This window comes from Mytilus californianus, unplaced genomic scaffold, assembly GCF_021869535.1.
Source record: "Mytilus californianus isolate M0D057914Y unplaced genomic scaffold, xbMytCali1.0.p SCAF_8, whole genome shotgun sequence".
Classification (NCBI taxonomy): Eukaryota; Metazoa; Mollusca; class Bivalvia; order Mytilida; family Mytilidae; genus Mytilus; species Mytilus californianus.
In genome coordinates, this window is record NW_026262734.1 from 32,503,817 (window position 1) to 32,575,905 (window position 72,089).

Genomic DNA, 72,089 nt, shown 5'->3' on the forward strand with positions numbered 1-72,089 from the left:
TGTGTGTTGGTATCAAATCACATGTTGATATTTTTTTTTTTATTTCTACTATACTTCCTGATATTTTTAAAACACTTAAATTCTATATACATTTGTTACTAATGAATAATATATAATACTTACCAAACTAGTTTAATCTAATCCAACAATTTGTTAACTACAAACATGTGCTTTTTTGGCACTAGTTTTCGGACAATGAATTAGTAAACAGGTTAACTAATCCAGCACAAAAGGTCAAGTACAAAATAACTGTGTCAATGAATGATTATAAATATGGGAAAATGAATACAATTTCGGAAAGCAAATAGATGTTCCGTAAACACGTGATTTATACCACGGAATTCTATACTTTATATGTATACACTGTATTTTAAAGAATGTATATGTAATACTTTTAATAATTGACTACTTTTTTACTGAACTTTTTCCCTGGAAATTCAGTAACTAATAACAGGGATACTCGGGCTAACGCTGTAATCCGAGTAAATTGTTAAAACAGCAGATATGTAATAAAAGATATTTACTTTCAAAAAAAAAAAAATAATAATAATAACTGCATGACACCCTCATTTTATTCATGTAGAGTGCATTTTAATGTCTGATCACTGCACTGTCAATACGTTTAGATATTTGAATCATTACGTAACACGTTTAATGTAACCGGTTTCTATTGTGAGCCTCCGGACAAATTTCTCTTTCGATTTGTTAGTTTTACTTGACGTTCTTTGATTAGATTAAAGTATATGTCACTCTCACGAAACAATCTATCTGCGTCACGGGAATTTCAATCTACAAAGAAGAATGTAATGTGCGTATTCCTCCAAATTGTATCAGTCATATTTTTTTGCCACACTGAATGGTTCATCCAGTATATGTTCTAGCATTCAGATTGGAATCGATGACAACAAGGGTGTTTTGTTTTAAGTTTTTTTATGTCATTTGCTTGTTTTATTTTTTTCTTGCGTCTAGAGGTTTTTTAAATAATAAAAACCTAGATGATTTTAATTCACACCGTGTACCTTTGATATTGTATGAATTTATGAGCGAATACGATAAAATAGAATTTCGTAAAATGAAAAGGAAGTGATAAAAAGAAGATATTTTTTTTTTTGTGAGGATGGATTGCTTAAAAAATGCATGTGGAGCTATCATTAATAAGATGTTACTACGAATGTTCAAATATTCTATTAACAAATAGGATGTTATAAGTGTTGTAAGGCTCCGTTTATTCATAAACGTGATAGTGAAGGAAGTAGATTGTCTGATTTTCGAACATTTTGATACAACGTGTTTAACAAAGTTAATTGAAAGCATACTGCTAATCATGTATCAGCCGACATTCTTTTTCAAAATTCTGTTCAGTACGAAATGTTATAGTTTTCTAGATCACAAAAAGTTAGTAATGCTTTTTGTAACCTAGGGACTTCAAACCAGTTGAATAAGTGACCAATTAGGCAACAATCAAACGAAAAGTTCCAAACGACAAAGCAATCCGTGCTAATAAATAAAAAGTTTGGCTAAACTTAACCATTGAATCCTTCGAAACAATCTCTCAGATTTAAAAAAAAAATATTAAAGTGCTGCTAACAACCATAGATACTATTTTTGTGTCTGCATCATCATATACTGTTAAATTTAAGGTCACTAATGTTAAATCTAAAGTCACTAATGTTAAATTTAAGGTCACTAATGTTGCCATGGAGATCGGTATTTTGTTATACGTTTTAGTTAATCATTTCGCATCGAATCAAGTACATACATGCTGAATTTGTACTCTTTGAAATTGGAAACAAACTTGACGTTGGTCGTTGAACTTTCAAAATCACTGTAATCGGTTAAGTAAAAGTGTTTCACAGATATTTCTGAATAGATGTTCCGTGTTAGTGATAATGTTATCCACTAGAATCGATATCAACTAAATGAGTTTTGTGAATCTAACAAAGATATAAATGTATGTCTTGCCCTTTCAATGGTTGTCTTAACGCATGTAAAAATGTGTACTGAGATTGTCATACCAATCAAATTGTCAACATAATTAATTATTATCATTCACGTTAAAATGCCAGATTTTGATTTGTTGATACGAGGAAGACAATTTACTCTATCCCACAGCTCAGTGGGAGACAAATTTTTGAAGGTCAACGTCTCTTGCAGTTCCATCAAAAATCGACAATTTAAGGGACAATGAATTGAATTATTTCGATAATTTTAAAAGACACAGTTCTACGCTTCGGCCTCAGACTTTCTACATAGAAAAATCTTGATTCACTTTTGTTATTTTTCTAAAAACTGTCACGTTGTTACGTACATGACCCCATAATTACTCTGAATTTTCAATTTTTTTAAAAGACAATAATGACAGAACATTCTGTATAATAAATTAACAAGAATAACTGAGAGTTTGATAGAGCAGATTGTTACCTCTCGAAAAAGCATTGTCAACCTTGGTTTCGCCTTGGTTGACAATGTTTTCTCTGGGTAACAATTTACTCGACCACCCTCTCTAGGTATATGATCTATGCACGACGCCAGATTCATCTAATGTCTAAGGAAGTAAAAGTGTATCAAAGTTGTTGAATATGAATGTATAGTAAAATCGTTTTAGTCAAACTAAGGTTTTGGGTGTTTGATATAACTATAAATTCCTTTACAGAAATTATGATTACCTATGCTCAGGTGATTTCAGCAAAAACTGATAAATAGACTCCATGTGTAAAATGTGTGTCTTTTGAACATTTGTCCGTTTTGGGTTTCTCGCACAATGTTGTCAATTTAACGAAACTTTATACCACTGTCATACAAGTGGGCGGTTTAGTTAGCTATAAAACCAGGTTTAATCCACCATTTTCTTCAAAAAACGCCTGTTCCAAGTTTCGGAATATGACTTTCCTCTTATTGAATTTGCCTTGGAGTTCGGTTTTTTGTCAATTATGCATTTTTTTTCAAGTAAAGATGTATACTTGTATATCAAATAAAAGTCAGTTAGGATTGCATCTCCAACTCTAAATCTAGCGTTATTTTACAATTTTTTCGGAATTATTAATTTCTTATAAAGAAAACATAACTTAATTTCAATGTCCAATATACTCAGTTGGTTAACATGTACGTCGTAATTTGGCACGTAACATATCTGCTTAACAAAGACAGACTAATTTAGTATTACGTCAGGAGCTAATATACTGGAAACGTTGTATAAGATATTTCAAGGTAAAGTGTCTGATTGCTTTTATGATTTTTTGCAAATAAGGCAAAAAAGAAAAAAATCATCCTGACTGACCTATCTTAAGGCAGTTCAGTAGATCACACTTTGTCGCAGAAATATGCATTTTATGAACAACACAAAGCTGCTTATTCAAATAAGTGTTATTAATGTAACATTCGATTGGTTTTTTTATTGTGAAGCAATTTACTTTGTTACTGCAACTACTATCTCGTAACTAAGTAGTACATCGGTCTTCTGATATATCCTGAAATCAACAATGAACATGTTCGATTATTCCAATATGACAAAAACAGTTATCATTGATCCCTAAAATTAACGAATGGATAACCCTCATATTCGAATGAGACTTTTTTCATGATACCATAAATTGTGTTTTAAAGAAAACAGTATGAGCACACCGTTCATTGTTTACCGATTTTTTAAATATATTTCTTTAAATTCTTGACTGCAAAGATAGAAAATGGCAATAACAAAAACTATACGCCCAAAATAATTGAGTGAAGACATAAAGCTAAGGCTATCAAAAATAAAATCCGACAACACGACGGTCATATGTACATGTACATTGAGTGCTACTGCTATTATAAATCTTATATTCTTTTCGTAACTGAATCCTACTGTTTAGAAAATACGTGCAAGATTCGTTTCTATAAAGAAGTAGAAACTGGGTTTAAACACAATTTATGACTGCCCTAAAATTCATAAATTTCCATATAGAGTACGACGTATTAAAAGTCCAAATTGTAACGTTGTATTTGATTGTATTTCTAATTACACAAATCATAGAGAGAGATAAAGATATCTATACATAATATATATATTCGATGTCAAAATATTTGAGAATCGAATTAAACGGTTTCAAGTATATAAACTGTTGAAAACTGGTGGACATAGTACCAAAACAGACATTACAACTTCCCAATTCATAATGCGATGTGTCAAAAAGATGCTATCTATTCTTAGTAGTAATATCACGATTGTTTATATGTGAAATTTGTAATTTTTCGGCCTGGTTGAATTACTTTAATCTAAAGGGTCAATTCTAACCCTTCGCCATAATGTATTGAAATAAGTAAATGGATACAGACAAGCAATGAAAAACCCAGGGATATACGACATACAGAGGTACCGAAACAAAAAAGGAAAACCTAAATGCTGAGCATCACGAACAAACTCCAATAACGGGGTTAAAGAATACTTGCATTATTTGTGTTGCTCGTGAGAAGTAAACTCAAAATATTCTGAGAAGTGAGAAAAGAGGAAGTGAAGACGGTCTGTGATTAAACCAAATTGAACATTGTCATGTTAATCAGTGACACTGATTTCCATAGTGGTCAACCAAATCAGCAAGGAGTCTGTTATACTTTCAAAAGATAATTTGTCAATTAGGAATCATCGGTTCGAAATTAAGAAAACAGTAGTTAACCTATTTTCAAATCTCACAAGACCGGTGCGTTGAAAAGGTAATTGTCTTTTGATATGTATTCTAGATCATCCTTGACTGCACTAACATCGTCATCTATGATGGAAATCCTGGAAGGAAACAAAAGCCCTGAATTATTGTACCAACTGGAGTCATAGCATGGAACATTGCTTCATAAAAGTTCCCATTTGAAGTCATGTCTTTTGTCATAAAGTTTAGTTCTCTATAAACTCGTACAGTTTGTAGGTATAAAAATTCCTCAAAGATACTACTGGTTACCTTCCGAAATTCGCAATTTTTCTCAAATAATGTTTAACAGGAACTCTTTTGGGAAGTACTCTTTTAACACGAAAAGGGTTACCAAAAATTAGGTTTAACACCATAAACTCGGACTTTAGTTCCTCCTTTGAACTACGAAAAAATGGGTTACTAGAATATCAATTTTTGTAGGAAATTTTATCGGTACGATGACCAGTTACCGTCACTTTTGAATCTCACTATTAAATGAGTTGGAACGTTAATGTTACATTTTGCTTTTGCGTAGCAAAAAAAGAGAAAAAGGTATGCAAATTAAACCAAACATATCGCCATTCTGTTCATTAATTGAGAATGTGTCCTTTCACCTCTGAATGTGAACTTTAAAATTAACCACTTTTAATGTATTGACGAGACGTATTTATTTTATTATATTAAAGTTTTAGAAAATCGAGGAGTCATAAAACGATGACGTCATCTTCCCGCGACGTGTTTAGTTTACAGAAAAATCGGCATTTCCCTTTCCCTATCTTGAAACGGAATTTTAACAAATGAACTTAAATTATTTGTTTGAAGATTATCAGCAGTCTGTTGATTTAAGCAGCGCTTCCGTTGTTGTATAAAATGGCAGGTGACGGTAACTGGTAACTGACAGTAACTGGTCCTCGATCAGTAGGCTTATTATTTGGTACACATGACGCTCGTTTCGTCTACTTAACACTAACCAATAGAGCTCGAATCAAAACAGTAGAAAGTCCATATCAAATACGAACTTGAAGAGCATTAAAAACAAAGTCCGAGAAGTTTTGCCAAATATCATAGATGTGAGAAAGCCTTTTCTATAAAAAAAAAACATGATGTTTCATGTATAAGTTGAAATTGGGCTTTAAGTTACTATATGTACTCTTAGTTAAATTGGTTCTGTGTGGTCTTTGTCTTTCTGTTAATTGTTCTGTGCTAATTCACCGATCAAATGAGTCAAACACTTTCCATCTGATTTCTTGTGTGTTTTTATGTTGTATTATTACACCGCTGTCCCAAGTTAAAGGGTAATAAACTAACTTAAACGTTATGCGCATGATGTTAACAGAAGTTAGACAGTAGGAATGAAATCTTTCTATCGTCACGAATATTTACGGTCGTATAATAGTCAGCATCACCATTGCTTTATGTGTTTTTCAGAGAAAGCAGTTAACTTCACACATAAAACTTGTAAAATTTAATTAAGAAAGAATCACATCAAATGAGTATAAGAATGATCCGATTTCTTATACGTAAACATATTTTTAATATAATTTTCATACCATATAAATAGCCTTATTGAGAAAAAAACAAATACCAATAAGTACACATAGATTACGATAAAAGATAAAAAGCTTGAAGACTGATAGATAGAAGACGAAAATGTAATTAAAATCATAGTACAAGAGGGACAAGCATGCTATTGTAACTTAACATCAGTCTGTAAATGAAAAGCAAAATCAAGGCCGTTTTTTTAAATATCAATGTGTTGCGAAAACAATTGCTGGTTCATGTTGAGATGACCTAGGTGACGGCCGTTTACAAATTTCAGTTTGACGGGCAGTAGGATTCTGGAAATTAATATCCTAGTCTGGTTAGAACTAAACACATTTTGTTTGAATAACATTTAGGTGTAATACAACCAAAGCATAGTACGTCACATCCGCTTTCATACGAAAAAGGGTCGAAAAAAGTATTCCCTTGAATTTGACAGTTGTAGGAAATTAACCCTGCATTTCATTGAAGTTTTCTGAGTCCTAAACATATATCTTGGGTATTTCACCATTCTTTTTATATTTGGTGTTTCTATGGAATATTTTAGTAACTTAAGGTGACATGGTTACTAAAGCTTGTGAAAAGGAAAAATGGGGTGAAAATTTGATTGGTTTACTTCCGGTAATGGTTATTATCTTATATGCAACGAAATGTTAAGTGAAATTTTAACTGTAGTATTGGACAGGATAAAACTTTACTCATGCAAAGTATTTCTTCATATGTAACACAGATAAATTCTGCACATTTTTTGGAAAAATGCAAATTTAACAAAGACTAATAGGGGAAACACAATGGTGGTATTACTGTTTTTTAAGGAAACTGCACATGCACCTACTCTCATTTTTTTTTTTTTTTTTTTTTTTTTTTTTTTAATTTCATGCTATTTCATTGAAAAATTGCAAACATGAAAAATTCTGAGTGGATTGAGTCTAAAAAACACATTTGAGTGAAAATTGTCTTAAAATAGGGCTTTACCATGAATATTAGTAGGCAGAGCATGCCATACTCATGATCAGCGTTTTGGGGAGCTTTTTCTGACTTTTTCTCCTGTATTTCCTATATTTTGCTATAAAAGAAAACTTTTTCCTAAGTAATTCTTTAAGAAATATACAGTAATAAGAAAAAGAAATGTTTTTGTAACAGTAACAACAAATTACTTGCTTAAAGGAAACCATTGTATGTTCCTATCTGGAATGCGGCGTAAAGTTTTACGTAAGGACTTATTGATACCTCCATAGAGTCAGTAAACTTGTGTATGGATAGTTCATTCAGCTTGAACACTTCAATTACTCATTTATTATCACATTTTGTTACAGAAATGTATGATAGTTACCCTGAAATTTGGATTTATTTGCCTAAAGAGTTAAGATTTTGAGGGAATGAGGTTTAAATGAACCAAAAGGGACCTTATAATGAAGACAAAGAGGTACATTAGTGATGTTTATTATCTTAAAGTCATCTTGTGTATCATATTCAACTGTTTTTATGTAGATGACATGAATATTTGATCATGTATTGGTGAATGTATTGGTACACACTATATTTTATCATGATGCGCCGTGATTAGGATTTTTTGAAGAAATTTTGGTCAAATCGCTGTAGATGTCGTCTTACTTTATACTTAATTTCTCACACACTATTTGACTGATTATGACAAAACATGACAGTAATGCTTGAAATAACCAGTATTTGACAGAAAGAAAAAAGTCTCTTTCCGTTTATTCAACCGTCGGAAAAGTCTTCCGATACCAAGTTTACTGCACCAGAAGCGCATTTCGACAATTAATGTCTCTTCAAATAATACTCGATGCCAAAATATTTGAGAATCACAAAACCTAACGCATGTACAAACGGGGAATAGCTGACAAAACCATAAAGGACCTAAAGTAAAGCCAAATCCGGACAAGGAATCAGAGCTATGATAAGCTAAGAAAACAGCAAACTAATTAAAATTAAAATATAGCAATTAACTTTTTAAGCTTTTTTGGTATAGTGAGGACATCTTGTAAATGTAACATAAATGTCATGTAGAGTTAAGTTTTTTTTTCTCAACAGTTATTGATGTTCAACACTTAAGCACTATACAAATGCGGTGCAAGTGATTTCCAATGAGTCAACTCTCCATCAGAGAACAAAGGACGAATGTGTTAACCACTATACGGCCATGTACGGCCTTCAACACTGAGCAAAGCCCAAACCATATAGTAAGCTATAAAAGCTATATTTCAGCTAATTACTTGAGTCATCACGTGTCATGCATTGATGTATAGGCGAACATGTAATTGAAATGTTACTTGTAGTAACCGCTGGTACCAGTATCATTCTTTTTGTATGAAATCTATTACTTATTTAACCAGAAGACGCCTATTCTGTCGATACACCATCTCTTTTGTTCCATTTCTTGCTCCGTTAAGAGTTCATACGATTTCCTTAGGTTTTCTTTTTTTCTTTTTGTTGCTACATTGTATATCCCAACTGGATTTTTCAGTTTACAACATCGGTCGGCTCGTATTTACCAAATCAATCGTGGTTACGTGTTAAACAAATAAGCAATAACGTTTTGTCCTGTCTGTCTTTTGTAAATTCGATAATGATCATATAATAAAGAGTAAGACAATAGAAACGTACTTTAACCGGTCGGGATACATTCTACAGAGTTCAATGATCAAAGATTAATATCTTTCAAGAGAGCACTTTTAAAACTAGAAAATTTTGCACATGTAAAGGATTGGCAAAATATAATCAAATAATGTTATTGTTTTTGTAAATTACATTTTGCCTTGGTAATAGAAGTACAACCATTGACTGGGCCTGTTCCTAATCAATACAAATATTAGAAGATAAATGTACATGATAAATATTAGTTACTGAATGATGAGGGTATTTGTACTTATATTTGTCACCAACTATAGATATATCACGTTTCGGATGAGTGATTACTTATTCAATAATACTGATTTGATTTTGATTAATCGTGTTATTTTATTTTTATTCAGTTGAGAAGGTCTCCAACATTCGGGAATAAATATCGCTTACATATGAATGAAGTGTGTATATATTCAATTCGGAAAACAGAGATATTTAAAACAAATGTCTTGTTTACGGGGAGGCCCTGTTCTCTGTAATAAGTAACTCTTACAATAAGTTATAATTTCTATTACATGTATATCTAAACTTAGCTCTTTTTTCTTTTTCATTTTTACTTTCACATTATTTATAGTTCATCCTGGATTCAGTGGTTATAAAACATTTATTTTTACCTGATAAAGGTAAATCCAGAAAAGTGCTTCGGACGCATAAAATTTATAAAGTGTTGTTTTCATTTTTCATTTTAATCTTTCAGACCATCCTTAAACAGATACGCATGTACCTTGTTGTTTATCATCTTAATATTGATCCGGTTTAATAGTTGCTGTTATAGTGTTACGTTATCCATGTTATAATCATTGAATAGTTTATTTCCCGATTAAGTTAAATACAGAAACATACGATCAAATCAAAATATGAAATTATGCATGTAACCAATTTATATGGTTGTTTTTAGACTTTTATAGAATAATTAGATGTTCATTGACGCTTTTTCGACACTTACTGTCTGTTTTTAATTGAGCTAATGATGCGCTTGTTCAATTTATACTGTCGAAGTCTTGACAGAGTGAACTACCATGTAATTACAATAAAAGCTTGTTAAGTTACAAACCGACGAAACATATATCCTTGTATTGGTATGGTTTTATTAATTTTTCTCTTTTCTTTTTCCCACCTATCTCATCCCCTATTAACATATTTCATTGTTATTTAAGATGTTGCAGACTTTACGTTTTATCCTATAGACTCTTTCTCCTCCTTTCATGTCTTACTTGGTGGAGTTCGAGTTGCTCAGTCTTTAGTTTTCTATGTTATGTTTTGTATACTGTTGTTTGTCTTTGGCCATTTTTCTTTTTTTTTTTTTTTTTTTGCCATGGCGTTGTCAGTTTATTTTCGACTTATGAGTTTGAATTTTCCTTTGTTATCTTTCGCCTCTCTTTTACAAACCGTCTATTCCCAACCATTATCGTACTTTGTCTTTGATTGATTACACACATGTCTTTGCATTTAGTTGTTTTTCATCTTATATATTATTTGTATTTACTTTATATTCAATTAGTTTTTATTCAAGTCTTCTAATGATCGCTGATGGACTTTTAGTCTCCGATGGTATCACCAGGCAAGAAGCCAGTACTTCGGTACTGGCATGGATATACGGATATTGTGTTATTAAAATGTGCTGTTACAAAATTTTGAAAATAATGTAGAATTGAGGAATATATGTCTCTCGTGCAAAGATCTGATTCCATGCCCTGTTTTGTCTATACTTTTTGTCCTTTTTTAAATAAGTTTGGGATTTTCAAATATTTTGGCTTCGAGCATCACTGAAGAGACATTAATTGCCGAAATGCGCATCTGGTGCATTAAAGTTGGTACCGTTAATGTTGTTATAACAAGGTTCAGTAGCAATGTAGAAATTCTGAGAGGAATATTATGCATAGGGATTCCTGTTAAATACCTGTGAAGTGATGTCATAATTCAAACAGCTATGTTAACAAAATGTATATAATATAAGCAAGTCTTATTTTTTTCGCATAATAAGATAAGCCTTTCATAGTAAATGTAATCGAAACTAGTAAAAGGAGAAAGTTGTTGAATAATTATTTTTGTAATGTAACTGTTGAAGCATATAAGGATAAAGGCGGACAGCGTACATGTGTAAGAGTCCATGTTGCGCTGATCCGCAGTGAGTTCCCAAAGTTATGTTTGAGTATGGTAAAACTTTATTGGCAATTAAAAACTTCTAGTCTTTAGTATTGTACTGTTACTCATTATTGTTTTTGTTTTGTTTATGTTTTTTGTGTTTTGCTTTTTGGGTTTTCTTGTTTTTTTTTTGTTTTTTTTTTTTTTTTTTTGGGGGGGGGGGTATAAGTTATCTACGTTCATATCCGTAGATATGGATATTTTAACACCCTGAAGTATCCAAGTACACCCTGAGGCGCAGCCGAAGGGTGTACAGGGTACTGAAGGGTGTTAAAATATCCATATCTACGGATATGAACGTAGATAACGAATTTATCCCCGGTCTTAGTCTAAATCTGGCGATATTTAGAGAAATTCGACCACAAAGTTAAACGTGAAAGCAACGTTTTTTTCATTTTTTAAATATCTTTTATTGAAATTTGGGAATTTGACATATTTTTAACGGAGTGTAGGGTACTACCTTTGGTAGAACCCTACAGGTAGACAAATATAAGACGTTTTTAAACTAGAGACAGAGAAACTGAAATGGGTCGAATTTGGCGCGCAATGTTGTGAGAGTTACATCATAAACGGTGTGACGTCAACGTGGGTCATTTGCATAGCTAGGTCAGTAGTACCATTCATTGACAATGTGGCTGCATAGTGACGATTTACTAAAATGTGTGCAAATAATCGATATAATAAGATAAAATCGTTAGTGGATTAAATATTTAATTATACAGACATCATGGAAAATCTACAGAATTCGATATTTCATAAGGAACAACCACGGAACTAAGGAAAACGCGCGTGAAATTCCCCGATGTAATGGGTAGCAACGTCCGGGGATATGGGTTAGCAACACACAGGGGCTATGGGTTTTGTAACGACGTGCGTTAACCAATCAGAATCCTAGAAATATACTAAGCCGGGGATAATGTTCTTTCTCATTATTAATATCATTTTTATCATTATTATTATTATTATTATTATTATTATTATTATTATTATAGTAACTACAAATAAAATAATTTAGATATTACAGTAATTGTAAAGGTTTCATTCCTTCAAAGTGAATAACCCTCTTTTGCTGTCGCAGATTGCGCGTAGGCAGAATAACTATTTTGGAATATGCGCGTAGCGACAATTACTCTTTTAAATTTGGCACACAAAGCTAGAGACGTCATATCGTTTGCGTTATGACGTCTGGAAAATATGGAGGCTGTCTCATGATTTGGCAAAACAATAGTCATATCTTTGTAGTATTAAATCTCGAAAAAGTTATTTCCCTCGCTCCTACGGACCTCGAGGAAAATAATATTTCCTCGATTTAATTATTTTGTATATTACCTTTTCATGAAGGCCATAATTGTATATTATTTAACTAATTTTATTTTTTTCATTTTCCTCTATTTTTTATTTTTTCGTGTGTTTGTTAGTGCGTGCGTGAGTGGTTCCAAGTTCATGAAAGGAAAACTAGACAACAACATACATGCTATCCCAAATGTTGATGAGTGTTATCGTTAACATATAATACTGTCAGCCAGGTATAACGTAATTGTCAGTGATGCCAATAAATCGGCAGATGTTCCATACTCGTTAAGGATGTTTACGTTGGCCATAAACAACCAAGGTCAGTACAGAAACAAACATAAATCTCAGAAATCAAGGGCATTATAAAATTCTAAATTACTAGTCTTACAAACAAATCCTCGCGGAAGAACATGATGAACGTAAACAGCAGTCGACAAATCAATGAATTAGAAAGAGAAATCCCTCATTACTGTCCGTGATGAAGCTGTTCCATGTGCAAATTTTACTTTTAGTATCTTTATTTTTACATTGTGAAGATTTGTGTCACAATTTTTATCAAACTTTTTATCTAATTTAGACGTTTTAATCTAAACATAAAATTTCATTTCCCTTATAGCTTTTGAACAGCAAAGTAATTTTAGTAATAAAGGATGCTTTCGAATGGATGTATCATTAAATAAGCAACTTTTCATCTAATTAATCTCTATTTTGAAATCTGAAATACGATTTAAAAAGTGTAAAAAGTTGAAAGCATCTCAATGTACCTACAGACACAATTTGAAAGACATTTTCAATCATTGTATCTAACAAGTCTATATTCACGTATTGTTTTTACAAATTCGGTCATTTAGTTTTCTTCAATTCACAAAATATTAGGGCTTTTTTTTAATGTATAAAATATAATCCGTACAAAAATAAATCAATTTTGCACACAACCTGAAGATTGAAAACAAGCGCGTTAATCATTACTGTCATATTTTTTTTTAAGATACCCATGATGATTTTGACAAAATATGAAACAAATCTTTTTATATTGATACCTCCAAACTTCCTTAAATACCAATCATATGTATAACGACCTGTAGATAGAAACAAAGCGTTAACCTGTATTCTTATCTCTTTTTTAAGCCCATGATAAACATTTGCAAAACAAGTGTATCTGAAATCTTTCATCTCATACACGCGTTACTAACAGTTTTAAAAGCAAACCATACCAAGCGTTTAGAGCATACATGTATTACCAAAAGAGCAGAAAAGAGCAGACACAGTCGTTTAAGATCAAATTTGCCTGTGGGAGTTGCAACCTTAGTTTTAGCACATTTACATAATTTAATGAGCTGGACATTTACCAGCAAGATGTGTCATTTAGATAATGGGTGTCATAAAGCACTTGCGTCTGGACGAATGAACACTTGGAGGTTGATACTAGTAGTTTTTTTTAACATTGGTATACCGACCCAGTGGAGTAAGAAAAACCTGGTAATAATTGCAAATTATGATACATGGCAATTATTTCGCAGATATTATTTATATAGAAAGCAACACAAAAGGAGTTTGCATTATGTGTTATTAAAATATCAAAACTTTCAGCGTTCTTTGTCCAGAAAAGAAAAGAATAGAAAAAGAGACTACCGGTATCAATGTTCTATCATCAACGCAAAGTTTCCTATCAACAGCCAGTCAGCTTACCTACAAAATCAGTAAATAAGATTAAAATGAAAACCACCAACTGTGTTCGTTTCCTTTTATATTTGTGCAGGCTATTCAGTTCAAATGCAAGGGTCCCTATAAGAAATATGCCAGCTGTTTTGTGTCAACCAACCGGAATGATGATTATATATATGCTGACTTAAAAATGCACATCCAATGACCATGTCCGGGGTATACTATGGTCATAAAGTTATTTAAGAGGGCTCATATGGGATACTTATCCTATTTGATACTGAAAGACGAATTATACAAGCCTGCCATTCATTGTCCTTTATATTAACAACACATTCATACATCGCTTCTAAATTATACTCAGAGGTCGACATAATGCAAATGCTAAATGGGAGATTCGAGATTCCTTTCAACTTTTAGTTGTTTGCTAATCATAAAATTAAACCATGAGAGTTAATGGAAACACAATCTACTTAACTTAAATGCTATAAAATGCAGCATTTAGAATAGAAATGTTACTTGTAATATGTACTGTCAATTTTATACTAAGGTCAATCAAACTTGAATATAGAAATATGGTCATTCCTGGACTTCTCAGTTGGCTGTGCGGGATGTATAGATTAGCCGACACGTCATGTCAAAATAGGGACGTTAAATCCGATGTATCATGTTGTATGAATGCACGCTCTCTGCACGCTTAAGAACAGTAAGGGTTGTTATAAGGCAAATCTCTGAGAGACCATAAGAGAAGAGGTGTGCCTGATTTTCCAGTCTAAATTTCCTGCCCTTCATTCCGCTCTACCTACTTTTAAGAGCCTACCTATGGTATAACTTTTAAGTTTTTCTCGCCCTGAATTTTGTGGTTAATGATACTGTATTCTGGGGTAAATATGGATACAGAGAAAAATGAGACTGAAATCTCATGTATAGCATGAAATAACTCTTTCATTAAATTTGTTAATTGTTTTGTCATAAATCGGGCCATTGTTTTTTTTATTTTAATTGTTTCACACTTTGTTTGTCGGAGTCTATAAAAGCTGACTACACCGTATGGGTTTTCCTCATTCTTAAAGATAGTACGGGAACCTTTAGTTGCTTTGATCTACTTAATTTGGACTGGTAAGTCATACAACACCATTCTCCTTTTGAGTTTACTTGGTAGGATTATTTATCGTCATATTCTTTTGACTATTGGTAATCATACGACAGCATTCTCCTTAATGCATTTACTTGGTAGGATTATTTATCGTCGTATTCTTTTGACTATTGGCAATCACACGACACCATTCTCCTTATTGCGTTTACTTGGTAGGATTATTTATCGTCGTATTCTTTTGACCATTGGCAATCATACAACACCATTCTCCTTATTTAGTTTACTTGATAGGATTATTTATGGTCATATTCTTTTGCCCATTGACAACCATACAACATCATTCTCCTTATTGAGTTTATTGGGTAGGAATATCTGTCTTCATATTCTTTTGATCATTGGCAATCACACGACATCATTCTCCTTATTGAGTTTACTTGGTAGGAATATTCATCGTCATATTCTTCTATTTGACCATTGGCAATCACACGACACCATTCTCCTTATTGCGTTTACTTGGTAGGATTATTTATGGTCATATTCTTTTGACCATTGGCAACCATACAACATCATTCTCCTTATTGAGTTTATTGGGTAGGAATATCTGTCTTCATATTCTTTTGATCATTGGCAATCATACAACACCATTCTCCTTATTGTGTTTACTTGGTAGGAATATTCTTTTGGTCATTCTATATACTGTTATGATATTATAATTATTATATTCATTTATCTTGGCCTAATTTGTTTTGTGTGGTCTTATAATTGTTTACAAAATAATCTTATAACTGTGCAGTTTAGAAATCACTGGAACAAACATAGATACTGATGGAATGATTAGAACTTTCTATTTTGATTAACATAATAATTCTGGAATGATCATAATCTACGATGTGTAATTCAAACTTCTATCGTATTCTAGAAGTTTCCGTTCTATAGTTTTCTAGGAGTTTCTCTTCTACAGTGTTCTAGAGATTTCCGTGACAACTATATATATACACTAAAGTTAAATTATCAGACACATACATTAATATTCTCATAAGTTCTCTCAGTTGGATTGACACTTTTATTCACGTTAACTACATCATACTAGATTGTGACTTGTGACTAATTGAACATAATATTCTGTTTGGATTCCCGCAACAGTGAAGAGAAGAATTCCGGATAAAGAAAAGACAAAAGACTGGACATATATTTTGACAGTTAAGTTGACATTTCTATTTGTGTAATACTTCTTGTAAACTTGTGTATAATAAATCCTGTTAAATTTTATTATTGATTTGTGTCTTTTGTTGGCTACAATTTAAAGATGATTTCTGGCCGTAACAATACCGTTACTTTTTACCGGAGTTATTGGACTTTTGCAACACATGCAATGACAGCTAATAAACGTTAACGCAACTTATCTGATACTGTTTATATAACGCTCTCATACTTGCTAGGGTTGTTTGCCAACAGGTAAAGTGTACCATGTTGAATCGTTCAAAAAGCGCAAACGTCCAGCGCCGCTTTCAATCAAATTGTACCGTCACTTTGATTCGACTATTTTTTCGAAAATTTGGGCCTTTGGTAACCTTTTGGACTATCGTACCACAGTAAGGGAAGGACCATTTAACTCTGAGGGGAAGGAGTTATAGTTTATAGTTTTATATCTGACTATGAAGGGAAATAAAATATCAGGAAAAGCTAAAAGGTCGTTCCCTAATACCGTAAGAATACAACCCCTCTGACACCGTTTGAAAAAAAGCTCTCATACTTGCTATAATTGTTTGTCATAACGTGCAGTTGAACTTATAATACCATCATTTTGATTCCATTGTTTTCACGGGAGTTACATGACTTTTTATTTCTTCACTTAAACAGCTTCGTTGCAATCTCTGACTTAATTTTGTAAACAAATGCATTTCCTGTATATGGTGGCGACAATATACGCACATGTGGTCCAAAATCATTAGAAAATATTCCAAAAATTGTGTGAAGTTTGTGGTTAGACTAACTGTATCGATGTCACCTTTGATATTCAACCTGGTATCAAAAAGTTACTATGACAATCATGTTTCACTTGCTTTTCTTTTTCTAAATTACCGTCTCCTGGACTTAATTAGAATCGTTGTTATATATTTAATGCGGTCTTTCTTTATTTCATCTGGGAATGTCGAGTCACAGAGTACTTTAATGTAGTGAGACAACATTACTAAATTTAGCTTTAAGCAGATGTTTTATCAAAACAATCAGTTGCATTCATCCCACATAAAAAACGAAAATCCTGTACTCGACCTATATTTACAAACACCAAAGTACAATATGCTGCTAGGTTAGACCGACATTCTATATATTAGATAATTGGTTAGTATTACGGAATTAGCTTGTTTTATTCTAGTTAAACTGAATAGTATATGACAATAAAGTAACCCACCAATAAAGGATCCTGCTTTTACATTACATTTCCGGAGCATCTGATTTCCCGGTATTTTCTGGCTTTTATTGCTCAATCTTTATTTTTCCTGTTTAGTGTTTTGTAAACAGTTGTTTAATTGTTTTTCTTTTTCTTCCTTTGATAATTGTATTATCTGTATTTCTGTGACGAATATGGTGACCAGTTTCCTGTTTCCCTTGGTATATTTTTAGCCCTTGGTGTATTTTGTTTTTGAATAAATGTGAAAGCACAAAGACATTTTTTATACTGTTTTCTTGACGTCAACCTAACGCAGACTATTCCAATTTTATCAAAATGCTTGACTTTTTGATCGACAACATATTTACTGAGTTTGAAGGATTGGTATTTCAAAAGTATAAATATAAAAATAAGGAGATGAGGTATGATTGCTAATGAGACGACTATCCACCAGTGTGCAAATGTAGTGGATACAAGCAATTATAGGCCACCGCACAACTTTCATCAATGAGACCAGCCCATGCCGTAAAGTCAGCTATAAAAAAGGACCCGACATGAAAAATGTGAAACAGTTGAAACGAGAAAACTAACGACCTAATTAATAACAAACAATTAACGAAAAACAAATATGACAGACATGAACCAACGACAACCATTGAACTACAGGCTCCTGACTTGGGACTAAAGAATGCGACGGGGTTATTCATGTTTGTGAGCGTTCAACCCTCCCCCAACCTGAAACAGTGGTGTAACAGTACAATATAAGAGCTGTAGTCAGTATTCTAATGGGTACTTATTGTTCACCTTTCTAGCCGACTTGTTTTTGTATCCATATGAAGCAGAATGCATACAGATCTCGAACCTTCTCAAAAATAAAACTTAAAAGCGTCTTGCAAGGTTCTTTATTTAATCTTCGAATCTCATACATAATTTAGATTAAGGATACTCCCGAAACTATAAGATCAGCTCCATATCGTCATCTTTTCTTCGATATTGACACAGATGGATGACTTCAAAGTATAATCTATGACAAAGGTGACGATTTCAACTTTCCAATTGGTGATGTATTGCATAGAAGAAGACGCTTACTATGTCGACGCACCCGGTCTCGCTCCTTTAGCAGTTCATGCGTTAACTTCATCTTTTGTTGGTTACGTTGCTTTGTATTTTCTGAATCAATCAATGATGAAATCGGTAAACTACTGTTGCCTATACATATCAGAGAAAATTTCAGTCTCAGCGTACTTAAATGTAATAAGAAAAAATTATTGAATTTAGCTTTAAGCAGATGCTTTAATACACCAATCAGTTGCATTCATCCTACATTAAAAAATGAAATCATGTACACGACCTATATTTGTAAACACCAAAGTACAACATGCTGCTAGGTTAGACCGACATTTTGTATAGTCGATAACTGCTGCCAGTTGTTTTATTGCACTTGGATTATTTTGTTCTATTCTAGTTTTATGTTGTCACAAACCTGGGACATAATAGTTGTATTGACAGTATACTACTCTCAGTGCAAACCGAGTAGGTTAGTGACAACAGAGTATTTATCTATCAACAATGCTTCTTTTTTAACAAAAATGTGCAATTATACTATAACTTATTTCCGGGGCACCCGATATCACCGCAAATTTTAGAGGTTCTTGTTGTTCAATTGTTAGATTCTGCTTAGTGTTTTTGTCTGTTCCTCTTGTGTTTTTTTTTTTTTTTTTATTTTCTCTTTCGTTTATGCATATGAGTGGTGTGTCTTTCTCGAATGGTGGTTTTTTATTTCCCTATACTTTTTCCCCATTTTTACTTTGATACAATCGCTCTGAAAGGACTTCAGAATGGTCAGGTTGTTATCATAAATTCAAAGCATAATAACTACAATGCAATATATACCGAGATAATGTTATTTAAGAACACAAATACGAAAATTTATACAAAACACTGTAATATTTCAAAGCTGGAATTGACCTTGAAAGCTCCTATCCAGGAAAGAATGGCTTGTGATGCATATAACCTTGTTGGTAGGTCGTGATTAAAACGTATTGAAGATTGCATGTCTTTAACAATTTGTGAAATATATGCATGTTTATTTTTCACGTTGCTTGACTCGGTAAAGAGAGATATCATATATCTTTTAAAGAAAAATAGCAATACCCATCGAGATTCACTATTTGTGCAATATGCGTATCCTTCTGAAAAAAACCTTTTCCCTTTTCCAATGTATGATACTGGTTCGGTGTTTGTTTGGAGAAATCAACATTAGAAAAGCTGCTTTCCAAAATATCAAAGAAATCCAAAAATATAAACAGTTTAAGGGTTTAATTCCAAAAGAGCATTAACAAAACAGCTAATGCCATCTTAGGACAATTTTGCATTGGGGAGTTTTAGTACATAATTTTATACAAAATGTATAAACGGGAAACCATTTAATATTGGAGATCGTAATGTCCAAGCCATGCTTACCAGAAACTGATGTTCATTTGTGTTTGTTTTCTTATTGTTTGGGGATTAGTTTGAGATGTCTTGGTCTTGTGATTTCTCAGTTTTTCATTTTTTCTTGTTTTCACTGTCACTTCTGTAGTGTAGTAGTCTTTGCTCCATGACATTCATTGTCTTTCCGATATTTCATGATCACGCTTGGTACGCGTTCGTCATTTTTAATTAGTTGATTCTGTGACATATGTTTTACTCTTCTAAGAATGTAACAGAAATGGTTACCGATGACAAACAAGATGGGTCGAAATATAATTGTTCACTGTTATTGCCATGTGTAACGGGGCTTTATTCTGTGTACTTTGTAACTTGTCATTTTTCGGATATATGTATCCGGTATCGATCAATCCATATTTTACCCGTTAGCATAGTGAACCAGTTATAATTTAATGTTTCTCCATAAGCGCACTACTGTCTTTAACTAAGTATATTTAATGTTCACATGTTTAATGTTTATAGATCTTCATATAACAGTACATGTATAACATAAATAAAGTGTTCAAAATTATACTTTAAAATTAATATTCGTGCATGCAACTTGTTACTTCAAACTCATCTATGAAACTACTGACCAATATAAAGTTTCTCACAAGATCGTGCTATAAACATCTGTTCTTAATTAAGACTAACATTGCTTTATGGTCTTAGAATATTTTGATAAACTTAAGAAAGGTAAATATGCTAGATATACTTACTGGAGTTGTGATGAGATGAGTAAAGCCATAAAGCTTCTTCTTGACAACATTTATGTTCGTTTCGGCAATAAAGTTTATCGAGAGATTGTAGGTATTTCTATGGGCACCAATTGTTTCCCTTTAATAGCAGACTGGTTCCTGTACTGTTATTGTTTACGGCTAAACTCAGTAAAGACCCGTCTAAATTCCATTTAATTGATAAATTCAACAACACTTGCCGCTATCTTGATGATAATTTTCGTTAAATAATCAAAAATTCTCTAAATATGATGCCGATATTTACACAAAGAAACTTACCTTAAACAAATCAAATATTAACAGCAATAAGTGTCCTTTCCTAGATTTAGATATTTCAGTTTTAAACCAGAAACTCTACACAAAAGTTTACGACAAAAGGGATGATTTTTCTTTCTCAATTGTTATGTTCCTTTGGAACTGTCTTGCGGCGTTTATATATCCCAACTCGTTCGCTATGCCCGCGTCTGTAGTGACGTTTGGATTTCAATGAGCGTAATCTATGTATTACTGGTAAATTGTCAAGTCAGGGATTTCGTTACCACAAATTACTTAAAACCTTTACTAAATTCTTCTATAGATACAAAGATTTGGTTTGCAAGTTTGCCTGTACCTGTAAAAAAAACTTATTTCAGACGGAATAGCACATCCTAAATTTCACGGTGATGTTGTTTAACGAGCCCGGATATTTAAATACCATCCGGGTAAACTTATCAATAAATTAGCTTAACTTCTTTTAAAAGGTTACCAATTCAAAACTGTAATTAGATCTTTGAATATTGTGTTTATTGGTATAAATATTGATTTTATTATCTTTAAATCAAAACCATACTAAATAGTATTGCTATACACATATGCACTTTCACGGTACTACAATATGTCGATACCTATATATGGCATTGCACAAAGTCGTGAATTTTCTTTGACTGTTAATGACGTCTTTACACTAAATCCATTGGATGTTGGATGTGTACTGATTGATACATGTATTTTAATCTTAGATACATGATTTCTTTTATTGGTTGTTTTTGGCTTTGAACTAGCTTTCAGTAACTGCGAGTACTCTCAGATCTGTGCTTTGTGTATTTTCTGCTGTAAGGGATGTATAAAAACCCTGCCACGTCCGGTCTGCTTTGTATCATCGATCTGATGACTTCAGCCCATTACAATTGATTTTTATAGTTTGTTCTCATGTTGTGCTAAAGCACCACTGTGCCAGGTTAGGGGAAGGTTGGGCGCTCACAAACATGTTTAAACTTCTTTATGTGCCTGTCCAAAGTCAGGAGCCTGTAGTTCAGTGGTTGTCGTTGGTTTATGTCTGTCATATTTGTTTTTCGTAAATTGTTTTGTTATAAACTAGGCCGTTAGTTTTCTCAATTAAATTGTTTCATATTTTTCATGTCGGGGCCTTTATAGCCGACTATACCGTATGGGTTTTTCTCATTGTTGAAGGACGTACGGTTGCCTATAATTGCTTACATCCACTTTATTTGAACTTGGGTGGTTAGTTGTCTCATTGGCAATCATACCACATCTCCTTATTTTTATATTATCAATGTTATTGCAACTCTATGGTGCATCCCATGTACCGTATAACCTGTCACATTAACCAAGATGAAAGATCATTCAACTGATTAAGTTTTGATCATCAACTCTTTGATGTTATTGACCACGCCACGCCATGCTATAAAAACAACTATTTGTTTTTAAATCAACAATAGTTAAGTGAATACATTGTGTATCTAACTACATGAAATGATAGCAAGTTGATGATAAATCCTTAGTTTGATCTGTTTCGATTAACTCTGTTCTGAGTGGTCTAATATAGGAATAAGAAAATGTAAATAAGAATTTCACTTTGAAACCTTAATTCCTCGCAGAACTATACCGTTATTTTGTACAAACCTATTACACAGTACACATTTGCAGGTGCACAGTTATATAGATACCAACCCAAATAGAAAATCTGCAGGATATAAATATAATTCAATATAAGACCTACATTTTATGAATAAGAACAGCAGTAGACTAAGTTGGCAATTTAATCCTTCTTAGATTTGCTCTAGAAAACGCAGGTGGAATTTTACTTGACCTAGATTGTACCAATGATCACTTAAAAGTTGAATTGAGTACATGTTAATGTTTTTTCAGTATTCAGTTAAATTGTCGGAATATGTAATTCGGTCTGTTTTGTTATGAAAATAAAAGCAAAATTTAAGCCATATCATGTAAATGAGATTAACTAATCACAGTTTCAACGAGTGCAAACGCGCTTGATTGTTGCTGAATTGGGATAGCTAGGTGACTTGCACTTTTATCGCTAACAGATTACAAAACCTACTTAATTTTATATTCATACAAATTATTATAATATGTTATCATCAGTGACGCTCGGATCAAAACAGTTAAATGGTCGTGCATCATGTACGAAGTTGAAAATCCTTTGTTTTTCGAACAATTCAAAGTTGTTTTGTAAACAGCTAATTTATAAATCTGACCATATCAATGGTATGCCATGTTAACAAACATGGCACAGAAGAGCTGACTACTGGTCTGGTGATACCCTCGGCTAGGAAACCTCCACCAGCAGTGGCATGAACCCAATTAATTTTCCTTCACACACGTGCGCATAGGTAAAAGATTTTCAAAACACCTCTGTAACCCCTGTAAAACAAAAATAAATAATATTAAGATGTTTTGTCAGTGTCATTTAAGTGTTTTTGACAAAGATTCTTAGGGAACTACCATTTGATTTTTATGGGGGCTCATTTATTTTTACCACTATTCGGTCCTGCCTGTTTTTTTATTAGTTTATCCTGACTTTTTTTACATAAATTGTCATCCTGCCTTTTTTTTTTTTTTTTTTGCCAAGTTGCTCATCCTGCCTTTTTTGTTTTACTGAAAACTCCTGTTCTGCCTTCTTTTTCAAATTTCATCCTTAAAAAATAACTGAAGTTCCAACTCCCTCAGACAAAGTTGACCTTAGATGAATTTGGCTATTCCTTTTCTGTCCCTTTTTGGTCTTAAAGCTCCTCCCGTTTTCAGGTTAAGAAATAGCATGAGGTATCCCTTGATGACAATGATCGTCCTTGAAACGAAGACACATGCTGTACCCTGAATACTCCTGGCTAGGATGAAATTTGAAAAAATAGGCAGGACAGGAGTATTGAGTAAAAAAAAAAGGGCAGGATGACAATTTATTTTTTTTTAAAAAGTCAGTATAAACTAAAAAAATAAAAATGCAGGACCGAATAGAGTGAAAAATAAAAATGCAGGACAGAGATTAAACTAAAAAAAGATGCAGGACAACATTTTTCATCCTATCGGTGTGACTTTGAACATGCACATGACAATGAGGCGGGGTGATTTTTTTTTTTTTTTTATCTCAACTATTACTTTTGTATCTCGATCTGTAGATTTTTTAAAGGCAAAATAACATACAATAAAAGTCAGTACAGCACTTACATCTAACATAATGTATAATCGATAACAAAAAACACAAAATAGAATAAAAAATAAATATCTAAATTCAATATCTCAGACTGGTTCAAAAGTTCAAGCATTAAATATATTCTTATCACTTTCATTGCGTAAAATATTAAACAACACATAAAAAATAAAACTATCCATTTAAAGTTGACAGTTGTGTAAGATGTCCTTTGAAGTACTTTCATCGTTACTATAATACTTATGTGGCATATGGTTCAGATTTATTTAAATATCATAATTCGCTCTATGCTAAATTGCATGTACTGAAATAAAATTTTGAAAGATTGGTTTAATTCTTTTGAAGTACTAAAACGGTTCATCTTTGATACTAACCAGGGTTAGCAACTTATTACATGTATATGAAAATAAGGAGATGTGGTATGATTGCCAATGAGACAACTATCCACCAAAGTTCAAATGAAGTGGATGTAAGCAATTATAGGCAACCGTACGGCCTTCAACAATGAGAAAAACCCATATCGTATGTTCGGCTATAAAAGGCTCCGACATGAAAAATATGAAACAATTCAATTGAGAAAACTAACGGCCTAATGTATAACAAAACAATACACAATATAAACTAAAATCATGTCCGGTAATAAGTAAAAGCAACATTTTTTTAGTTGCTGAAATTCAAAATTATTGATTTATAACAGTATTTTTTCCGGAATAGATATAGATTTTAGCATGATAGATTATTATAATTTAGACATGTTAATAACAATTTATAGAAATTGAAGCCAAACACAATAACAAACGATCAATCATATTATGATGCAGTGATAAATATTTGAAAATAATGATTGAAATATTGTTAATATTTACTTTTCTACATCATTTAAAGGCTAATTTATCTTTTTACAGAAGTAACGTTCTGACATACAAGCACGATAGAAAACAGCTGTAAACAGTGAAGAATACTTACAGTTTTTTTACCAAAGTTATCGCAGTATATTTTTTCAAGACACCCCCATTAGCATGTCGCAAATTGTCATCTTATAATTTAGTTGTCCTAGTTTTCAAGTTTCATTCATGGTATGCAAGGTTTAAATGTCTTTCAAATTGCTAACCAATGGGATTATTGCAAAACTATTTTTGAAAATATTCTATGATTACCAGATTAGAAGATATCATTTACGAAAATGAATTAAAGAAATTTTAAACGAATAATTATATCTGGCCTGAAATGTACAACCGCATAGCAAGTGGCCGTCTTTTTTTTTTTATGTTTTAGTCAAATCAGTTTGTACGGATCAGTTCGACTGCAACCGTTACCGTTTTGTTATTTTTTGTATGATAGAATATTATCTATAAAATTGGAGTGCTTTCTTGGACAAAATATTTATGAAAACAAGACGATACAAAGTGGACATTGAAAACTCATAAGTCGAAGAGAAACTGACATCACATAGCCAAAAAAGAACGCCGATAAAAAGACAAAGTCCACAAAACAATACATAAAACATAAAGACAGAAACACGAACCCCACCAAAACTAGGGGCGATCTCAGGTGAACTGGAAGGGTTAGTAGTTCCTGCTCCACTAGGGCACCGTCATGTTGCGCATGGTAAGTCCGCATTAAAAAAATCCAATTAGTTTCTTATAAAATAAACATCTCAATAGTTTATATTTACATAGTTGGCAAAATTGGTCTAGTGTATGGTTTCGGAGAAGATGATGAAAATGTCTGACGACAGACAGACGAACAGACAAATGTGCAAAGTTATGACAATAACAAGACCCTGTGTACCAGGTGAGCTAAAAAGCATTATTAACCCTAAATTATAGTTTTAAACAATTGAGAGTAAAGCTGCGTATTGTCTTTCATATCTATATATGCTGGAAAAATCTGTAAAACTATACTACGTCTATATGAGATCTTTAATGTTATATTCTACTATAATATTGTTATCCATTTCACGATCATATTAAATCACTTGGAGTTAATCAAGCACATTAGTGACAGCCTGTTTGATAATCTTTCAATATTTTATTCGATACATTTGAGCGATTATTCAGCTTTTACTTAAAACCGAAAACATTGCATTCGACAAGCTAAAATAAAAAAAAACCTGCAAGTCTACTTTTAAAATATTGAAAATAAGTACGAGCGTTCGAATTTTATCATTGACGTCATTCCATATTGTTCAAAGTGATAGATTGTACATCGTGCATTAAAATTTTATGTTATAATGTCTGGCTTTATTGAAAAGTGTTTGACGATTGTAACGTTTAGGAAATCAAACAAAAAAATCCTAAAAACAAAATTCCTTTGTATTGCAAAACATAAAAGCAGTTAATCAGTTCATAAAGGTAGTTTGAAACTTCTAAATTTTAGATTTTAAGGCAGTTGTAAAAATGACATTAAAACTGCTTCATTGTTTATAAAATAAGCGTATGAGACCGACACAACACAGGTTAATAGAATACCTTTATCGCAAAATGCTTAAAATAAGTTTCAGAAGCACGATAAGTAAAACGTCTGTCAGCATCAACATTAAAACTTTCAAACCTAATCTATATAGGATCCTTTTTGCGGGAGAGACACAAGAGGTTCTGAACATGATTAGGATTTTGTAAACAGACGAGCAGTTTGGATTTCAAAAACACACCCATTCATGTATTGAAGTCTTGTGAAATTACCGACCGATAATTAGATTTCATACAAAAATCATAACCCATCAACCCATTCATATATTTCTCAGTTACCACCACCATATACAATTTTTGACAAATTCAATTTGATTTACAGATATCTATTAGAAAGATGAATATAACTAACCCAATGGCATTTGCAACCAATTTATATATCAAAAAAGGAACCCATTCCAGCGGCACATCTGTGTATACCTTCATATAGGAAGAGAACCCCCATCCCCCTCTTCCTCTCCTTCTCCGTGAATAGGCAAAACATTTATGCTTGTCTTTTTCTTGAAGGAAATAAATTGTTGTCTCTTCATGAGTTTTTTGTGTTAATGTTTACATTGGTTCTTGTCTATTCTAATGGTATTTCGAATTCTTATGTTGATATGGTTTACAACTGACTTCGGTTTTGAAACTTTTCAGGTCTTGACGTCTTATTGAGACGTTTCCTTTTTTTTTTATCTTTGTAAAAAAAAATCAGGTTAAGTCTCTCCATGGCAGACCATCAAAGTTTTGGCTAATGTTATGAATCCTTTTGTTTATAGCTCTCATGAGTACATGATCGTTGATTCTCCGGGTTTAGGCTCTAGGTCTTCATTGTAAAGGGAATTTTGAAACGCTATTCATGTGCAGAAAAGTTAAAAGCTTTGATTTCTTTGGTTGAAAAGTTAACAGTTGTATTACGTTGTGTCCTCACAGAAAGTTTATATTGCGATGGCAGATAACTTTTGTATAATTGTTTTGACTCTAAAATCTATTATAGTATCCACCTTTACAAAATTTTAATATTACACCTAAGAACTGTTTGTTTCTTTTCTTTTCTTTGTTGCCCTTGTCTTGTCTGTCGTTTTTCAATTAATGATTTTTTTTTTGTCAACTTGTTATTTTCTTCCATTTTGTTACATCCATCTGGTTGGGGTAAGTAATTTTAAAGTTCTAACTAAATATGTGAACTCCTCTTACACATCCTACAATTCGTTGCAAAGCAAAGAACATAGGGACAATCAAAAATCATAAGTCGAAGGTAAATCGGCAAAACTATGGCAAAAAAACGAAACACGGCAAATAGCTGTCTACTATGAACACTATCAGAAAACTAATGAATAAGCAACGCAACTCCAGTCAGATACCGGGAGTGATCTCAGATGCTCTTGAAGGGAAAGCAGATCTTGCTTCATAGCCTTCATATATGGCAATCGTCGTACTGCTGATGGCAAGTACAAATTTAGTGATAAGTTTAATTCGAAGATATCACAATCTAGGATTGGATTGTGGATATGACAATTGAAAGTATGAACAATTGTCACATCAACAAATGCACTTTGTTATAAAATAAGGAGATGATGTATAATTGCCTATAAGAGCTATCCACAAACTACGGGTTACATTGAGCAAAACGTGTTCAATAGTATGCCATAATGGCGTATTGTTGGTTATTTCTTTGTTTTTATTAATTTTCATATTGTTATATATTTGTTGATTTTTGTCTCCGTGTGTGCGTCTTGTTTGTTTTCTTGCTTTGGAAGTTTTTCAAATATTCTATATAAGAATATAATACACAAGTCAAGGTAAACATATAAATAATTTATTATTTGATAAAAAAGAAAAAAAATCATCAATTTCACCCGTTTTACATTAATCACAAGCAACACAAATCAACGTATATAATATCATAAGCTAACAAATATCATAATATTGTGTAACTTTTAAATGGAATACAACAACATAATATTTCTTTCGTAGTTTTGAAATATATCAAGTAAATCTGAATAAGAACACGGAATATTATTGATAGATAGTATAGTGTATGCAATATACATGCTTATATAACCTGCTATCGGGAACCCATATGCAATTATGAACACCGTTTTTTATAATCATGCATGAAATACTATATAATAAGTTCAATTAGCAATTTCATACATGTACGTAAGTTCGATTGTTGAAAAGCCGTCGGCGTTCACTATTACCTCTACATTCTCGATATCAAGTATTACTTCGTCAAATATAGGAGTATACCTGTGTTAAAATATTTTTTTCGACATAAAAAGATCCGAAAAGTGAAATGTAACATCAAAATTTATATGCATTGCGATCTATTCAAACTAGTTGACATAAAAAAAAATGTTAAAGCTATGCTTCGATTACAACATTTCGGTGCGTATCCTGAATTATGCACTGCACTCTACAAAACAATGACTTCTCCAGTTCTTATTAATCTCAGTTAGTTAGTAGGGATACTTCATATTTATTTTAGACATGTCGTGTGTATACAATATGGAAATATCCGATGCGATCTGATAAAATTATTAATTGCATGTAATTATTCTTATATTATCGTTACCTAATTAATAAAATATCCAATTATGATTAATTTCTTCCAAGAATACCGGAAACAGTTCATATATCAAGACTGTTTGTTCAGCCTCTGACAGCGTATCAAATGATACGATCAATATAGTAGAGTCAGATAAACAAAAACGTTTAATTATAGTCCCGGACTTTCCAATTTAGAGTTTAGTAGCAATAATCATAATTTGGTTCCTTTTAAAAGTACAAATTAATAAAATGCTGTTCATTCTTTAAATCAGCTGCTACAATTCTAAAAAAAATATTTAAAAATTTAATTATTCTCAAAATTCAAAGTTTTGAAATCTTCGAACGGTTGTAAAGCAAACAAACATATTACGTTACCAATCGTTAATTCTATTCCGATTTACAAAAAGCGGTATAAATTATACATTTACGATCAACTATTAAATTTGATTATAAAACACTCTGAGATCCAACATGAGAATGAGGCAATGATTTCTTTCTTTCACAAGTCAGCAAAAAATACTTTTTCTGTAATAATACCCTCTAAAACAATAGTGAGTGATCCTATGAAAATGAATAAACAATTCTTAAAAATGGCTTTTGTTTACATTGGAACCTCAACTGTATTACGTTTCTATTAAACGGTAACCCGAATAATTCAGTCCCTCCCCGTAATCGATCTCTTCTACTTGCGAGGAATTCGAATGAAGTTATCGTAGATCAGCGGAATTTAACGACTGAATTATTCGGATTTAACGGCAAATATCGTTATCGCCCTGCTATTGGAGTCGCCTTTTCAGAATCTAATGCATTCTGGGAAATATTTTTAAAAGCGTTCCCAAACCGTTGTGATTAGTTAAAAACATTCAAAGCAAAGAAAGTTCAACCAATGATACGAAGGAATTTTCAATTTAGGTTACAAACAAAAAAAATACTCATAGCCCTTTAGATTCTGAAACGACGAATTAACAGGCTAATTTTGTTTTTTTAAACAGCTCGTTATAAACACATTGAAAGGGGAATAATTATCACCAAATACAGTGTTTTCTTATTTAGGTTACTTATGATTAACTGTTGAATACTGTTTTGTTTTGTTTTTTACTAAAAAGCCATTTTTAAGACACGGTAAACTTTCTATAGCAATGACCTTAGTCGCATCATTTGATTGTTCACAAAATTTTAATCATCATCAAGATGGTACAAGTATGATCAAAACAGTGTTCAAAATCGTTTAGGTCAAATGGTTTTCCAATATCCTAAATATTTTATGTTAAAATAGAAACTTGTTAAGGGACTGATTGTCTATGTTAAACTAAGCATAATATCTTTAAAATATTACATTTTTCGTTTTCTAGCTTTCTATTTACCGCAAATGTCAGTTCTGAAATATGGATACTTCTCCTTACAATTGAAACATTCCCAAATGTACAATATATACTAGCAAATGGCGTTTTTAAAACTGAAAATTCCAATCCAAAGCGAATTAAAATATTTGAATAATTGAAAAAAAACTTGAGGTAAATTCAGTATCATCTTTTTTTTTTCATCGTTTTGGGCACAGAGTTGAATTATTTACAATTTACAGTACAGTTTGAATAAACCGTGTTATCAAATGGATTTGCTATAATAGAAAGTTTACTAAAAAACGATGAATTAATGATGGACGAACAATTGGTTGTAAAACTGATGATGTAAAAAAGTATAAAAATAATAATTGAATATCAAATTAGATATGTAGATTATAAATTGGTCAACAATTTGATTGTTATACATTATAGATACTAAACAAATACAAAAAACATTTGATATTAAATGTATGGAATAATTTCTGTATTCACTATCTGGAACTAGATCGTTATGGTATATAATTGTGTGATATTCTATTTTTAGAAAAAAAATCATTGTCATCAGAAGTTCAAATTATAGGTGAACAACAGAATGCTTAGTAATATCTTGTTATAATCCGTTTCAGAAATCGTTGAAGCCACAACCGATTCGAAAAAATAATGAGCTTATACATGAGGAAATAACTTCGGCTGTTAATTCGAAAATTTAAATTGCCTTTGTTTAATACAGAGCTGTAAATAATTAAAACCAGTAAATGGTCAATTTTTCAAGTAACTTCTCTATCCTTCAAATTTGATACATCTAATATCATAATAGTTTTGTATAACGTATTTTAACTTACTCCTTGAGTTTTGATTGGAATGCATGCATGGTCATTTGAAACAAATACGGATTTAATATCATATCATGTGTTTATCTTTTAAAGTGGTTTGTGCATTCAAAGCGTTATCTTGCTTATACAGCCCTAGCCGAAAAAATTTCATTTCATTTTGAATCGGGAGAATTTTTTATATTGTATTTCTGCACCCTTTAAATTTATAATAATGCAAACACAAAGTGTCATTTTAAAATATGAGCAATATGTATACAACGTAGCTTAATAAAAACAACCCCATAACATGAAAAAAAATGTTGTGGACACATTTCTTCCTGGTCGGAGGGTTTGTGACAAAAACATGCACTTGTGATGAACAATTTAAACGATCACAACACTGGGAAAGGCACACATAGGTTTGCATCAGGATTACTGTTTTGATTTATAATTGCTATTTTAATAAAGTATTATTACAGTGTAGGAAATATACGGCAAGGAATTTGACTGTGAAAAGGACTTGATCAACATAATGCTAGTGGCCTTTAACAAATGATTAATAATAAATATATAGGATTGATAAAATGATGTGTACTTGGTTAACGTCAAGTGGCAAATATTTTTAGACGACGGACTATTTGTAAAATGAATATGATTGACTAGAATTCCTTAAATAAATTAGTTTCTTATACAAATTACATGCGATTTTGTGTGTGCTCTTTCTCGCTTATAAGAGAAGTCAAAGTTGTGTTTGTAGCAGACAAATGTAACGGTTTCTCAAGAATTATATCCGATTCCGTACTCCCTTGTCTGATGATGCCGTCTCGTAACATGGTACATGTGCTCCCTCGCCTAGACTCATTAAATTCTTGTCGGCGTTGGAGTTTTAAAGCAAACTTAAGTTCTTGTCTGGCTGATTTGTTCCTGAACACATAAACAAGTGGATTTATTGCACAACTAGACATGGCTAGTAAAATAGACACAGTCTCGATTTCAGCTGGAATGTTTTCTGGATTGTTTAGCACTGATTCAAGTATGATAATGATAAAATATGGCAACCAACATATCACAAAAGTAAAAACAACGAGAAAACTGGTCAATGCAGTTTTCCATTCGTCACGTTTCCATAATAACGGAAGTGTTCTGGAACTAGAACTACGACGTCGAAGCAAAATAGGCATGTTGCATGACCGTGATATGCCACAATAGCGTCTGCGGTCGTCTTTCAAGGGCATCTGCGACATATCTTCAATCAGATTGGATGGTATAACGCTGTTGCGTCTTGTCCTCTCACTATTGTTTCTGGCTGCTCTAAATATTATAATATAACCCCATAAAATAACTATTAAAGGTAGTGCAAACGATACAGAAACAAGAAACAAAGTGTAAAATTTGTCCCATTTAGAAGGCGTTGCCCACAGCACTGTGCATGATGCTTTGTCAGACTGATACACATATTCGTTCCATCCAAACAGTGGTGGAACCGACAGAACGACAGCAACTATCCAAACAGAAATCGTCATTAACATTGCTCGTTTTCTAGTTATTTTCATAGTATAATGTAAAGGCGTTGCTACAGCGCAATACCGATCTATTGAAATCGCCACTAATGTCAACGTACTTGCTGCAAAAATAGTATTCATAATGAATCCTGTAGCTTTGCACCAAATATATCCGAACATCCAGACCTCTGCAATCATTGTCACAAACATGAAAGGCATAATAACAATGGTGTTAAGTGAATTACAGATTGTTAAATTCAATATAAATCGGTTTGAAATTGTCAACAATGCTGGTTTTTTGCAAAACACCAAAAATACTAAAATGTTTCCAATAACGCTTGCCAGAAATATGAAAATAAGAAACAAAGCAACGATTGCCATTTTAACCATGTTCAACGTTTCAGTCTCACTTTCATAACAAATCGAACCGCCATTTTCATTTATGGTTGTTACTGTACAATTACTTATATTTTCCATCTTCATTTTATTTAATTCCACAATCTATTCCTTCTTGATTCATACAATTCATATAATCAGTATGTAGACTTCTCATCATCTGTATCAACATTAAACCGTAGTGCATATGTTTCGCCTTCACTGTGGAGCTTCCTCATAAATGTTTCCTAATGATTTCCTGCAGTCTAGTACAGACACTGATGAACAATGCAGCATAATTCAACTAATCTAATTCAATAATATATTGTACGTCCCATACAGAGTTATGTCTCACACAAAGTATTAGTAATTATTAATACCCTGTCAGCTGGTTCCAGGAAATAATGGTATCCAATATTGACAATAATCCAACATCTAGTTCAGCCTATAACAGATAAAGAACAATTAGTAAATTCATGCTAATAATTACTAATTAGGAGATGTAGTTACATAAAAGTGGACTTATAATTAATTTAGTTACGCATTGTGGGTTAAAAGGAAATTACTTGTAACTACTGAAGCTTCAATGCAATTTTGTAATATAATTATATCTACTAAGCATCTTTAATTAATGAAGCCATGTATAAAAATTGCGATGTCACACAGTGCTGTTGATACATGTGTACTAAGTTGAACGTCTCTTTGAGTTATCGTTTTACGTTGCTGTATTATAGAATTGATTTTTTTTTCTCTCGAAAATCTACACGAAATGAAAACAAGGGACCATCACATTTTTTCATCTCACTAGAAAATTTCAGCCGAAGTTTTGTGTTTAAAGTTTTACTTTCAGTTTCAAAAAGGTGAACTATTTTTTATTTCAAAAATCTGTAAATATTAGAATTAAATGCTAATGGTAACTTGCTTTCATTTTGAATAATTTTTAAAAAAATAGCATTCAATTCATATAATTTCATACAATCGTGTACAAAGTCGTTCAGACAAAATGCAACAAAAATACTTGAGTCTTAAAACCTTATTCTAAATTAAAAAAATAATCTATTTCAACAAAGTTACCAAATGAGTAATGATATGGATTTTGTCACAATTATTGATTCATTAATAATAGTCAAGCCAACTACATGCATGAACTACAGAATGCTTTAATGGGCAATCTCACAAATGCATTTGTAAGTGCCTGTATCAAGTCAGGGAGACGTGTTTCTGTTAAGTTTCTATAGATTCGGGACGGTTTAAAGCTTTACATATTGTATAGACATCTGTCTATTGTTGAATACTGTATGTAGTCCTCCAGATATTTTTTTTTTTTTTTTTTTTTTTCGTTTGGTTGCTGTTTTATTGACGTTTACCCCACATCTCCTTTTTTCATAACCACAACTGATTTTCAGTTACATTGCATTGAATGACGCTAGTTTTTTGCATAAGTCCGCGTCAGCAATATTATATAACATTTAACATGTTTAATGTTTCGCCGAGGTTTTTTGATATCATAAATCATATATTTGTAAGGGTTAAAATTTCTTTCTACATTTATAGTTTGATGTAAGTATTTTGTTGCTGTTCATTCGTAACACAAATATAGTTCCAAACCTCATAAATTTCACCTTGCCGCTCCTTCATTCTTCGAGAAACGTATTCCCACGTTAAAGACAACTATTGAAGTTTCTTTAAGATAAATCGATTAAGAAATTATCACGTAGATTGTCTATAGTGAGATATACGTCCTGTACTGTTACCATTATTGGTAAAACTTAAAGGGATAGTAGCTACGATTTTGACAAAATTATGACCAAGTTTTAAAGCTGCTAAAATCAAAGATATGTACTTTAAATTAACAATAAGATCGGTGGAATGTTCATATAAAGTACAGAAGTGTTAATAATTGATAATTAATATCGTGTAGCGTGCATTTTCATCTCATTAATTATGCATCGGGTTTACTTCCCGAACTTTGCCGACACAGCGAGTGAGATGACCAAGATATAAATAAATATGAACATGTGCTTTTGTTTTCTTACGTATTTGACAATTTCTTTAGATTAAACGTACATATTTGAAACCATTTATCAAATTATGTAAACAAAAAAATATACCAAATGCCTGCATATTATTCGAACCCAAGGTTCTCCAACAATGGCGATATTATACACTTGTTTTATATTTGTATGACAAAACAATGCCGATAACGTATACACGTGTTTGTGAATTGAATTGGGGCCTTCATGCAGGGTACACCGAAAGAATAATATTAAATTGTAAGAAGTTGATTTTAATGTCTTCTAAGTTGTGAGATCACTGCTCTTAAATTTATAAAAAATATTCTGGACAATAATGATTTGAACACGTCGCGATTTATTTTCATGTGATCTGGATTCGAAAAGTTCAGAAATGTTTTTTACATTTCGCAAACCGTCGTAATGTCGACTGCTTATATAATGACTTTATCTGCGTGACGGGTGTTTGTAAATGATTCTAATGACCGATCTCATCGCCGTTATTTATTTTCAATTTACAATAACTTGTCTGCACCTCTTAACTGTTTCTTTTTCTCGCAGAAACTGTAAACACACGTTCCATTTCCGCGATAACATTCCTCTGTTCGACATTTTCCCTTCGAGGGACAACTTGCGATTGCGCATTGGGAACTGCGGAGTTAAGGTCAACATAGGTCATATGAATAAGGGTTGGCTTAACATCGAATTTTTGTCTATAGACAAGAATTAAATTTAGGTGTAAAACGTTAAAAAGCTTCTAAATGCTAATTGGAAAGTAAACAGTGATGGTTTTATTCATTCTAAATAAACCTTTTGTACAAAATCCGGCATATAGATTAGAAAAATAATTTTAATGAAAATCGTAGCTACTATCCGTTTTTAAGATCTAGGACAAGCTGACATAATTTGACAAAACTTATGCGAATTTCCTGAAAATTTGTTTTTACAATTTAGACAGAACTGCAAACACGAAAAAAGTGCAATATTTACTTTTTTTTCTATTTGCTTCTATTTTTGTATATATAATCAAACTGGAAAACAGTTTATGCATACATAGGTGCATACGGGAGGACCAAAAAAAAAGAAAACTAAATATACAAGAGCTTAAAAGTACCACAATCTTTAAACTGGGATTCCTTTCGTCAAAGAAGCAGCATTTCAATAATACTGCGTTACTGCAGTCAGTTGGAAAGTGTTATGTTAACTGCCAGAATCTAAGTCAACTTAATGATAAAATACAGGAAATAAATTATAAATTAGATTCCTTTCATAACATGCTATGTATATTTCCTGATCTTGAAAAAGCTTCTGTCCAAGTTTCATAACTTTCTTTGAAGGTCTAACAAAATTATTTATGTCTAAAAAATGTAATCCAAACTGTGTATACAATTCCACTATCAATCATTTTGTCGGTAAAATAATAATAATAAAAAGAAAATATATTTTCAAAATGTTGCTTCATACTTTATCTCTCCATCATAAAAGAAAATGCCAAAGATGTCGGAAGCTCGACAAAAAATTGAACATTAACCTATTCTTTAAAAAATTTATTTAAAAATTTTGTTTATAACTAAGTAAATGTGTAAACCAAATTACGAAAAAAATGCTTACATTGTTTGATGTTATTTTGATCCATTGTACACAACATACTCAGTCAAATAATTGTGTCACTTTCTATCGGATACATATAATGCAGTCATTCGTTTTTGTAAGATACTATATATATATATGTGTGTGTGTGTGCATCACCTTGTCTTTCTCATATTGGCCAATACAGCAACGAGATGATACATGTACTTGCTGAACAATTATATTCCTTTATTACCAGTTAATTACATCCAATAAATCAATTAACTTGATGGAGGTTAACAATAGAAACACTCATTACTTTGATTCAGATGCCAAGCATTTCCATTCGTCTGCCTAGCAGCATGTATATATTTATTTGACACTTGATTTCAGTGATTTGTAATACTTTCTCTTTACATGCAGAGACTTCTATAACAGATTTTACGTTTGTAAACGAGTGAAGAGAGGCGAAAAATAATTTGGAAGATTTTATGCTAAAAAATCATATTAATCGAGAAAAACATGATATAGTTATTTTTTGAGCGATCAAGTGGGGTAGGGGGGTTACACGCCCACTACGCAGAAAACTAAAGTACTCAAAGTACATTAAAAAACAAATTACATGATGTAAAGAGAGAGAGAGAGAGAGAAATAGACAGATAAAATTTTATACCGGTCCCTTGGCATCAGATATCAAGCTCTTTTCCTAGAAAAACGATATAAGAAAAAAGTTCCACCAACTGGTTGGTTTAAGATTGCATAACGTCAATAGTTCATGTATATTCAGGAAGAGACATCAATCGAAGAAGTAGGTTCTCAAAACAGGTAGACCTTTTTTTCATGCCAAATGTCAGCTGGTTTACTTTTCTGCTTTAGAACTTTAATCTGCTTGTCATAATGTTAACGTGCTTTATCAATTATCCCTTATCTTTCCTCTCTTACTAAATGCATAAAACAGCTCAAAACAATGGTCATAAAGATTTATTATTAAATTCATCAATTTACATTGAATATTATTTTTATTTAAATAGTTGTTTGAATTAAAGAATCATTGTTGACTTTGGACTAGACGTGCAAAACAATTTCATATAACAGTTATTAGTTTTAAAGTTTTGGCGCCTAAAAACCTGTTCCAGCCCACCATTTCCACGTTATTGTAGTCTTTACCAAGTCACGTAGCAGTCAGTGTCATTGGTTTTATAAATTTATGTTTTAGTAAACACAAAACCACTACTTTGGGATTTATTGGTCGATTTTTTTATACTGGACTTGAGAAGTTTTTGTCATCAATTTTTTATATCATACTGTAGCTTCTATTACAGCTTTAAATTTCCGAGAATATACTGTTTATTGCCTTCGGAAAGATATATCGTGGGTAGGAAAGGAAAAACATTAAACATTAACGAGTTAAAGTCTGATGATATAGCACATCTCCAAAGATATTTCCAGACTGATTAATTTGTGGAATTTAGAGCCATTCATCTATTCACTTGAAAGAACTGTTTATGTAGCTAATGTTCATTTTAAAATTTATAATTCATTGAAGATTTAAAAATAACGTTTGTTTCATTTTGTCATACACTGGAACATTATCGTACAACAGGATGGTTTTTTTACGGTTCCAATAATACGCATCTTAAGATTAAGAACGTGATCGATATCTAGCAAACAATTCGCTTAACCAAGTGGGGGGAATTCAATACACTTGCATTGGAGTGTGAGTTCTAACTTGTTCTTTGTTGAAAGTTAACTGTGACTTTGAGCTGATACAAGAAACACCAATGAAGGATTTGCTATTTTTCTTCTGATTTTACTGTGTTATGACTTAATACACCGTGCTTCTCCTTTTGCAGAGCAAATGTTCGATTCTATTTTTATATTACCAAGAGATGCTGTAACAAATATCAGGTGTGTAAAATCAAACATTTCAATTTGAACTTTGCTGAATTTGATTTAAAGTCGAAGAGCAAAGCTGTATTTAATAGTAGTTAAAATAGCCACAAATAAATTCAAATTGATCTGATTGGTTGCAAGAAAAACTGGTTAACGCGAGTAAGGTTATGATTGTAAATTTTCTCTAACCTAGTTTCACAAATCAATAATGATCCCCGCATGATAACAAAATTGCTTTTTAATCCATTTGGCTTAGTCGAAATGAAAATGCCTTGAAGTAAAACAATATCGACCGATAACAATGAATGTACGTTCATTGGTTTGGTTTTGATTTGACTGCAAAGTTTTCTTATTTTTGTTTTGTTTATTGTTTTTGTGAGTGTGTTTGTGTGTTTTATTTTTTGAGTGTAGTCTTTTTAGGGGGAAAGGCAGGAAAGGGGGGGTATTATATCGTTTTTTGTTTGTTATTTGTTATTTTTTTTTTTACATTTTTTGTTTGAATAAAACATGTGGCCACCATTGACCATAAAACATCATTTTTTCATTTTATTGAAATATTTATTTCAAGTCCTTACAAAGGAATAAGGAGAATAAAATTGAGAATGGCAACGGGGAATGTGTCAAAGAGACAAGAACCCGACTAAAGAGCAGAAAACAGCTCAAGGCCACTAATGGGTCTACAACACAGCGAAAAAATCTCGCACTCGTAGGCGGGCTTATAATTATCTATTATTTAGCAAAAAACTTCTTCATAATTTAAAAGAGAACATTACATCCTCTAATTGTGATAGTAATACTATGATATTTTTCTTATATTAATAATTTGATAACCAGCTACTACGATATAGCGCTGTTTTAGACTTTATTGCAATTAATTCATCCGTTGACTTGATGCCAATTAAACAACATCAGCACAAACTGGCCATATATGAAACTCAAAGCGTGAAAATTAATATCTTCATTGTTGGTGTTTCTTGTCTCAGCTCAAAGTCACAGTTAACGTTCAACAAAGAACAAGAACTCACAGTCCAATGCAAATGTATTGAATCCCCACCCCCTTTCCCACTTCCCAAATAAATTCTAACTTGAAACGTCATATATTAACTTAGATTCATTTCTTCCAGAAAAAAAACCATGCAAAGGCGTTTTCTACGTATGCATGTTTGCACTTGAAAATGAAAACGATTTTATGAAGAAAATAAGATGAAATCTTATATGCTACTTCGTTTAAAAAAACAAATTTGTTTCTTTGAAATACAAAAGCAAATTTGTTTATCTTCAATCGTGCTAAATTGCATTTATCGTCATTGGTAGATTTTAGCTATATAGGCCAAGCAAATATGTGTGTTAGGGTTTCCTCATTTAGAAATTTAGGGCACTTTTTTACCTTAATTGAGTAAATGGGGACCACCTGCAATTTTGTCACGAATCACTTCCAATATACCAATGAATACTTTAGGGAAGGAAATAAAGGAATAAAAAGGATAGGTATAGGGAAACCCTAAATACAAGCAGTTTTTTTTTGGCCTGATCATATGTATGTACAGACCAATCAATACTGATTCATGTTATAAAGTTGTTAGGGAAATACATAGAAAATATAGCTAGCTTTAATCAATGATAACTTCTACTTAATGTAAACTATCAATATTTAATGAGATCGAATAAAACAGATATCAGACATAGGTTCCCATGACCGTGCCATTCATGTCAGGATGGATTCAATTGAAAGATAGTTTGTTAATAGCATATTCATGGATAGATTGTCGGATAAAAGTCCAGTGTCAACTATAACATTACTTAACTGTATAGAGATCTTCATGTTTTCATTCAAATGTTCACTCGGTGAATCGTATTTTATTAATGAATAAAATGAAATGTGGTCCAGTGAACGTCGATGAGATGTTGAGTAAGTGTCAATGAGATGTGGCGTAGGCGTCAATGAGATGTGGGGAAAGCGTAAATGAGATGTGGAGTAAAACGTCAATGAGATGTGGAGCAAACGTCAATGAGATGTGGCGTAAGCGTCAATGAGATGTGGCATAAGCGTCACTGAGATGTGTAGTGAACTTCAATGAGATGTGGCCTAAGCGTCGATGAGACCCAATCCAACGAAAATTACCAAGAAATCAACATACAGTCTCACCATATACACAGGTGTCTATACAATATGCCAAGCATTAAACCGCCCCTATTCGAAAAAGGTTTGCACAATAATTACACAGAAATTATTTCAGAGAACTACCATTAACACCCAATCATACAATAAAGTTTGACAAGAGACAACCACTGACGAGGGACAGACGAGGGACAGACACAGTAAAATATATATGGCAGGGTTAAACTTGATTTTTCAAATCTCAATCCTCCAACATTTTTTAATCTCGATCAATGGAATGTTATAATGAACATAAAAGAAAAGGAAAAATTAGTACAAAAAAGTACTGCACTCTTTATAATAACTGTGTTACTACATATAATAAAAGAACAATAAAAACAAAACAATATTTAACTATACCGTATCAAAGAATGCTCGTTGTAACGGAAAGCAAGATCAAAGTACTTAATATGAAATAATGCCGTCCTACATTCTGATATCAGTGGCTGCACTTCACAGTGTATAAATATAAGTATACTACAAAGCATTTATTTATGTTGCTTTTCAATATTACTTAATAGTGTAAAATAGATTTTAGACCTGTGTAGAACTTTTGATAATGAATATATATTGGCCTAGAAAATCTACCAAACAATGTGTTAGAATAGTTTCTTCCAATTAACCTTGGGCTAGAAATTGTCTTTTTCCACTTACTTACGTACGCGTGGCAACCCTGTGTAGCATTGCGCAATACCGCCTAGTCCCTATTCGACTTTCAGCTGATTAAAACCAGCTTTCATATATCGGGAGATGATACCTTTGTTATAGGCATTAAACCAGGACAACTCATATATATATAACTCATATATATATATATATATATATATAAATCGTGCATAGGTATATAAATACTAATTTTCATGACAGAATCACTGTGAAGTAACAACATAAAAGTTAATGACTGGATCTCCTATCATATAGTACATTGTGCATTAATGGCGCATATAGTTAAAACGTTCAATCAATATGGTTTTCTGTTCATGCAGTAATATAATAAAAAAAAAGACAGGTTTATTTTCTGCAACCTATGAATAATTTAGTTCTATGCTGATATTGTAGTTACAAACTGCATAATGCTCTAACAAAATTGACAGTGATATAATATATGTCAATTGTATATACACCATCATTATGTGAAAAAAAAAGAAATAACATCTCTGGGTGACTGAAGGATGATTTATTATGCTATACTACTTCCGATAGTAAATCAGCGTATAAAATATAATTAAGAAATTTAATGTAAATATATACTTTAAAACAGTTTGCAAATAAAAAATTCCTTTAGGAGTTAGTTTTAATAGTTTCAAAATAAAAAAGCACATTAAACTGCAACTTCAAAAAGCTAGTGTTTTATACAGAATTTTTCTGAAAGCAAATGAAAGAAAATTGAAAGTAAAATCTATTCCCCTTGAATACAAAAAAGTGAAATTTTTCGCACTGGTCACTTATTGGTCATACCTTTGATTTTTTTTTTATTACATTACATATAAAGTACTATTTTACTTTAAGTTTAGCTCGGATGAATATTAAACATTTGTTTAATACGTTTCGTACTTTTTACAATAATTACTTTCTTTTGGCGATTTCAGTCTGGTTGTTCTCAAATGAAATTAACGAGGTCAATATGTTCTGCAACCATATGAATTGCTGAAAATCTAATAACAATTGTCTCCTGGGGGCACCTGTCGTTTCTGGAACTCTTATGAATGTCAATAACCTCGAAAGTCCTTAATCAAATTAGACGATCGAATGACCTGTATCCGTAAACGATCTTAATTCTATTGTTCTAGCTATAGTTTTGTGATGCTGAAAGCTTTTAATGAAAAGAAAACTAAGTTTAAACTCAATTCAATTAGGTTGAGATCGTTCATTTAAAGTAAAACTGTGTTAAAATTCCATTTGTTTTGTAATTGCTTCCAAGATTCCGTGCAATAGAACATTTCTTTTTAATCTGATTGGAATTTCTTTTTTTACCTCGATATTGGAAAACATATTAAATGGGCCAAGCTAGATGTTGAAGAAGTATGTTCTATCTCCTTTTTTTTAAATAAAAAAGTGTAGTTGTTAAAAATCCATGTGGATTAACACTGAACACCATCACTATTAAATCATCTGGAAATCTTTGAACTAATATGTATTAATTTCTTTACGAGAAAAAAGTCCATGTACATTTGGTAATCTGTAAGAATGTACATGAGTGTGATTGTTTTCATGCCAATATTTTGCATATGAACAAGAAATGACTCAATTCGTCGTTATTTTTTTTTGTGTATTATTAACATTAAATAGTTGATCTCTTTTGGATCTTGGAGTGTCATTTTTATTATGTGGTATTTGTTTCGTTAAATGATCGATGTACTGGTAAGAATACAATGCAAACAACGTGTATTTGAGGAGTGTGATGTATCATGTTTCTAAAATTACACATTACTTTTACTTGCTACTCGTTTCAATGGTGTACATCACATCATTTAGTTTTTTTTTCAAATTCCAGTAGAAAGCTAGACGATACAAACTGTGTTGCTTCGTGTTTATATTGATTGATTGTTGTTGTTTGGTAACCGTCCAGTGGCAAACATTTCATGCATATGTAAAGGGCGATAAAAGAGGCGAAGATACCAATGGGATATTCAAACTCATAAGTCGAAAGCAAACTGAAAACGCCATAGCAAAAATCGAAAAACGACCAAAAGACAAACAGCAGTACACAAAACACAACAAGGAAAATTAAATACTGAGCAACACAAATCACTGCAAAAACCGAGGGTGATCCCATGTGCTCCGAAAGGGTAAGGAGATCATGCTCCCCGAGTGGAACCCGTCGTGTTGCTCGTGTAAGTACAAACATGGTGATAAATTGACGTTTCTTTTCTAGTTTAACGATTTTTTTAATATGAGTATTTAACAAAATACAAAATACAAATTTCAATCTTCATTCTTTTTTCCTTTACGCTACAAAATATTCTAATCGAAATTACAATGTCGAAATCACTTTGAAGATTATGTTGACAGGAAATATTTTTCATTTATCAGCGCCTAACATTTCCTTACGGCAAAAAGATGATGTTATGCTTTAAGATATGTCCTGAAGTAATATTACAATTTTTTCAAATGCCTTCAATATCAATCTCCTGAATATGCATGAAATATTTGCCACAGGACGTTAAGCAAAGAACAATCAATAAATCTGTTATTGCAATCATAAACAATGACCCATATTTCGATTCAAGATTTAAAATATTTAAATATTCCAAATGTAAAACTGTCTCCTGGAGGGGGAAAGACCAGATATAGTACTATAAACAGATGATTGATTTTATGCGTAAAGATATTGTTAAAGTCTCGAAGTAATGTAAAAACTATTGGCTCCTTCGCTCCGCTCACTCGTCCAAAAGGTTAACATTGCTTTTCGCGGTATCAATGAGCAGAATAAAATAAGTAGTTCACTTAATGTATGTACTAATGGATATCAAATAGTCATAACTGGTCAAAAGTCTGTACTTATAATCGTATAACTGCTAAGAGTCAGATTTCAAATGATCATATAATCCAGAAGTGATCATGACAAATGCATATTATCTATGAATACAAGAATGCCGGCTTTCAATAAATTAGACAGCAACCCAACAACAACTTTTATTTCTTGTAAGGCGACAGCGTCGACCCAAAAAGTTTCTTAAAATTACATGCAATATTTTGTTTAATAAAAGTTTGCATAGATATAATTGCAGGTTTGTAACAATATACGCGAGTTTCGAATAAAATGCCAACTAGACTGTGGTTGTGTATACTATGTATTTTGCATTGATACATAACAAACACTACACTAAATGTATAGTTGCTTTGACAATATCATTTATACAAATTATTTCTAAATTGTACCATAATTTAAGTTGGTAAAAATTACCAGTTATAACAAAAACAGTTTACAAAAATAAAATGAATTTAAATTCTTACCTTCCAATTCAATGAACTAGCATATCCCTGATATGTATTACTCTACAATCCTTTCTCTAGTGAAACCAACATCGCCACTACAAATGAATTATAGTAAAACTGATTACAACTTTCAGTTATATTGACAGGCTCTAGCTTATGCGGCAGTAGTTATAGATTTTCTTTACTTCATCAGCTGATGGGCTGTGATTCGACATTAACGAACCGATCAGTCGATTGGAAAACTACAAGGGTGCGCAATAATTTCTTCTAAGAAAGTCGGTATCCTTAAGTTGATATTAATCACCATACTGTTGACAGTTATTATGTTTTAAACATTAATTTCAGTTATATGCTTCATATCAATATCATAATTATTAAAGCCGTATCCGCTTATACAATTCATGGGATTTTTGAAAGACATATTGAAATCCACAATTTTAAATAGAAATGTACACAAAATCTCGTTGGACGTTGATGGCAGATCAGATCTATTTTTGATAGTCTCTGTTAAGTGTATTTACATTTTTTTAGACACAGGACGATCCTCCAGCTTATTTCTTTAAGGACACCTGCTCTTGTGGAAGAGAGGGTGTTGACTTCTGGATGTTTTATTTATTGTTTGTGTAGTTTGGTTGCTGTCTCACTGACGTTTACCCCGACATCGCCTCTTATTCAGATATAATGCACGTTTAAATCGAAATAGATTGAGTTTGCTGTATATCATTTATTTATTTAAATTTCTATAATTATTGAGACGATATGTATTTTCATCTCATTTCGTTTATATATGATGGAAATTCAAAAATGGTCTTGGACTATGAATATAAACATATTTCTTTTTACTCTCTGTTTACTTATTGAATACATTATACATTGTACACGAAATTCCAGAAACATTTTGACAGAATCAGAAATAAGCCAATAATAATAGCAAGTTATACTTATGACTGATTTGCATGTCAATAATTACATTACATGTATGTTTCACGAGAATCCGTAAGTTTGATTGGCTAACAACAATCGCGCGTCATTCAAAAAATAACCTTCATATGAAAAAGGAAATGTTACATTCGTGATGACACGTGCTTCCACAAAAAAGTGCACATGTAAATAAAAGAAAAACTTCATAAAACTTGTTATCATGGTCTTATCATCATGATCATAAAAATGTAATTATATTTATACTTCATTTTGTAGTTTCAAAAATATAAAAGCCATTTTGATACAAATATATTTTAATTAAGGAATGAATGATTCTTGTAGTAATTGGATAGGGTTGTAAAACTGTTGATCGTGCACACATTTTTAGAATGAAGCGCTTCCGCGCTTCATACAAAATGTGCTTCGGTCAACACTTTTTCACCCCAATAGAATAACAAAAAGAAGCATTCATTTCTTAATTAAAATATATTTGTATCAAAATTGCTTTTATATTTTTGAAACTACAAAATGAAGTATAGGAAGGAACAATAAGAATATAGATGTTCATAAAACAATCTGCATGAACAGAAATCTATCTTCATTCTTAACACCAGCATCGTGAAACGCAAAACATTTTAAAAACCAAATCAAAAAGATCAAAAAATATAAATTTGTAAACAATGTTTTATTGTAATAAAATGTAATAATTTAAGTGTTAGAAAGTATTTATATTTGTTACTTTAAAGAGTAAATCTAGAACTATTTTACATTATAAAAGCAGCTGGAAGATACTAATATAACTGAACAAACAAGACAGATTTATACTCGAGAACAGACATACAATAAAACGAAAAATGATAAGTCCAAAAGGTGAAATGCAACTCCTTTCCACAAGAAAAAAAAAGAAACGCAACATATTACTGTACATTAAATTGGTAGATTGTGAGCTGGGGTGTGGCAAAACATCGAGTTTAAAAGTCTGCGAACAAAAGTACATATAACTGAAGGGATGCACCTGACATTTGTTTGGGTTATTAAACAAGAGGCTCTCAAGAGCCTGAATCGCTCACCTGTAATTTTTTGCTTAAATCTTTCATCAATGATTATTTGTGCTTTTCAATATATATTAATGAGTGCCTTAAAAATGCCATTTAAATGTTCTTTGTATCTGCCATATTTTCTTCAAAAGCAAAAAAATGTATTTTACCCCTATGTTCCATCTTAGCCATAGTGGCTATATTTCTTGACGTATAAGGAAATAAAATACAAAATTTATGCTAGATACTCTGAAACTCATTCAGCCCAAGTTTGGCTAAAATTGATTCAGCAATTTCAAAGGAGAAGATTTTTTAAAGTAAGCAAACTATAGATGAACAAATTGTGAAAAATTGTCTTTAAAGGGCAATAACTCCTTAAGGGGTCAATTGACAATTTTGGTCATGAAACTTATTTGTAGATCTTACTTTGCTGAACATTTTTGATGTTTACAGTTTATCTTTATCTATAATAATATTCAAGATAATAACCGAAAACTGCAAAATTTCCTTAAAATCATCAATTCAGGGGCAATAACCTAAAAATCAGATACCCGTTTTGTCTGATAATTTCAGGGCAGGTAGAACTTGACCTATTGAATATTTCAAATTCTGTCTGATTTGCTCTAAATGCTTTAGTTTTTGAGATTTAAGTCAAAAACTGCATTTTACCCTATGTTCTATTTATAGCCATGGTAGCCATGTTTTCTGAGGAAACAAAAAATTAAACACAAATTTATTCTAGATAACCTAAGAATCATTCAGCTTAAGTTTGATTGGAATTGGTTCAGTAGTTTCAGAGGAGAAGATGTTTGAAATTATAGTATACACCGGACGGACGACGACGACGGACGACGACGGACGCCAAGTGATGGCAAAAGCTCACATTTTCTTTGGAACGGTGAGCTTAAAAAGACAAAAGAAAATGACACGATCCATCCTTCACTGCATGTAGAAAGCTCAGGAAACGAGTGAAATATAGATTGCACGGATGTTGAAAAGCGAGGGAGTCAGTCAAAAAGGTTATGAAATTCTGATAATGTAGCACGAGGCAAAATTCAAGAAAACAAGGAAAACAAGTCATACTTCCTACGACAAACCTCATGTATGCATATTGTAATATCATTGCAGCAAAATTGTAATACTTTTGAAGTCCTTAGATTCATAGAATAAAGTTTCTTTGCGATATAAATGTACAACTTTGGGTTATATATCAGAGAAACAGCACGATTCGCCATTACGATTTCGATTTCTCTCTATAAAATTTTTAAAATTAGACTCTAGAATAATAGGATCATTTAAAGATAAAAGTAAAATAAGGAGTATGTTTAGTCTTAAAATGACAATATTTGAAATCCATATATGTTATTTCATGTTGTGTAATCATTTAATGGGATTAATTTAGCTGACACAGATGATTTAGCTTTAGGAGATCACGTTTTTCACAAAAAGCTTAATTTGAATAAAAGACAATAATGTTTAATAAAATGTTATAGCATTAAATATTTAAAAATCTCGGGTTTTTTATGTGTCATATGAAGTTATATTTAGCAATATGGGAAAATAAGATATCACGAAAACACTCTCGTTTTTTTTATTGTTGAAATCGTGATGTGCAAGTTTTAGACAAATATAATGGAACAATATCTACATTGTAATATCCATGCAAGAAAGTGACAACACCTTTCTAATGTCCTTTGTCTGAAATAAACTTATGTGTTTGAAACAATATATGAACACGTTCTATTTTAAAAGCAGGGCTTAAAACTCATTATATACCTGTAACATGTGGTCTTTACTTTTAAGGTGTGGTATATATTTAAACATTTACTTGCACTTGGTTACTTGATGTTCAATCGAAATAATCATTTTTGAATGAACCGTTTTTGATTTTGGATTTGATCATATATAACCGTAAAGCAATGTTAAAATAATAGACCGCTTACGAGTTTTGTCCTTCACCGGAAAGTTCGTCAATTATGCGCGCCTTTATGACATCATTTACCAGATAGAGGGGACCGCCTGTATCCCCTAATGACAGCAGTGCTGATTATCAATTATAAGAATTTAATTTGCCGAATAATTCGTGCAATATATCATCATATTTTTTCAACCGCTCGCTCAAAATGGGAAGGAAGTGACGATGCCCCTAAACGCACGAATGATGTTCACTAAAACCAAATTTTTTGACGGAAATAAAACAAACTCGAAAGTGGTCTATTATGTTACATTTAGAGTCCTCAATGAGTTAGTCAAGGAAAAACTGATAAAAATGCAAGGAATAACCTTCAAAATGTGTCATGTACCTGTGTTTGTTTTATCCTGCGTACTACTCTACAAGTACCAGTAAACGCCTGTTAAGATATGTTTACCCGGCGGTATTAACGGTTCTTTAAGCTTGCTTTTTTTTTTTTTGCTTTAAGAAAGATATCTATCTGTTATTCATATTTTTTTTTCGGGGGGAGGGGGTTATTATACCGTTATTGAAGAGTTAAGTGCTTTTCCTGTTGTACTTGTTTTTATTGTGTCTTTTTCATGTACGTTTTGTAAATCTACAGAATGGTCGCGATTAAAATGAAAATGAGGAAAGGTTCCATCGGGAAAAAAACAAAACTAGTTAAATAACATCACATACTTGTGTGCTTGCCTCAAGTATAAGGAACATCGTCAGTATATATATATAGTTGTTTTATGTCATATCTTAATGTTTTTCTTTATTTGGAGACTTAGATGTTTATGACAGATCATTCATTGTTTCTGCTTTATTTATTTACGACTTTTATAGACTCGGGGCGATTTAGAACTTGACATATTGTTTAGAAACCTAAAGGCTGTATGTTGCTCTCAAGGAGTCTTTTATAAAAATTTTCGTCGTTGGGTTGCTTTCTCATTGACATACATAACATCTGTTTGTTCATATTTTTTTGATTAAGGAATGGCTGTAATTTTTTTCTGTCTATGAAGAAATGACATGCACAGTGAATAACCCGCGTAGCGAGTTATTTAAAAGTGTGCACCACATTTTTTTAGGATATTTCGAATAGACAGAAAAAATATTACAGTCAACAGCCTTATAATTTAATTCTAAATTTCATTTTTAAGGAGTAAATCATGAAAAAAACGTTGATGACGCCACTGTCACATGACAATATTATGTCTATGAGCTAATAAACAAAAAACTTATAGCCAATCAGAAGACGTGTTACATCCAAAATTAGATTATTCAAATATAAACCTAAGGTGATCTAATAATATTGCTAATGAGACGACTATCCAAAAGGATGTAAGCAATTACAGGTCACCGTACGGCCTAAAACAATTAGTTAGACCCCTACTGTAATCGCTACACAGCTGCACAATTTTGAAATAAACTACCCCATAGTTTAAAAGAAAAAAACAATTTTAACCAATTTTCTAATCTTACTGTGAATGGTAGTTCATGCCAATTAATTAATGCTTAATTTGTAGTGCTTTTCTGCTAAATGTGCTATAATTGCTTATGTGTTTTAAAGTGCTTTATATGCTTTAAATATTGATTGCTTACAGTGCTTTTAATATTTCTGCATAGTATCACATATTTAACTTCTTCGTGTCATTAATATTGTATATGTATACTTCAATGTAATGATTTGCTTTGATTGTGTAGATCTTTTGTGTGTTGTATGCTTGCTTTTTGTTTTAAACGTTCTTGTTTTAAATGTTTTGTTTGAAATGAGACGGTATACAAGCTCAATAGTTATGTTTTCTGTATACTGATATTCGTCTATAAATAAAACTTTTGAACTTGAACTTGAATAGTAAGCCATAGACGGCCCCTGGATAACAAAATTTGAAACTGTTACAGTTCAAAAGTGAAAACTATCGGTCTGATAAGCAAATAACAATAAACAACATTAAACGAACAAAAATATGGCAGATATAACGTTTGCTTATGCTGTCATATTGGTGGTTCAAAATTCATGGCTCGCTCACAGTGGGCTAATCATATGTTAGAATCGTGATAGCGATCTCCTGATATGGCGTAACAAGGTGTTAGATTATATGAATAAAAAATGATACAGGCTGCAGACATACATTATTTTTTTCAATTTTTCTTTGCTTCATGTTGTAAGGTGTGGGACTGCAAAAAAATTGCGTAAAACAATTGTATTCTAAATTTGAATTGATTTCTTATTACAAATAGTCACAAATCTTGAATGGTTTAATGGCTGTGTTTGTAGTCTGGAGAGAATAATCATAAATCGATTGATTCTATATATTATTCTACAATCAAATCGAATTATAGTTTGAAATCAATTTTTACAGCAAAATTGACTACGAAGGAACATTTAACAAAAAACAATTATAAGATTTAAAAACAAACACACGAAAAAATTATATAATAAAATGCTCCGCAGGGCGCAGCTTGATACGACCGCAGAGGTCGAACCCTGAACAGTTGGGGCAAGTATGGACACAACATTCAAGCTTGATACAGCTCTGAATTTGGATTGTGATTAAATATTTGACACAGCATAGGTTTCTGACACAGAATGAATGTGGTCTAAGAACTTAAAAATTTTAAATTGGACATTCACCTATAATGGTCCAATATCCAAAATCTAAATACATGGTTAGATTCAGCATATCAAAGAACCCCAAGAATTCAATTTTTGATGAAATCAAACAAAGTTTAATTTTGGACCCTTTTGACCTCAATGTGGACAAAGTTGATAACGGGGCCCAAAAATCTAAATACATGGTTAGATTCAGCATATCAAAGAACCCCATATATTCAATTTTTGTTGAAATCAAACAAAGTTTAATTTTGGACCCCGATTTGGACCAACTTGAAAACTGGGCCCATAATCAAAAATCTAAATACATGTTTAGATTCAGCATATCAAAGAACACTAAAAATTCAATTTTTGTTAAAATCAAACTAAGTTTAATTTTGGACCCTTTGGACCTTAATGTAGACCAATTTGAAAATGGAACCAAAAATTAAGAATCTAAATACACGGTTAGATTCGGCATATCAAAGAACCCCAATAATTCAATTTTTGATGAAATCAAACAAAGTTAAATTTTGGACCCTTTGGACCTCAATGTGGACCAATTTAAAAACGGGGCCCAAAATCCAAAAACTTAATACACGGTTATATTCAGCATATTAAAGAACCCCAAGAATTCAAGAATAAAACCCCATTGAAATTGATCAAGAAATAAGCAATTTATAAGAAGTATCTTCTTTTGCACAATACTGTGCAATTGAATATTTCTTGCTATTGCGCAATACTGTACAATTGACAATTTCTTGCTATTGCGCAATATTGTGCTATTGGATATTTCTTGCTATTGCGCAATACTGTGCAATTGAAGATTTCTTGCTATTGCGCAATACTGTGCAATTGAAGATTTCTTGCTATTGTGCAATACTGTGCAATTGAAAATTTCTTGCTATTGCAAAATACTTATTATATAAAAATTTACACATCCTGTTTGGTGTGTATCTCCTACCATATCATTATTATTTGCTTTTAAATATAAATCAGAAATAACCAACTTAAAATGGAAAATTTTAAAAGAAAAAAAAAGGAAAAAAAGAAAAAAAAAAAAAAAAAACCCAAATTTTTTGAACCCCCTTATGATTCATCACCCCCAAACTCAATCCCAGCCTTCCTTTTGTGGTATGGTACCTTGCAGTACAATTTCAGAGAGATCCATACACTTGAACACAAGTTATTGTCTTGAAACTAGAAAAATGCTTATTTTTGGCCCCTTTTTGGCCCCTAATTCCTAAAATTTTGAGGCAATTACCCCCAAAATCAATACAGCCTTCCCTTTGTGATATGGAACCTTGTGGTACAATGTCAGAGAGATCCATACACTTACACACAAGTTATTGTCTGAAAGTTACAAAAATGCTTATTTTTGGCCCCTTTTTGGCCCCTATTTCCTTAACTGTTGGTACCATAACCCCCAAAATCAATCCCAACCTTCCTTTCGTGGTATTGAACCTTATGGGAAAATTTCATGGAGATCCATTCACTTAAACTAAAGTAAGAGTGCGAAAACCAATGTGTCTTCGGACGACGCCGGACGACGCCAGACGACGACGACGACGACGACGACGACGCCAACGTCATACCAATATACGACCAAAAAATTTTTAATTTTTGCGGTCGTATAAAAACGTGAATATCATGCAGACAGCAACTGAAGAGAGGGATAGTGTATATGAAAAAACATGTACATTAAAGCTATATATTTAAGTTTGTATACAAATCAACTGTCATACAGGAAAATGCTAATATTTGAAACTTTTTCCCACGGATTATCGTTAAAAAGACTAAATTAATTTCATATATCAAATATGAAAACAAAAAAAGAGTAAAAATGTTACGTTTTCAATGTTGTGTAAATAATCGTTTAAATAGATCTTACCACATACATATATAGGTCACTTTATTAAATATTAAGTCCTCTAACAATGTCTAATACATTGAAAATATGATCATTACCACGAAGTTTTGTTACCTGAATTGATTTAAGCAGATTACTTGCGCCCTAAATCTTTTTACCAAACGTGTTATAAGAATACATTATGAAACTCATAACACATACAATGATATTATAGGCTACACACCTGCAGGTCCGGTCTAAGACATGCACAAAATTAACGGACGACAACGAGAAATCCCTTTATCCTAAATGGCCTGACGAAAAACAATTAAATAACCCTTCTACATGCTCTACTTCCATTATAAGTCTGGTCAAGAAATTACTACCGCAGAAAAAGAATATAAGAAAACTATGTAATTTTACATATTTTTGCAATATATTTCTATTATGACTGACCAGCCAAGCGAAAATGTACAAATAATATTTGTGCTCAACTTACGAGTGTAAATAGTTTTTTATGTTCAACATGTAAGAGAAAAAATGCATGAAAATAGCTAACTGTCTTGAAAATGGCAAAAATGTCAAGCATGTCTGTGACAAAGACCAAAAACCTAGCGTTGAGTTCTAATGCACATTTTCAGAATTTATTTATTGCATTTGATAAATTGAAATTAACCAATCAGAATAAAAACCGTCAGTCATCGGAGTTATAACTTAAAAGTTCGCATTATACATTCATCTTAATTTTTTGTTCATTACAATATGTATATTTTCACCGATTTAAACAGTTTTAGGCATTTTATTTAAAACACTACTTAGTTACATGTATGAGGACGACAAAAATGGCTTAAAGGTGCCAAGTTTGTATAACCCTAAATGGAAGAGTTTCTATAGTGTAGTAGAGGTAAGCGTGGTTGTCCTCCAGTACGGAGGATGGATAAGAGTATGGTTCGTGTCAATCTAAAAATAAAACTGAATATCTTTTGTAACTCTATTATAGATACAATCAAATGTGAACTATTTCTATCTATTTTCTACAGATTAAAAAAAAACTGTTAAAAAATCGCCGTTTCTGTGGTTGCAAAATATGTCTAAATAGGAATTGGATTAAAATAAAGTTATCATTAAACAAACATGTAGGTCTTTAATTCTTGTAACTTTTAAATCTTAAAATACAAAGCCCGTTGCGAGTTTAACTACTAAGTGTTAAACCAACTACTAATACCGCATAAACTACCTTAATTGCTTCTTGAGGTGCGAAAATTAAAGGATTAAAATGTTTCCAAAATCGTTCAAATTAAACCATGATTACTAATAAACATACCAGCTTTACAAAATACATGAGAAACACTTCATCTTTATCAACTTATATATAACAAGAATGATTGTAACAGGATGCTGTTACGAAGACTCCCAAACGAAGCTCCCATAATTCGTAATTCCGAGGGTCGCCTGACATTGGGCAAAGTCCAGTGAAAATTGGTTTGGTCCAGTAAAGTTATATGCATTAGTGATGCCTGGGGACTAACCCTGTATATCATTCAAATCATCTTGGCATGACAAACCAGAATATATATGGTTTAGGGGTGGGTATCTCGTCCATATAGAAGATATTAGAACATTGGGGTGGGGGACCCCTGGGGACTGACCCTATACATCATTCAAATGTTCGAGACATGACGAACAGGAATATATATGGTTTAGGGGTGGGGATCTCGACCATTTACAAGATATTAGAACATTGGGGGTGGGAGAACCCCTGGGGACTGACCCTATACGTCATTAAAATGTTCGAGACATGACGAACAGGAATATATATGGTTTAGGGGTGGGGATCTCAACCATTTACAAGATATCAGAACATTAGGGGTGGGGGAACCCCTGGGGACTGACCCTATACGTCATTCAAATGTTCGAGACAGGACGAACAGGAATATATATGGTTAAGGGGTGGGATCTCGACCATTTACAAGATATTAGAACATTAGGGGTAGGGGAACCCCTGGGGACGGACCCTATCCGTCATTCAAATGTTCGAGACATGACGAACAGGAATATATATGGTTTATGGGGTGGGGATCTCAACCATTTACAAGATATTAGAACTTTCTCAAATGACAGGGGGCCGGGATGACCCCTGGGGACTAACCCTGATATCATTCAAACCATCTTCGCATGACAAACCAGAACATATATGGTTAAGGGGTGGGGATCTTGACCACTTACAAGATATTTGAACATATTCAAATGACAGGGGCTGGGGATGACCCCTTGGGTCTTACCATGTATATCATTTAAATCATCTTGGCATGACAAACCAGCATGTATATGGTTTAGGGGCGGGGATCTTGACCACTTACAAGATATTAAAACTTTATCAAATGGCAGGGCGTTGGGATGACCCCTGGGGACTAACCCTGTAAATCATTCAAATCACCTTGGCATGACAAACCAGAATATATATGGTTTAGGGGTGGGGATCTTGACCACTTTTAAGATATTAGAAATTTCTCAAATGGCAGGTGAGGCGACCCCTGGGGACTAACCCTGTATTTCATTTGATGTGCTTTATCATGACAATCCAGACTATATATGGTTTAGGGGTGGGGATCTTGACCACTTACAAGATATTAAAACTTTTTCAAATGGCAGGGGGTGGGGGTTACCCCTGGGGACTAACCTTTTATTTCATTTAATGTGCTTTATCATTTAGAACATTTTTAATTATAAAGATTGTGTCTAATACTAACTGTTTTAAAGTTATAATCATTTGAAAATTTTAAAAATAAAATCCCATAGAGTTCTACAGTAAACCCCTCCTTCCGTTTTGCCCCTCAAAGTACCCCTTTATAAACCCCATTGCACAAACAAAACCCTGATTGCACCACTAGACATGTTAGTCGTACATATTCAGTGAAACCCTAATTTAATCTGACTAGCGGTTTTGGAGAACGGTTGCGGGCAAGTTCAAATTTAAAAGCGGCGGAACAAATAGAGGAAGAGGAAGAGGAAGAAGAAGAATAATAATAATAAGAAGAAGAAGAACTGAGCAAAACCAATAAGACTTAATAAGCTACCACTTCATGTAACAAAAGTATTAAAATAAGATTTAAATTAGAATTGTTACCTGTATTTTGGTTACCCCTTTAACATAATTGGATAAAACAAGCGTATTGTCTTTGATTTAGCTTATCCCTGTCGTATTTACAGGACAACATGCTACATCCTTATACTAAACACCAGTGGCGTATTCAGGGGCGTAGAGTGCGATTGGAAAATATATAGTTTTTTAGCATAAAATCGTCCAAAAATTGTTTTGCCTCCGCTCGGCTGAATATTTATGGTTTTTAGGAATTATACCCCGCACCCCTATTTAAAATATCCTGGACCATGAACACTGATACAAATTTTATAAATATGTTAGATATGACATAAGATATTTTGAGGACCAAGAACCTAGCATAAGCAAACATATATAATTAGAATCTTAACCTATATTGTGTCCTAATTTACAGTTTTGTGCCGGAGAGCTCATTGTATAATGATAGGCTGGCGCATATTAAGTTTGTGTGTAAAATATCAATCTGGTTAATTATTGAAGATGTGAAATTGTATCACCTGGTGAATTCAGGGATCCAGGGCGGATCCATTGTCCGAAGAAAGGGGGCGCAATTCTCCAAAATGGTACGAATTATTTATTTTTTATGATTCAACATGTTCAAAGCATTTAACCACCACTATGTGATGTCAATTTATGTATAACTTGTACGAAAGTCTGTACAAATTTTAATCACAAAATTATAATTTATTGTTTTGGTTACTTTTTATCCAGCTACTTTTTATCAATGATATTCAGTAATAAACCAAGACTATTTTTTCACAGCTTAAAGATTCTAAATCTCCTTGAAGGTCAAGTTAACACAAGATTATTAACACATTGTGTTCTAAAGCTAACACTTAAGCCCTATACAAACTCTAGATTTCACTAAACAGTCGTATAATACTACTCCACAAAAATTCTTTCAGTGTCCTGATTTAAATTTTAGACCATGACTTGACCTTAAATGTGTGTCAACTATATATTTCAAATTCAAGTTCGCCTTTTCAAATTACATAATGTTTTTTACTTTTTATGTGAAAAATAATAACATAACCTTTCTCTTTGACTGCAATTCCGTAATTTTTACAGATTTCAAGTGGTCATAACATAACAATTCTTAACACATTAATTACTATTAAAAATTATGCATTGATCAATTATAATTTCCTCTCATATGCAACTTATCTTTGCTTCATGTTTTACGTGTACAAAATATTTTAACCACATATTTTATATTCACAACTGATAACTCTATTTGGTAACAAAATCAATCTTATTTTTAAAAAAAAGTCATAATATCAGGATGCGTCATGATGAGACGAATATGAATTTTAGAATAACAGATTTCTTTCAAATAAAACAGAGTTTTAATAATAAGAACAAATTAATTTGCGGTACGTGTACAGTATAAGTAACAAGATGGATATTCCTTGAAATACTGTTTTACTAATACCTAAAAATAAATGTTTATGAAACAAAAGGAGGTGGAAAGATAAGGGCCATTGTCTGGCCCCTTAAATCGGAAATGAATCCTTGTAAAATAATTTTATTCTTATTGAAAAATGCATATATAAAGCATGATATGCATGTAATATGGTCGCTTGAGTATAGTAAGTCACTGTTTGTGTAACTAGAAGCTACTACCATCATCATCTATTTATAAAACATGATAAAGCAAGTTTGCTGACCGAAACCACGTGCTCATATCTAAATATGTAATGGCAAAACCTCAAACATGGGCAATTTTGACATTTTTTTTTTATACTTTCCTTTAAATTAAGACTTTCAAGGTCTACAGCAAACATGTTACACAAAATACAAAATCGTAGCTGTCAAGCTGATGTCTTTGAACATTTCTTTAATATTTCGAGCTTGAAGATAATTCAAAATATATTCATTTCAATTATAATTTTTTTATTAGCATTTCTTTTAATAATGAATGTATTTTGGTATACAGATTTATTTTCTTATTTACACTTTATAACATTCATTTAGATGCCAGCAGATGATTCATTGAATGAAACATAATGATATGATGCATTGCTTTTATATTGTATTTGCAATTTATTATATATATTGTTGTCAAAAGATGAATATATACCATCAAACAATAAAAATTCGGTAACCACAAAATTCCACTACAACTGAATCAATAGTACAAAATAGTAGAAAATAAAACAATGACTTACCAATCGGGACAATGAGAAGAAAAATACACACTCTCTTAATCATTGGTTCTGGAAATGCTATCGATCAGTAATTCTAGACTGCCGGTTGCTATTTTTAGCAAATCGCTACACATAAATACATCAAGGTAGACATTGTAACACCAGATTTAGCCTTGTTGTTGCTATTTTTAGTACATTTTCTTGGCCTTTGTTAACCGTTATTGTTATTTTAATGATTTTGCACTGATCTCAACCGGATGATGTTTAAAGTGAATCGGTACCCCCTACAGGCAATGACAAAGTCTGCATTGTTGTAAATAATTATGTGAATAAAATGAGATTTTAAAAGGTGATAGCAGAATTTTAAATGTTAAATTGTGTAAATGTCCCAATTATCTATGTATAATAGCATATTTATTTTAATGTTTGAATTCACGAACATTCCATATAACACGTTTAAACGATAAAAAATGTCGCAATGAACTTAAATTTTCGTTCCTAATCCTATTAAAGTAATTGCAATTAATCAATTTCTGATCGGCCAAGGTTAAAATTTGGCGTCAGGAAATCGGAGCTAATTATTAACATCTTGCCGGAGGGTCTGGATAGGGGGAGGGGGCCTTAATTATTTCTGTGTTCTTAATTTTTTTTTTCTATTTCCTGATCGACATATTATTGAAATAGACAGCAATTCCAATTTATCAATTTATGATTGGCCAAGGATAAAATTTGTCTACTAATTTTGTCGTCACGAAATCTTTAAACTTCATGCAATCGGATTTATTTAACATCTTGTCGGAGGGTCTGGATGAGGGTCTTTCGTTTCCGTAATTTTTATTTTTTTAGGTCAATTTTCTCTATTTCATGACCTATTATTTAAAAAGACTAACTAATTGCACTTTATCAATTTCTGATTTGCTAAGGCTAAATTTTGTCATCAAGAAATCAATTAACTTCATGCTATCGAATTATTTAACATCCTGGTGTAGGGTCTGGAGGGGGGTCCTTAATTTCTAATTTTTAAATTTTTTCAGTCATTTTTCTCTATCCTATATATTTTTACCCATTGCCCATTATTCTCTATTCTTATTTTTTTTTTTTTTGGCCTATTTTTCTGTAAACCCATCCATATCCTCTTGCCGGGATGATACAAAGTCTTTTATTATCACAACCATTGTAGATGCATAGGTACAGAGAAGGTGCAAAATATGTACAGAAATTTGCATATATTTACAAACATTTATACATACATTACTGTTTAGTGGTTTCAAAACAATATACATTTTAGCCAGGAGGACCCACGTGTTTGTCTACAAACTTTATGAACTTACCCAAACTTTTTAGCTCTGACTTTTTACTATAGTATCCAAGTATAAATTCCTACTGTCGAAAAAAACGGACATTTTAGCAGATAATAGAATTCGTCTCCAATGTTACAAAAATTGCAAAGATGTCATTTTCGATCATTTGTATCAACGTTATTCCACCTTCCTAGTTGTATTGGGAGTCTTGGTTCGTTTAAACGCGTTAAATTGAATGTTCGTGAATTCAAACATTAAAATAAAAATGTTCTTATCCATAGATAATTGGGACATTTACACAGTTTAACATTTAAAACTCTGCCATAGCTAGCAATAAGACCAGGTTTAATCCACCATTTTCTACATAAGGAAATACTGTACCAAGTCAGGAATATGACAGTTGTTTTCCATTCGTTTGATGTGTTTGAGTTTTTGATTTTGCAAGTTTATAAAGAACTTTCCATTTTGAATTTCCCTAGGAGTACGGTATTTTTGTTATTTCATTTTTTATGCAGATCCAACATCTCTAAATATTTTTCAAAATTTAATTATAATTAATTATGTAATAATTGCTTTTGGAAACTTTTGTAATTGTGTATTCCATGAATTTATCTGGTAATCGCAGACGAAAGGCATTTTTTAACAATATATCGTTAACAAAAATTTTCAAACTTTGAGTATTCCAAATATTTGAAAAACCGCGTTCATCCAATATATTTTTAACCTTACTTAACAAAAAATGTACGTACATTATTAGCAGTAAATAAAGTTGTTAATAGTGTATATGTGATAGAAGATAACTTAGTCTCTTTAGAAGATACTATTTTACACCAATAATATACTGTCTTTAATCTAATCCTAATATTCAAAGGATATTTACTAACGCAAGTTCCCCATACACCATATAGCTAGGTGTGGAGTTTTTCAGTTTCAAAAGAAGTTTACAGAATTTCAGATGGATTCCCTATACAATAAAAACATTACCATACCACCAAATTTCACATCCATACAGTAGTATAGGTTTAACAACGAATGAAAAGATTAAGAATGCGGCCCGATTTCAGCACATTAAACATACTAGCATTGGTGGCCTTTTCTACTAGGTGCTTCTGTGCTATTTTAGAAATACCAGTTCTACAGATAATATGTCCAAATTCCGTTACAATTTCAATATCAGTGCCATCTTCATCAATATGTAAATTTGACGGCATTCTTCCTCTAAAGAAAATCATCACCGTTCCTAACTGAGGGTCTGGATGGGGTCCTTCATTTTTCTATTCCTTAACTTTTTATACATTTTTTCTCTTTTTTTTATTTCTTTTAACCCTTATTCTCTATTCTGTATATTTCAGCACCCCATTGTTATCTATTTTTTATTTTTTTGGCCTATTTTTCTCTATTCTTTATATTTTTGACCGTTTAAAAAAATGTACTCGGATATATGATTATATGATTACAGAAATAAGTACACAAGTGTTAGTCATTAACATGATTCAGCTGGTGATGTCTATCGCATGGTAATATAGTTTTATAAGTGTACATGTGCAAGGATGCATGAACCCAAAACATAAAATACGTTTGTTATGTATCCCTACCGAACCTCATTTTATATAACAATATTATTTGTTCAAACACATAAAGGAAATGTATACATATTTTATTTATTAATACCATGGGAATAAAATTTGAGTTACCCATATAACCTGTGTAGCTTCTAAAATGTTATGTTTTTCATATTAAATCCATTTCAGCTCCAAATTTAAATACCAATATGTATATGTACATATTTTGAAAAATATAATTAAGAAATATTATAAATAATATTATATAAAAAATCAAAATCGACTTTCTTACCTTCCCTATTACAATATTTGATGTCACTGTACTTAATATTTCACTCACTAATTGTAATTGTTGTAAATATAGCTATTATGTACCTCAGAATGGTTTTTATTAAGCCAACTGAGTCTTCAAAAGCGCCTAATAAAGGTTATTGGCTTATAACCTGCTTTTCACTGGGTATTAATCTTTTTATAGAATGACTTTAAACGAGGGAATTTAAAATCAAAACAATAATATAATAGTAAAACATACATGATTATCTAATAAACAAAGAGGGAATCTTTTTTTCCTTTTTAAATATTATTGTGGTGTTAAAATAAAACTTTAGTAACAAAGGAAACAAAACAAAAAACACCATTTATTATTTAGTGTATAGCCTCCAGTAGTTGATTATTTATTTTCAGAGAGGTTTTTAAATGAAAAATGAATTGTTTTCTAAGTTCACGTTTTCCCTTAAATAATTTGTTAAAGCATTCAAATTTGGCAATACATCTAATTTTGTTTGATAGATATAGTTTTTTGTTAGAAAAATAATATTATTTTTACAAAAATTCAATTTAATATTTTCGAAGTTACCAAATGAAATAAATTTGATATTCAAAGGCAGTCCTATATTTGTCATTTCAAAAAAATCGATTGCTTAGTGCATGCCAGAGACTGGATCGAGACAATATGAAAACTCCATACTAAATGTGCCATGGTCTGTAGATTTTACATATATTACTGTTGCTAATCTTCATCTCATAAACCCGTGCATAAGTTCCCAAAATTCTATTGATAATTCTTTACTGGAAACTGCAAAGCTTCTTTTCTAGTGTTTTTTTTTTTGTAAATGAAGTTTGTTTTTTTTTCTTTGTACATGTCCATTAAAATTTTCTTTAATTCAAAGAAAATACTTATATTCAACGGTAGAAGCGCTTGAGATCTTTTCAGGAGCTTTAGTTACGTAATCCACCGGTTGTCGTTGTGCGCTGTCTGTCATAATTGTTTGAAGCATACATCAGACCGTTAGGTTTTTCTTTTGAATTGTTTCACATTTGGCATGCCATGGCCTTTTATAACTTCCTGTACGGTATGACTTTTGCTCATTGCTGAAGGCCGTACGGCGACCTTGAGATGTGTATATCCTCGTCCTGTGGTCTCTTGTAGATGGTTGTCTCACTGGCAATCGTGATACATCTGATTATTTTTGTATGGCTAAAAGAAAAGACTAGAAGACAAACGGTAGTATGAGAAACATTGATTGAATACCACGCGATTGTATGTTTATATTTAGAACAGAACGCAGTCGGTGATCCTGAAACATTTTTTTTAAATAATAAAATAACACATTTACAGAATACCAATGATTTTATAAGTACGATTTTAGAATCAATACATACTATAATTTGATTTCAGTTATGAATATATCAAGTACAAGATCATGGAATGTAGTTTATATAATATATTTTCTATGCGACTGTCATACAAATGAGAGGTTTAGCTAGCTATAAAACCAGGTTTAATCCACCATTTTCTACACAAGGAAATGCCTGTACCAAGTCAGGAATATGAAAGTTGTTTTCCATTCGTTTGATGTGTTTGAGCTTTTGATTTTGCCATTTAATAACTGATAAGGGATTTTCCGGTAGGGAATTTTCCTTAAATTTCGGTATTTTTGTTACTTTACTTTTTACTATTACATTTAATGAAATCTGGTGTCACTTCAACACGTGTATATCAAACCAAGGAGCCAATGGAACATCATCAAGTAGGAAAGTTAACTATACGAAAGGAAAAATTGTCCTGTTTGTCATGTATTTGGTATGCAGATGGTATGAATTTTACAATGAGAAACTGTAATATCAGAATCTAAAAATTATCGCTGTTATTAGTACGAGTGAGTTAAACCCTATCGAAAAAACCTTTGGATTAACACAAGTTTAGTCTATCAATTAACCAATTTGATTTGAGATCACCACCAGTTTTTGGTGGGGTTCGTGTTCGTCGGTCTTTACTTTCTATGTTGTGTTTTGTGTACTGTTGTTTGTCTGTTTGTATTTTTCGTTTTTAGCCATGGCGTTGTCAGTTTATTTTCGACTTATGAGTTTGAATATCCCTTTGATATCTTTCGCCTCTCTTTTGCTGTATGTCGCACAGAGCTGCATGCCACGTAAGTGGAACTACGTGTATTTAAATCATGTATTTAAAACCAAATACAACCAAACAGGTCAAAGAACAAAAAAGCAATGACATACACTGCACAATTTTCTCATGAAATTCCGCCGTTAAAAACGAAAGAAAGGTGTCAGATAACAAAAGGATATTCAAACTGATAAGTCCAAGACAAAGTGACAAGACAAACCCAATCAAAAACCGGGGGTATTCTGAGATACTCTGGAGGGGTAATTGACACCTGTCGTGTAACTCCTACATGTTCACGGATAAGATACTTTCATAAGTTAATTTTTTATTATAATATTAGGTGAGGCATCACGCAAGAGAGGTTGGTAACTGATTGTTATCTAACCCTAAGTCATCACCAAATTCGAGGTATTAAACAAAAATGTGGAACATAGATTCTTAACAATAATTTTTAATATCAAAATCTATTATATTGGACGGATTTTACCGATCAATTATTACCTTCCAGTAAAAAAAAATACGTCCCTAGCTCCATTTTGTCTTGTGGTCAAAGATTCTGAGAATTCGGATGTTCACGAAAGGTTAAAATTGGCACTTAGATTTTGATGATTTTGATGATCAGGCCAACATACTATAAATTTCACATAGAAATAGAAATAACAAAATAAAATGTTGGCACATAAGATTAAACATGACGAAGTACGGACTTTATTTTCTTCAAAAAAATTACCTTTGCATAGAAATGTCGCTAGGGGTACTAGATTTCGTATCTCACGGGGAAGGAGCATTTAATTGACGAAAAAAAAAATGATTTTGTCTAACTGTCTTTGTATCTTTTCTACAGAGAAAAAAATTACATGAAAATATGTTAAGCCTTTTCATTTACAAAATTAACTATAGTTTAGCTGTTGGCGAACAGATGGAATGACAGGCACGGGCAGAGGTAAAAAAAAAGGTATACCCCTCTTTTGGGGGTATTATTATCATTATATATACATTTGTATATTATAATTAGGCTGTTAAGCTCTTGCTGAGAGAACGGTTATGATCGACCAACCATTAATGTGGAACAGGAGTAAAATTATTGTTAACGTTTATCAGTAAGAGTTAAACGGCTAATTAAATTACGATAACTATACCCCGGAAGAGCGCTGGTAGAGTGGATATACTTTATAAACGGTTTCCCGTACTTGTGTGATTCCGACCGTTCTTCTCATGAAATTTTACGTTGCATATAAAAATGTATGTGAAAAATACAATGCTATACAGTGTGTTGATTTTCACATCCACTTTCCACTTCTTGTTTACCGAATACTAATACTTGAATATTCTTTTACAAAATGGCCATGTATGAAATTTCGTCGGAAATTTGCTCAGAAACTACAAATCAGAGCATCCTGAAATTTGGTATCAAGCTTCATATGGACATCCTATACTACGTGAGGCGTCTTCACATGCATCGCTATTTTATTTAAGACATCCCGTATACCAAATACTTATAACAGGGGAATCATGTTTGAGCAATAGCTCATAGTCCATCTTGTTTAATATTGTAAACGAGAAGTCTGAATTCATATTTTGATGTAAATTTAGTTTTTTTATCTGTAGAAAAAAGGAAAAGAAAGACTTACAGGCATTTATTTCTTCTAGTCAATGCCTCATCCCGTGAGACACAAAATCTGCCATCTCGTGCGGCACATTGCATTTAGTGTCAAAGATAACGTTAAAACAAAGAAATTTTGTCTAGAAAGCTGACAATATGTACCATGCTACGACTCATTTCAGTATAAATATACGGATTGGGTTCCTGAAAATGAGGTTTTGTACTTAAACTTGCAAGCTAAGTCTCCAAATCCGTGACAATAAAAACTGAAGCGGTGTGATTAAGAAAACGGACAACAATTGTCGTCTGTTTTTGATTTGCTGGTAAAATTGATAAAAGATCGACACATTCCGTGCAATATAATTACATTATATTTGGTACTAACAATTCCCAATTTTTTTTTAACACTTTTCTTTATTTCAATAATTTTTCCTTCGCTTCGAAGCCGCCATCCCGTGTCATAAATAGACAACACCCCTCTTGTGACGTTCTACACGGTTTATAACAGTTTTATCCATTACCTCGTGTTTTCACTACTCCATTTGGAAATTCTTTAAAACAACTTCTTTAAAAATAGATAATGAAATATACTTTCAGCGTTTGGGAATTTAGGATTGTTTTCGGTATAACTATATCTTTGTTTTTTTTCAGAAATGTTCCCATAGTTGTACACTTATTCACCAGTGCAATGTTTTCAAGCAGGGAACATACTATAATAAATGTTTTACCACATAGCAATTACGATTTGATACATTGTACCTAACATGTACTTAGTCTTTCTGACATTGTCCAACATCTAGATGCAACAATGTACTGGTAATATGTCTGATCTCGTAGGGATACAGCACTATTGAACAATATAAACCATTCAAGTGCTTTAGAAGTAACAACTAAACGGATTTTAAATAATTCCAATTTTACAATAGGAATCGATCAGAAGAAATGAGCTGAATAACAGCGGAAGTATCAACACAAAGTTCAGACGTACCAGTATATATGAATCAATTGAAATGTGGAACAACGCCTTAACGCTATGTAAAGAAATCGCACCACTAACTTGAAATTAAAAAGCAATGAAATGTGCCTTGTTTCGTTATGTTAGCACAGGTTTAGGCTAGGTCACATCAACAATTTATTCTTCAGCTACAATTATTATTCATTAGTAATTTGTTGTCTCTCTCATATGTAGTGCTTTATATTAAAAAGTATAACAAAAATACCGAACTATAAGGCAAATTCAATAAGGAGAAGTCCATAAAACTGTCAAAATCAAACACTATATATATATATATATATATATATATATATATATATATATATATATAAACAAGTCTAAATTGAAAACAACGTTCAAACCTATGATTGCGTTGGATAAAAACCGCAATTTTTATACGTGTGCATGCAAACAAATTTCTTGTTAGAGGGGTCTAAATACAGCACAAACAACATTTTCCAAAAGACCAAAAAAGTGAAAAAGTATATTTTAACAAAACGCATTTGACTAACAAGTCGAACAACAAATGTTCTTAAACCCTGCTGACTTCCATTGGCGATTGCCAAAAAAACGGATCACCGATGTAATAAATGGATCTTAATAATAAATTTAATACTAAACAGAAAACAATAAACTTGCGGAAAAGATGGTATACCGTTAACAAAAGGTGCAAAGGTTTTTGTACACCATATCCGGATTTCGACAATTAATGTCTCTTCAGTGATGTTAGGAATCGAAACGGTATTTGGAAAGCCATACAATTTACCTCAATTTAGGTTAGACTCTTGAATTTTGAGGAGTCAAAATAGGATGAACGGATCATATAAACCCGAAGGCAAATATAATACAAGCCCAAACGAAAAAATATAAACAAGTCTAAATTGAAAACAACGTTCAAACCTATGATTGCGTTGGATAAAAACCGCGATTTTTATACGTGTTCATGCAAAACAAATTTCTTGTTAGAGGGGTCTAAATACAGCACAAACAACATTTTCCAAAAGACCAAAAAAGTGAAAAGTATATTTTAACAAAACGCATTTGACTAACAGGTCGAACAACAAATGTTCTTAAACCCTTCTGACTGCCATTCGCGATTGCCAAATAAACGGATCACCGATGTATATATATATATATATATCAATAAACGGAACAAGTGAAAAACAACTGCCATATTCTTGATTAGGAACAGGCATTTTCCGAAGAATACGATGGTATAACCTGGTTTTATAGATAGCTAAACCTCCCACTTGTATGAATTTTTTTTTTAAATTGTTACACATTTCTTTACCTCGATAGTTTTTTCTTGGATTCGAGGCCACCATCCGTGTCATACACGATAAACAACAGTATATATAATTATATTTGTTATCTATTATGACCCTTCTCGTTTTTGAGATATACATGTAAGGGAATCTAAGTGTCCAAACTCGAAATTTACATCTAGTTGATTCTGGTTTTAATATTAGTGCCTGTTTGTTTTAAATTATGTGCGACCCACCACCGTCATACGATGAAGGGGTTGAAGGTCCTGAAATAGAATGATGACGCAATAGTAAATTTTTCGTCGGATTTGGATGTGCTTTTTCCTAAAGACAACTTGCATAGATTAATTTTACATAGTTCCTATATGTCGTTCTAGTTTCTAGCAAAAAGGGATTTTAATTAGTTCCAAATGGCTCTGGATGACAGGAGACGTCATAGACTGGTTTCCTGTCCTTTATCTGTTTGGCTCTGACAGATACTTGACAACAAGGGTATCTGAGATACCCGTATGTTGCAAGGGAGAGGACCAGCCTAGAGACGTCATGGATCACCTGTTGGAAAATAGATTTTAAAATTCTTGCATAATTCGTATCACTGTTAAAAAAAGATGGGACATAAAATCAGCTACAAAGAATATAAAATTGGATCTCTGATAAATTAGTTTTGACTTTTCAAGAAATCAAACCACTATGTATTGTGGGTTTCCGATATGATAATAATTGTTTTCTCTCTAGTATGTTAAGTTAACATAGTTGTGCAGTGGTCCATCAATACAAAATTAGTGTTATGTGTCTAATCAGCTTTTCGTGTATCTACAATTTTAATATGTAATATACGCACTTTCAGACATTGTCCAAAATCTAGCTACAACTTTCCTTTTTATACAGGAAATACGTCTGAGCTGTCCAATATACAGCTTTGTTGAACAATATAAACCATTTGAGTGTTTTTCAAGAAGTGATAACTAAATTGATTTCAAATAATGCTGATTCCACAATAAAAATCTATCATCAGAAATAGACCGAAATGATAGCAGAAGTTTCAACTTATTATCCAGACGTATCTAAACGAACTGTATGTCTATGTCACATGCAATCAACACAGTGTGAAAAGAAACTAATCTACAAAATTAGAATAAAAAACAACTGGGGTAATAGGAAATTCTTGTTCGTATATGGGGTTTTATTAAAGCTTATATATGTTTCCCATAATGACAGTGGTCGTTTAATAACATTGTGTTGTCAGACTTGTTTGGTTTGTCGTTTGTCTCGTGACTTTTCTTATTTTCACAAATTCGATGGGTTCCGTGTTCTCTCCGACAAACGACGGATTCAAAAGATTCAAAACTTGAAGTTATAACTTTAAATCTGTTAGTGATATTTATACGTATTTGACCCATTTTAATATGCGTTTTTCTTTCTCAGTTAAATTTGACCTGATTTCCAAGATAAATAGCAGTGAAGTTATTAAAAGTGAACGATGCCAAAAATGGTAAATTTTTATGTCGGATATATTTGAAATCGCTTTTTCCTCTAAATTACTAAGAAAAATTCTACATTCATTTCTTCCACAAACTTCCTTTATTTCTTTCTGGTTCTTAATTAATAGGGGTATAACATGTTGACATTTTTTTTAGTTTGGTTTCTGTCTCATTGGCGTAAATTTCACATCACCTCACGAAATCCTATGTCCACCTTATCAGTCTACAGTCAACATAAGGTGTAGAGATTAAAACATAATAAAAATCAGTACTTTCAAGTAGCTTTCATACAGCAACATCATACACAGTGCAGAGAGAAACCATGACCCTGTGCAATGCTTAAAGTAAATTTTCTGTAAAAAAATTACAATACCAGAAAAAGAAAAAGAAAAGAAATGAACCGTTTTAGTCTTGAATCAACTTGTAAATAAGCAAATCGATATTAATTCCATAAAAGACAAATTGTTTTTAAAGTAACACCGTAATTAGTTTATTCAACAAAGACGAGATTTGAAGGGTATTACTTTTACGTGTTTGCTTTAAAAGAAATAAGCCATTAAAAGCTGAATTTGTGCAAATGTAATAACACTTTTTACTACATTCCTCCAAGTAAAATACTACTTACACTATGTGTTCCCATAGTTGTGATAAACCTTTGACCAATTTATGATGTCTGTTTACCTGTTGTAAAATTTCTGTAGTAATTTGAATGTTACGTTCATTGAAACCTGATAAGTAACTGAAATATTTGTTTACACAACTAGCCAAGCCTTGAATCGGTTATGAAAATGATGTAAGATATAAATGAGGGTGTGGATGGAGTTTACAGAATAGAGAATAATGGGTAAAAAAGATAAAGAATAGAGAAAAATGAACAAAAACAAATAAAGAATACAGAATAATGGGGTGGTAAAATATAAAGAATAACTGCAAAAGTTAAAGAATTGGGTAAACATAAACTGATTACAGAAAAGAACAATGTCCAGAATACAGTTATCAAGTATTAACAGAATAGCCATTATTTTTAAAGAGAACGAATTATGAGCGAAAACATTAAATATAACGAATAATAAGCGAAAAAATTAAAGAATACAGAAATAAAGGTCCCCATCTATACCCTCATAAATTCCAGAGGCTATCAAATATCTACCATCAACAACAAATTGTACATGTACTTGTACGTCTTGGATTTATCTCTATATTTCTTAATTGATCAACAGTTCCACCGTGAAGAACACCACATGCAGGATAAAACAGATCAATGGTGACGTTTGCTTCTATCTAAAGGAAATATATCATGAGTCGTTACTTTCCATTCACTAATTTATTGGGTGCTAACAATTATCGAAAATGAAAATTTAATACTTTTACTTTCTCGATCTTTTTTTCTTCGCTTCGAAACCACCATTCAAGTATCAAACATAGCCAACATCCTGCATGTGGCGTTCTACATGGTGAGTTCTACTCAACAAGTTTTAATTCTCTTCTAAACGTGCTCAATAATCTAGCTCACAAAAGAACAACATAAGTTTATACAAGACATTTGTGGTTTTTTAAACGCTGTTGAGAAATGATGCAATTTATTTAGGCCTTATATTTGCAATTCGAAAACCCTCAAAAGTGGAACTCATATGACACCCTGATTACTTTTAATGTGACATTATGACTCCTTAGTGAGCGTTTTATTAGATATTTTCACTAAAATAACATACGTACGTAACTTGATTTACGAACCTAATGGGACCGGTTATGATTTGGGGTCGAATTTTCCAGCAGGTTGTCGGCTTTCCTATGAGAACCAACTGTGCACTTTTCTTATTTTCATATGAGTTCCTTCAGACACTTAAAAACAAAAAGATGAAAAAGCTAGATTATCTAAATTCATATACAGGTATATTGATGATGTTCTTTCTGTAAACAACCAAACTTTTCTGATTGGTCCAATTAATATATCCTCTTGAACTAGAAATTTAAGAAGCCACCGATACAGCTTCCTCTTCTTCATTTCTAGATATATACCTCAAATTTGACTACAGCGGTAATCTAAATACCAGAATCTATGACAAACGAGACGATTTCAATTTTGAAATTATAATTTTTGCTCAGCAGCAATATATCAACTTCACCCGCATATGGAGTATACATTTCTCAACTAATACGATTTTCAAAAGCTAGCTGCTGCAACTCAGACTTTGTTAAACGGTGTCTGAGAAAAAATCTAAATGAGCGAAGGGTTTTGTCAAAGAATGAATCGTCCTTTTCATAAAAAAAACTCATCGGAAAGTACCAAAACATGATAAATAAATAGTCAGTGCCTACTTCATAAATAATACAAGATGGTTTTGATTTATAGATTCTATTTACTGAAGTTGAGTACATTTTTATTTACTAAATTGTTATGTTTCCTTTGGTCGTATGACTCTTGGCATGAGTCGGTATTTGTGCATCATGCTATCTGGTTTTTGTCTTTGGGCGTTCCTGGTGCAGGTGGGACCAGGGATGTAATTCTGACGCAAGAGGTTTTTACAGTGGATTTCATTTTGTTTACCTTTGTATTTAAATTTTACTTGATTTGAACTTTATCGTGAAAGTGTATACTAGTACGGCAGTATGTTTTAATAAACTGTTTATACTACCAACTGCAAAAACATTTGTGTTACCATCTTTATCAGATTTATTTGCATGTGTGTCTGAATATTTTAGTCAGTTGTGTTTTATGTCTATGATGTTTGTTTACACATTTTTTGTTGCTGGATCTCAATTATTGTCATATGAACCAGTTATGTCTGTTTCAAAACTTGAAGTTATAACTTTAAATCTGTTAGTGATATTTATACGTATTTGACCCATTTTAATATGCGTTTTTCTTTCTCAATTAAATTTGACCTGATTTCCAAGATAAATAGCAGTGAAGTTATTAAAAGTGAACGATGCCAAAAATGGTAAATTTTTATGTCGGATATATTTGAAATCGCTTTTTCCTCTAAATTACTAAGAAAAATTCTACATTCATTTCTTCTACAAACTTCCTTTATTTCTTTCTGGTTCTTAATTAATAGGGGTATAACATGTTGACATTTTTCCTTTGGTCGTATGACCGTATGTAATAAACTGTTTATACTACCAACTGCAAACACATTTGTGTTGCCATCTTTGTCAGATTTATTTGCATGTGTGTCTGAAT

General features: G+C 32.0%; 1 protein-coding gene across 1 annotated transcript; it reads right to left on the minus strand.

Moving 5' to 3' along the window:
- Positions 1 to 28,335: 28,335 nt before the first annotated feature.
- On the minus strand, positions 28,336 to 58,382 carry LOC127712127 (G-protein coupled receptor 161-like). The gene is made up of 3 exons (XM_052218391.1): positions 58,317 to 58,382; positions 44,707 to 44,783; positions 28,336 to 33,562 (listed from the first exon to the last, which is right to left on the minus strand). Exon 3 carries the CDS (start codon positions 33,223 to 33,225, stop codon positions 31,936 to 31,938), a length of 1,290 nt encoding a protein of 429 aa, XP_052074351.1. The 5' UTR covers positions 33,226 to 33,562; positions 44,707 to 44,783; positions 58,317 to 58,382; the 3' UTR covers positions 28,336 to 31,935.
- Positions 58,383 to 72,089: the final 13,707 nt, after the last annotated feature.

Bases quoted from the DNA above. Each gene is read 5' to 3' on its own strand.
- LOC127712127 (XM_052218391.1), bottom strand. From the start codon at position 33,225: ATGAAGATGGAAAATATAAGTAATTGTACAGTAACAACCATAAATGAA.